This window comes from Stegostoma tigrinum, chromosome 14 (assembly GCF_030684315.1).
Source record: "Stegostoma tigrinum isolate sSteTig4 chromosome 14, sSteTig4.hap1, whole genome shotgun sequence".
NCBI lineage: Eukaryota > Metazoa > Chordata > Chondrichthyes > Orectolobiformes > Stegostomatidae > Stegostoma > Stegostoma tigrinum.
In genome coordinates, this window is record NC_081367.1 from 61,280,059 (window position 1) to 61,352,147 (window position 72,089).

The 72,089-nt window shown below is 41.5% G+C and overlaps 3 protein-coding genes across 3 annotated transcripts in view; 2 read left to right on the forward strand and 1 right to left on the reverse strand.

Moving 5' to 3' along the window:
* Nucleotides 1-14,422: 14,422 nt before the first annotated feature.
* Nucleotides 14,423-21,475, forward strand: LOC125457666 (extracellular calcium-sensing receptor-like). The gene is made up of 5 exons (XM_048542212.2): nucleotides 14,423-14,689; nucleotides 16,267-17,100; nucleotides 17,211-17,438; nucleotides 20,192-20,315; nucleotides 20,562-21,475. The coding sequence occupies exons 1-5, from the start codon at nucleotides 14,438-14,440 to the stop codon at nucleotides 21,473-21,475; spliced, it is 2,352 nt and encodes a 783-aa protein (XP_048398169.2). The 5' UTR covers nucleotides 14,423-14,437.
* Nucleotides 21,476-36,878: 15,403 nt separating this feature from the next.
* LOC125457800 (extracellular calcium-sensing receptor-like) lies at nucleotides 36,879-43,866 on the forward strand. The gene is made up of 5 exons (XM_048542412.1): nucleotides 36,879-37,151; nucleotides 38,742-39,575; nucleotides 39,686-39,913; nucleotides 42,601-42,724; nucleotides 42,971-43,866. Exons 1-5 carry the CDS (start codon nucleotides 36,900-36,902, stop codon nucleotides 43,864-43,866), a joined length of 2,334 nt encoding a protein of 777 aa, XP_048398369.1. The 5' UTR covers nucleotides 36,879-36,899.
* Nucleotides 43,867-69,425: 25,559 nt separating this feature from the next.
* Nucleotides 69,426-72,089, reverse strand: part of LOC125457781 (extracellular calcium-sensing receptor-like) — a 10,532-nt gene continuing 7,868 nt past the window's right edge. Inside the window, exons 5-6 of the mRNA XM_048542376.2 lie at nucleotides 70,478-70,589; nucleotides 69,426-70,357 (exon numbers count right to left, since the gene is read on the reverse strand). Coding sequence (XP_048398333.1) covers nucleotides 69,426-70,357; nucleotides 70,478-70,589 — 1,044 coding nt within the window. The remainder of the gene's footprint in view (nucleotides 70,358-70,477; nucleotides 70,590-72,089) is intronic.

The window sequence follows — 72,089 nt, forward strand, 5'->3', positions numbered from 1 at the left end:
GTTTTTAAACAGAGGTGTAGTCACCTCCTCCAAACTGGCTGGTGCGACGTCTTCCAGTGTCGCTGCCATTATTGGTGATGCCGCATCCTCGCAGTCTGCAGCAATGGCCACGTTAATTGGTCCGTTCAGGATTCCCATGGTAAGACTCGCTTATAAATCACCAATTTCAGTCGGTAACGATCAGTAAACGGCACTATGGACAAAAAGGCAGACTGTTTCATTTTATTCAGAACGACTTGCAGCACCTATGGGGAGAGAAACAGAGTTAACGTTTCATATCCGATGTGTCTTGTTGACAAACGAAGATGCTCCACAGATTCTGCAACATCCTCTGTGTTTATTTCAGATTTCCACATTCGTAGTATTTAACTTTTATTCCTTTTTATTATCAGTAATACATGCAAATACGAATCGAGGTATTTTCTTAATGGTATTAAGTTTACACGTTAATATTCTTTGTAACGGCAGTGGTGGCAGCGCTACGGATAGGGTAGGTAATGCGATAGGCTGATGGTATTGCCGCTAAGCTGGTCAACCGAAGCCGCTTTTCTATGGAATCCATTGGTTCGAATCCCGCCACGGTAAAGAGTGACATTTGAATTCAAATAAATAAAACATGAAATAACACGATCTATTTCTCAGATTGTTGTTTCTTGTGTTCTCTGTTGGGCAAAATTGCAAGTGATGTATTTTTGCATTCAATTCTCCTTGCCTCACTTAAAGAAAACTCCACTATCTCGAATGTGACTTGGTTTATTCCCTGTGTCACAGCTTTATTCTGAATGCAATGCAACATTAACAGCAGCGGAGGCAATGAAGAAAATATTAAGTATTGCCAATCTTTGAGTCAGAGAACCATTCCACATAGAAATGATGAATTGAGCTGTAGCATTTCAAACTACGAATGTAATTGATCCTGTTCCTCTGCAATTGCCGAAAACCAGGCGATGTTTCCCTTCCAGTAGAGATTACATTAATGTCTTAAAGAGTAGTACCGGTCGACCTACAATTTCCTTCCAACTGAAGCCCAACAGCACACACTCCACTATCACTCTCGTACGTTTCTTCTAAGCTTCCTCCGAACCTTCGAAACATCAAGCAGTTTCTTCCCGAACGTTTCGATAGGAAGAAATTTAATGCTCAAGTGCTAAATGTTCCTCATGATTTGCCGTAATTTACACACATTTTCATTGCGGCACCCTGGCCTGATTATTTCCACAATTTTCAGCAAATGAATCAAAAATCACCAGCGTGAAAATAGGCAAACATGACATGCTTCACTTTTAATCGTTCACAGGTCAGCTTCTTTTCCACCCGTGCGTGTCTGAGTAACAGGAAGGATTATCCATCGTTTTTCAGAACGGTACCGAGCGACTATTTTCAGGCAAGAGCCTTAGCTCATCTAGTAAAGCGTTTTGGTTGGACATGGATCGGGACAATTAGGAATGACGATGATTATGGTAACTTTGGGATGTAAGCTTTCACCGAAACTGTCCAACGATTGGGCGTTTGCATTGCTTTCTCCGAGTCTATTCACAGAACCTACCACAGGGACAAGCTACTTCGAATCGGAGATATCGTACGGAAAATCTTCAACCAAAGTTGTTGTGGCATGCGTTGTGCCTGAGGAAATGAGCATTTTATTCAGTGAGATTGCTCAACAGAACGTGACCGGTGTACAATGGATAGGAAGCGAGGCTTGGGTATCCAAACAATTTCTACCCCAGGAAGAAAGCAGGCGCTTTGTCTCTGGCACAATCGGAGTTGCCATTCACCAGGTAAATATACCAGGACTGAGAGAATTTCTTTTGGACGTCCATCCATCCATATATCCAGGCAACAAAGTGTGGAGCTGGATGAACACAGCAGGCCAAGTAGCATCTTAGGAGCACAAAAGCTGACGTTTCGGGCCTACATGCTTGATCAGAAACTAATGAAGGGTCTAGTTCTAAAATCAGAAGGCGTAAGTTTACCATGACGAGGAAAGATGGGGAAAAATGCTTTCATCGAGAAGGTGGCAGAGAATGAAACATTTTGCCTGAAAGGGCGGTGGAGACAGGCACGCTCACGACATTTCGGACACTTTGGGAGGAGCACTTGAAATGTTCAATAGGCTATGGACCAAATGCAGGTAAATGGAATAAATGCAGTTGGTGTAGACATGTTGGGCCGAATGGCCTGTTTCCGTGGTTCATGACTCTTTGACTTTACTTCCTTTAAATCTAACCAAAGCATGAACCAAATCCTCTTTTAGCTTTGAGATTTTAGGAAATGCAAGTTTACTTCAAGCAAACACCTCAATGAACGACTATGCTTCCTTTCGTCGCCTTCTGGTGAAATGGGCTGCACTGTTTCCAAAGACAATCCATCTGTACTAAGCTGCAGAGCCAAAGCTGAATGTAATTTCTCCAGATATGGTCTAACAATGGTTTTTCTAACTGTTGCAAAACGTCCTTCTTTTTCTGTCTCACTTCTCTCGAAATAAAGGAGAAAATTTCTTCTTTTATTATTTCATTTCCTGACATGGCGAATAAAACAGCTGCTAAGCTTGTGAAGCAGAACTTGCATTTAGAAAGGAGTCAGTCGTGATATCGCAACAAGGATGAAAACACAAAGCACGAGGCTAATGTTCCAGGAACGATTCTGTCAGATAATGAAACTTGAATTCGATAGCGTCTTGGGTGAAAAGGTAGCTCGCTAACGGTTCATATAACAACACGTCTGGTCCAGTAATATTCTTTCAGAAAGCGAATCTGCTGTCTTTATTTATCCCATTCTCAGAAATAGCCGAATAAACCGCATTGAGGGATCAGGAACAAATTGTGGCCTTGTCCACATCCCATAAACGAATCCATCTTAGTTTCTTAAATGCCCATTCGAGTAATTTCTCAAAAATTAAATTAGCACGTCTTCATGTTAGTTATAATTACAATAATGGTGCCACCTGCAATGTTAAAGAGCAATTTCCTGCATCCCTCTTTCTTAAAGAAAATTGTCAAATGTTGAATATCAGTTAGTAAACACAGAATATAACTTCTGATTCATAACTAGATTCCAAGAGCAGAAATACTGGACCAACCGGAGACGAGACAAATGTATTAAAGGACATTGTGTTTCTTGGTTTTGGCAATCTGATGGGGATTATTTTGGTAATTCTGGCATTTCTCGGAGCCTCCATCACAATCGGTGTACTTGTTTTGTTTTATGTTCACAGAAATACTCCAATTGTCAAAGCCAACAACTCCGAGTTGAGCTTTTTTTTCTTTGTGTATTAACTCTGTGTGTTCTGTGCTCAATGACTTTCCGTAGAGAACCTTCCACCTGGTCTTGTATATTGCGTCTCACACCACTTGGTGTCATTTTTGTTCTTTGCATTTCGTGTGTTTTGAGTAAAACAGTTGTGGTGATGTCATTTAATGCGGCCATTCCCAGCAAATAACACGATGAGGTGGCTTGGACCTTCACAGCAGTGTTTGTCTGTGTGTGTCCTGACACTGGTGCAAAGTTTAACATGCGCAGTCTTGCTAAGAACATTACCACCTTACCCTTTAAATAAAAGTGTTTTTTTCAGCGAATAATTGTTTTTGAATGCAACGTAGGTTCGCCGGTAGTCTTTTATTGTGCACTGGGTTATGTTGGATTTCTGTCTTGTGTGTGTTTTGTGGTTGCTTTTCTAAGCTCGGCAACTTCCAAATAATTTCAATGATGCTAAACACATCACCTTTAGTATGCTTATCTTTTGCGCTGTGTGGACAACTTTTATTCCAGCGTATATTAGCTCCCCTGGTAAATATGCTGTAGCTGTGGAAGTCTTCGCGATTTTAGCATCCAGCTATGGACTCGTTTTCTGTATTTTTGCATCCAAATGTTACATTATCCTGTTGAGAAAAGACGTAAATACAAAGAAGCACATGATGGATAAAACGACTTCGAAGGATCATTAGCTATTCCTTCAAATGTGGCGATGTAGTTTATGAAGCACAGTTTTTCACTTGACATAAATGTTGTTGATACATGTTTTGATAATATTTTATATTTGAATAATCGATATGATCTGCAAAAAGATGTAAACGTTTTATTTTGAAGCTTTGTAACATTACGATCTACTATACTGCCTGCATGGGTTAAAATGCAGATATCACCTTTTAAATATTCTTAAGTTATTTCGCAATTAGAATTATCATTTGACAGTCGGAAAAGGAACTTTCTGAAACAGGACAGGTCTGTAATGGGAGCCATTCCTTTAAGAAGCCATGAATCGACTGGACAGTGCTTCTCGTACAATGTGCATACCAATCTGAGAAGGAAGCATCGCATTCTAATTTAGTTTTTGAACGAGTTTGAAGTGCTGTGAAATTATACTGCTTCTTTTACCAAATCTATTTTGCCTTCAGACCTGAATAATATTTAATTGGAGAAAGGCTACAAAAAAATTGCAGAACTGATCGATTTCGGAGTCCTCGTTCCTGAATCACAAAACAAAATCATTCAAGTTCATTGCATATTGTTGAAGGTAAAAGAAACGTTGACCTTGATTTCAAAAGGGCAGATGTATAACGATAGAGGGGCTTTAGTAAAAGTATACAAGGCTCTCTTCTGACAACACTTGAATACGATGAACAGTGTTGGGCCTTTCATCTAAGGAAAGGCATACTGGCAATTGAGGCAATCCAGAAAAGTTTCACTAGGCTGACACCATGCACAGAAGGCCTGCCTTATGAGGAGGTTGGGTTTTTCTCATTGGAATTTAGATAAATGAGAGATTTCTAAATTAAAACATACAAGATTCCTAGGCTACTTGACAAGGCAGGTAGGGAAATTTTTTATTCCTCCTGTGGGATACTAGAGAGCATACTCTCCGAATGAAGGCTGTTATCTCTCAGATAAAGGCTAGGAGGAATTTCTTCTCTCACAGGGGAGTGACTCTGTGGAATTTTTACACAGTGGGATGTAAAGACTGAGCCAATCAGTATACCAAAGGCTGAGGTAGACAGATTTTGAAACAATAAGTTAAACAATAAGGTGTTAAGAAAAATGCAGGAAAGTGGCAATGGATATTCTCAGATCAGGCATGATATCATTGAATGACACAACAGATTCACTGGGCTGAATGTCTTACTTCAGCTCCGATTTCACGTCGTTTGATTTGATTAAGAGTATGTAAGTGCAACAGAACAGTTAATTACCCAATAAATTTACGTCAATTTGTAAACCCAGATATGATGGTAATGCATTAACAATTATTGGTTGACTGGTATATAATTTTGACATCTGTAGGGATAATTCTAGAATCAAGAGAATTTTTGATGGTGATCACAAATGCATCAAGCAACTACCGCCAACTCCCTCAATAGTCTGCGACTTTGAATCTAAGCTCCTGAGTGTTTTTACCATTTCAGCCCGTTTAATTTTTCCACTACGATCTTCAAACTGACAACAATTTTTTTCTACTCCTCATTCTGTGTCGTATTTTGGATTGCTAATTCCGGGAGTTATTTATATCGTCCTCAATGAAGAATGACAAAATTAATCAATTACCTTCTCTGCCAATTCTCTGCTCCCCCTTATGAATTCTGCTAACTCTGCATATAATGGACCTACATTCTTCTTATATATTCTGATATATGAAAAGTTCTTGTGCGGATTCTGACACACTCTACTTAACCCTCATCGCTAAATCATGTGTGTAAATTGCAAACAATTGCGCTCCAAACACCGATTGATGAGGCACACCAGTAGCTACTGATTGCCAACCTGAAAAAAGGCCGATTTATCGCCGTTCTTCGCTTTCTGTTCATTAACCAATCTTCCATACATGCTAATAACTTACCTGTAACAGTGTACACCTTTACGTTATGCGGCAACCTTTTGTGCATTACTTTGTTGAATGCTTTCTGGAATTCCAGATACACCACGCCCACTGGCTCTGCCTGTCCACTGTGCTCATCATGTCCTCAAAGAATTTCAGTGAATTAATCACAGTGTGCCTTTCATGGACGCATGCTGCATCTGTGCAATGGGACAATTGTTGTTCAGGTATCTCACCATTCCTTCTTTGATGATGGATTGAAAAATTTTCTCAACTACAGAAGTTAAACTTATTTGGTCTATAATTTATTGCCTTTTGTCTACCTCATTCTTTTTAAACAGTGGCATCACGTTTGCCAGATTCCAATCTGTTGGAACCCCTGCATATTCCACCAAATTTAGATAAATTACCACAAACACATTTGCTATTATCTCTGCCATCTCTATACTATCCTGCGATGCACTCCATCAGGCCAGGGGGCTTGCCTACCTTTGGCCCTCATTCGCTTGCCCAACATTGCCTCATTAGTGACAATCATCGTTTTTAGGTCTTCACCCTCCATAGCCTCCTTAAAATCGAATATTGGCATGGAATTGCAGCCAATTCTCATTTCCCATGATTAAATCTTTTTTCTCATTCTTCAAATGATTAATGCTGACCTTAGCCTCTGTTTTTCCTGTTAGACATTTTGAGAAACTTTTGCTATTTGTATTTATATTCTAAGCTAATTTGCTTTCCTAATCCATCTTACTTTTCTTTAAAACTGGACTCGTGGCGATCTGTTGAGATTTAAAGATTTCTCAAAAATCAGCTTTGCCACAAATCTTTGCCACGCTGTATGCAATTGATAATTCTGCAGTTTACCTAAAAAACAAAAGCTATCCCGTTTATATCACTGCCTCAACCATATATTAAACTGTCTAATTAGCCAATTCCTAATCACACTATCTTGCGGCACTGGTAGTAATCTGATGCTTACTGCCATTGACGTCCTGGCTTTCAATCGGATTCCTAAATCTCTAAACTCAGCCTTCAGGACGTCATCTTTCTTAGTACCTTTGTTGTTGGTACCAAGGTTTACGACCACAATTCGCTGGTTCCCTTCCGTCACTCCCCAAATGCTCTGCTGACGCGCAGTACCCTGCCTGTCCCCTGTACTGAGGAGGCTTCGCACTATCTTGTTGTTCACTGCTCCCTCCACCTTTGGTCACCACGGTCCTAACCATCTTTTTCTCACCCGTCTGAGCAGTTCAGCAACCTGCTGTGTTGCAGGCTTGGCTTTGGCTGCAATTCCCTGAGGCAGTATCACCATCACGAGAACTCAGCACATAGTACTGGTTGGCTATTGGATGGCTTTGGGGGAGTCTTTCACTACCTGCCTCACTTTATGTTTGTGTGTGAGGTCACCCATTCAATATCCTCCTTCACCCTTATACACTGTGGGGTGACGACCACCTTGTGCTACCCACATAACTTTCATTCTCCTGGATGCTCCTCACTGCCTGCGGACGTCACTCAAGCTCCATCATCCAGCGCTCGAGTTAGAGATAATGACGGCACATCTTTCACATATGTTACAAATCAATGCAATCAGCTTCCAAGAACGCCCATATATTACAGCTGGAACAGCCACTTCAATGGTCTGGCCTGTTATCCCTTTAATTAACCCAAAAATTACACACTAGAATACATAAATATAATTGTCAACAGGTTATTCGCCTACAATAGAAAATTGGAGAGTCAAACTCACCCATCAAACAGCAAATCACATGCCAGTTTAGCTGTGACATCGCTCTGTGATCTCGTGCATCTTCCCTCCACAAGCTGTTGAGGCCCTCACTGGTTCCTGGTTATCAGCCTTCGGACTGCTGCCAGCTCTGGAGATAAGTTCCTGGAAGCTTTCTCTCTCTCTTTTTTCGATTAGAGGATGAGAGAAGGGTGGGAATACGGCAGTAATGTGATACGTAGGACTCACGGATCCCTGAAACTGGGTTCTTTCGCAATTCATTTCAATTGTGGTGACTGAACTGACCTTTCTCAGAATGCTCCTCAGTGGCGACCCTCTGCCCTAGTCTGTTCGAACAAGACCAAAGAAAATTACAGCACAGAGATAGGCCCTTCAGTTCTCCAAGCCTGCACCAAAGTTCTGCCCATTACAACCAAAACTCCTTCCCCTTCTGCGGACCATATTCCTGCAATTCCATCCTATTCATGTATTTGTCAAGACACCTTTTAATAGTCACTATAATCCGCTTGCACTACCTCCCTCGCAGCATGTTCCAGGCACACACCACCTCTGTGGAAAATACAACTTGGCCATGTACGCCACCTTTAACCCTTGTCCCTCGCACCTTAAACGCATGCCCCCTAGTAACTAACACTTCCACCCTGGGAAAAAGCTTCTTACTGTCCTTTTTGTCCATGCCCTTTCTAAACTTGTAGACGTTGACCAGGTCGCCCCGTCAGCCTCTGTTTTTCCGATGAGAACAAACCAAAGTTCTTCTCCTCATAGCTAATGCCCTCCATACCAGGCAACATCCCCATAAATCTTTTCTGTACTCTCTCCAAAGCGATCACATCCTTCTGGTAGTCCGCTGATCAGAATCGAACACAATATTCCAAATACAGTCTGACAAAAGTTCTATAAAGCTGCAACATTACCTGCCATTTTTTAAACAGAATACACTGGCAGACAAAAGCAAGTACGCTGCTTTCCTTGTTGATTACCTTTTCCACCTGAATTGACACTTGAAGTGACCTGTGTACCTGTCCACCCATAACCCTCTGCCTATCAGTATTCTTGAGGGTTCTACCATTTAATGTATATTTTCCAACCAGATGACACCTTCTGAAACGCATGACACACATTTTTCCGGATTGAACTCCATCTGCCATCTCTCTGTCCAACTCCCTAACCAATCTACATCCTGCTCTTACCTTTGACGGTCTTCATCACTATCCACAATTCCACCAACCTTTGTGTCGTTCACAAACTTGTTAAATTTGTAAAAAATGAAAGCTCTGATTTAAGATTTATAATCTTCATGTTTAAGTTAGATCTCATCAATTTCCAAGCTTCCCCAGAATTCCTAGTAATACCGAACACAAAGTAAGCTCCAACAGGAGATAGCAGAAAAAGTTTAATATCAGACGAGATTAAATGTGAGGATTTTAGTTTTTCCAAAAAATAACAAACCTGAGAATTTATAACATTTTAAAATTCAGCAGCTATGTGAAAAGAGATGGATTACTGATAGAAAGTATGGGTTCTGTGGCTGTAAGACAAGTGATTATAATGATGCACAATAATGTGGCTGAAATATTAATGAAGAGTTTTCTGTATGTTCTCATGGTGCATGAAATTAAAAGAAATCCAGTTCTGGCGCAGAATATTGGGTCTAGAAAGGATGATGATTCTCAGGACGGCAAAGTTACTCGGGTGAATGTTGAACAAAAACTCAGACTTGATGAGCTACACCCTTAAATTGGTACTTACTAATACAGTAGATGAATTACTTTTGATCTTTTGCTTCTTGTTAGATCCAGGAACAGGTCAGTACATCTTAAATGAAAAGTACCTGGATATTCAAGGAAAGAGCTCGTGAGAAAACTAACTAAAGCAAAAGACCAATTATCATGACATTGACAGAGAATAATAACAAAACTCTTGGAACATAAAGATCTACCTTAGCAGAGGCAATGTGGATCAATGAAAGGAAAACATCATTTGATGAATTTGTTCCAATGCCTTGAAAATGGCACCAGTGGGATCAAAAGAGAAATCAGTGGAAATGGTGCATTTGGATTTTTACAAAGGATTCAACATGGAATTGCACATGAAGTCATGACAGAAAATATGTGCTTGTTGTAATGCCCGTGACACATTAGAGATCAGATAATGAGGAGAAATCAGAGAAGAAATAAGGATGGCATATTTGAATTGACAGGCTGTATGAAGAGGGATAAAGAAAGTACCTTGGATCTGTACTGCTTTAAGTCGCTTTCTATGGCTTAGATGACATGACCGAACGTAAAGCTTCCATGTTTGCTGACCATTTAATGACAGATGAAGACCATAAGAAATAGGAGCAAGGGTAGCCTATTTGACCCCTTCAGTATGCTCGACCATTCAAGAGAATCCTAGCTGATGCTACACGCCTTGTGTCCACCATCCTACCATTTCCCAAAGAAACTTTCATTCCTTTATTGATCAAAATTCGATCAATCTCAATTTCAAACACATGCAAGTTGTCTAGCCCCACATTTGTCTTTGGAACAGTTTTCCAAAGTCTCACAATGGGTGGTCTGATTGGGATGTCTGATTGGTGCAGACAATTTGGACTGAAGGGCCTGTATCCATGCAATATTTCTCTGTGACTCGATGTGAAGAAATTTCTCCTTATCTCATACTTAAATTGAGGTTGCTCAATTCTGGGGCTATGCCATACATTCTTTGGGATCTCCCGTAAGGGGAGATCCTCTCGGCATTTACCCTGTCAACCTCCTTAAGAACCCTATATGTTTTAATATTTTGCCAAGGAACCTGATGTGCTTGAACAGAACTGACAAAGAGGCTGCAAATTTTAATGTTCCTTTAATGGGTAAGAACATGACACATAGAATGCCATATTTATAAAATTGGCATTACCTATCTTGATAAGGAGCGCCTAAAAGCAAAATGTATATTTAAATGGTGAGACACTGGAAGATAATGGAATTCTAAGAACCTCTGCATACAAATACCGGAATCATAGACAGCTAGCATGAAAGATGCAGCAAGGAACTGAAACAGGAATTGTACCATAGTCAGTTGAGATTTGAAAGTACAGAAGCCTGAGAGAGATTAATCAAACTGCATCTGGAATAATGTGTGCAATTTGGTTTCCCTGCCAGAAAAGACATTCTTTCCAAAACGGCAATATATTGAAGCTTGAGTCCATCAGTATCTGAGATGAGAGAATTGTTCTGTGCGATTAAATTCAGAATTCTATTTAATTGGTAAACCCAAACTTGTAAAGGAATTGACTGAATGAATACTTGGAAGATATTTTCCAGAACTGCTGGGGTGTAAAACGATCGGATAGTCTCAGAATAAAATGTCAGATATTTAGGACTGAGGTTAGAGGTCAAGGTCTCAGAAACTGCGGAATTATCAATCCCAGAGTCCTGTAGTTGTTGAATCTATCCAAGTTAGTGATTGGCAGTATTGTACATAAAACATCAGGACTGTACAGAAAAACATAACTGATATAGTATAGTGGTCTGACTTCATAGTAAAGTGTCCTCGTAGCTTCAGTTGGCTCAATCCCACTGTATTTATTAATAGTTTTCTCCTATCTGTAAATAACAAAATGTTACGGCTCAAATGTGTGCTGAAATGTCGACCAGACATGGGGTTTAGAATTAAAAATGATATGAGGAATTAATATTCGTTTATGTCAATTTTCAGAAACGATCAAACGTCGTTACAGATGAAATGGAATGATCACTGCAAAGAAGGCAGATATATATTTTAGTAAAATGCTGTTTCCAGCAGAATGGAAAAGAACGGTTCATTTTCTTACAATTCAACCAGTCTTGAAAGAAGCGTGACATGCACATTCGTTGGAGCCCATCGGTTAATGCGTGTATATTGTTAAACTCTTTGTCTGCTGGATAGAATTTGGAAAATGACGATAAATGTTTGCATGTTCACCAAGGCGCAACGTTACCATTGTAATTTGTTCCTTCATTTTCTGCCACTGCACCCCAGGCAAGGAGAAGTTATTATTTGTTTTCTGTTGGGAAAAAGATTGTAATGATATAAATCTATTTATAGCGGTTTTGCAAATTGTCATTACATGGAATAATATAAAAACAGGTTGTTGTTTTCAGAAAAGCAGTTACTTTAAAATTTAACAATGCACTGCATTTCTTTATTGCTTTTATCGTTGTTCGTTGCTGCTTCCGTGCTATTGAAGAATGAACCAACCTGCAAGCCATGGCAAAATGATGACTTGGTTGGATTGTTCAGGGGAGGTGACATACTTATTGGCGGAGTTTTTAGTGTGCACACGATTGTTGATCATCCAGATCTTTCCTATCAACGCCAACTGGAAGTTGGAAAGTGCAAAAAGTCAGTGAAAACTTTTATTGTCCTCGAACATTTGAAACATTGCAGACGTATGTTGAGAAAAATGCGCTTTGTTAGCAATCAAATAGCCTTAGACCATTACATCTGCCTTTAGACAAAAAGCAGGCTTATTATGTTGTTACATCATAACTGAGGCTGTTATTCAGTAATCCCAATTTTGAGGTAATCTATTGCACATTGTTCAGAGAACTAATGAAAATTTGATTAAACGGAGGAGCGGTTTAATTGTCGCCCATTACATCAACTGAAATTTGAACTGAAATAAAGCAAAGTATTGCAGGTGCCGGAGATCTGAATGAAACAGACATAAATTGCTGGCGAAATGAGAGATGACAGAGTTAAGGTTTCGAGACCAGTGACTCCAGACACAGGATGAAGTGTCACCAGACCCAAAACGTTAACTGCGTTTTTGCCACATCTATCGGATCTGCTAAATTTCAGGAGAAATTTCAGACTTAGTTTTGTAATTGCAACTGATTTGAAACATGTCAAAGTTTATGCTCATTCAAAATATAGAGTTAAAATCAGATCCCGTAGAGCCATAATGTATTTAACCAATTAACACTTTCTTTAAGTAAATTGCAAGCTGATTTCGAGTGCTTCGCTGACGTAGTAATTTCAGTAACACATAAACGTAAATCCTATTTGTCAGCTGTTACTAAGTAATTGATTGTTTCATATTAAAGTCAGACAGGCAAGACCGACAGCGAGAATGTTTATTTCGTGAACAGATTCCCGCGAAGATTTGCTGTGAGCAACAGTAATGCCCTTACCAATTAATTATCTTTCCTTGGGTTTTCAGGATGTTAGTTGTCCGAAGGCCTCGGAAATTTGCTGCATTTGCTCCTTTCATATTTCTAATTGATTGTAACAAGATTGACGTAGGAGATAGGACGTATCGATATTGCCTAAGAGATAATGGGAACTGCAGATGCTGGAAAATCCAAGATAACAAAGTGTGGGGATGGATGAACACAGCAGGCCAAGCAGCATCTCAGGAGCACAAAAACTGACGTTTCGGGCCTAGACCCTTCATCAGAAAAGGGGGATGGGGAGAGGATTGCAGCCCAATGGTATCAGTGTAGATTTCACCAGCTTCAAAATCTCCCCTCCCCCTACTGCATCCCAAAGCCAGCCCAGCTCGTCCCTGTCTGCTTAACCTGTTCTTCCTCCTACCTATCCCTTCCTCCCACCTCAAGCCGCATCTCCATTTCCTACCTACTAAACTCATCCCGGCCCCTTGACCTGTCCGTCCTCCCCGGACTAACCTATCCCCTCCCTACCTCCCCACCCATACTCTACTCTGCATCTATCTTCTCCTTCTACCTTCTTCTCCTCTATCTATGTTCAGTGCGCCTCCCCTTCTCTCCCTATTTATTTCAGAATCCTTTCCTCACCTCCCCTTTCTGATGAAGGGTCTAGGTTGGAAACGTCAGCTTTTGTGCTCCTAAGATGCTGCTTGGCCTGCTGTGTTCATCCAGCCCCACACTTTGTTATCTTCGATATTGTCTAATGATGTTATAAAGGCAGCTTAGTCAAAGAGAAGATAAATATAAAATAGTCGTAGGAAGGATGATTTCATGCTCTTGGCAGTGCAAACTCATACTTGGAGCTTCAAGAGATGTGAAAATAATTGATGTTTGAATTCCAAGAAGCGTTGTCAACAACATGTTTTGTCAGTGAATTGCTTCTCCAATATTTTTATCGTCAAATCTCAGAATCAGAAAATTCCCTACATTGTAGAAGCAATGTGGAACCAATTCGCTCATCGAGTCCACACCGTTCCTTCGCAGGCAAGCCCACAATCCCGACACCGTGAAACTGTAACCCAGGATTTCCCATGGCTAAGATATCCAGCCTCCACCTCCCTGCACACTATGGACAATTTAGCACGGCCAATTCACTTAATGTGCAAATTTTTGGACTTGGGAAGAAAGTGGAGCAGCCGGAAGAAAAATCCATGCAGACACGCGAGAATGTGCAAACTTCACATATGCACTTGCCCGAGGGTAGAAGTGAACCCTGGTCCCTTGGGCTGTGAAGCTGCAGTACCGAAGACAATGATATAAAACTATATCTTTTCAATACTTTAAACAACGTTAAAGAAGGGAACAACCAACGAAATTAATGAGTAAATTAGTTCATCGATCATCATGTGAATTATTTGCGCAAATTTGTGAGAAAACATTGCTTTTGAAAATCATTCATGGCCAAGGAATGGCATATTTCTTGAGAAATTCATAGCCGTGCATTTTAAAGGGCATTCAACGAAACATTTAATGAAATAGTAACATTTTGCATGAAATGTTTTCAAATATTATTTTTCCCCTCATGTGGATGAACAGTATGAATGCTTTAATTCTCACATTTGACATGATGATTATGTTATCAAGCTTGTGAAATTATTTATCAGATCTATCGCTAAAAAAAGTCGTCAAACGGATGTTTTTATTTTCTGCAGCTTTTGGGTCAGAGGTTTCCGTTTTGTGTTGACAATGATTTTCGCCATTGAAGAAATCAACAGGAACCCTAAACTACTTCCTAACGTTACCCTGGGATACCAGATTTATGACACTTGTACCATGCCACCCTTCAGTCTGAAAGCAAGTTTCGAGTTTCTAAACAGAGGTGAAGACACGTCTTCCAATTGCCGAGGTTCCTCGACAGTATCTGCCGTTGTTGGTGAGTCTGGATCCTCACAGTCGATAGCAATGGCCACCCTATTCGGTCCATTCAGCATTCCCATGGTAAGAAAAAAAATGGTCAATTTTCTGTCTTTGTCTGTTTTTGTTTCAGGTCTCCAGTATCCGAAATGTTTTGCTATGTTTTATTTGAGGAACATCGAGACATAGGTACATTTGTGCATAGATCAATGAAGGTGCCAGAACAGGTTGAGAGAGCACTTCAAAAAACACATAGTGTTCTGAGCTCTATTCAGAGGGATACAGAGCATAAGATCAAGAAGGCAATGTTGAACTTGTACAAGTCACTTGTGAGATGGAGTATTATGTACAGTTCTGGGCATAACATTATGGGAAAGTTGTGAATGCATTGAAGGGAGTGCAGAAGCGTTTGAAGAAAATGGTTCCAGAAAGTAGAAGCTTTAGTTAAGGGCTTAAATTGAAGAGATTGGGACATTTTCCATTGGACAGGAAAAGTCTGAAAGGAGATTTGATAGTGGTTTTCATAACCGTGAGGGCTGCATAGAGTAGGTAGAGAGAAACTGTTTTTGCTTATAAAAATAGTCTGAGAAATTATAGATTGAAAGAATGAGGATACAATGGCTTTAAGAGTTGTATTTTGTCCTTGTATTTGTTTGAAGAGAAGTTATAAGACAAAGATGCAGAAGTGAAGCCATTAAAGGAAACAGCGTGGAAGCCTGTTTTTGTATTTAAATTTGAAAGAATAAAAACAGCCTGAATGGGTGGAGACAAAAGCCCCTAGAAAGAATTTTTACTTTCAGCTTTCAGTAACAGCTGCTCCGGTTTCAAAGTTGAGGTTGGATGCTCCAGAACACATCTCCCTGCCACAGTCTGTCTCAAAGTGTCCTCTTGATGTCTTTTATTTACATCCTGGGCTGCTGGAATTGCACGTGAGCCAATCTGTTTTCCTGGACTTGCTTTTCCCAAGGACTTATTTTTTGAATGCTACTGTATCAGAACACTTTGTGTTTAATAGTTAAGTAAACTATTATTCTACCAAGGTTTCCAATAGAGCTAAGTTATTCCAATTTCCTCTTCCTTTTCTTGTGTATTATCTACAGTGTATGAACAAAGTTGTGTCCTGCTTCAAGAGGGCTAGTTTTACCGGTTGAACTACACCCAGCACACAACTGGGTGCGTTTAAAAGACGAAAACGTTAGGATCTATGCGATCGTCAAAATAAACTTTGAGGACGAATAGTCCAGCATACAGCAAAATTGACCTGCAAAAGAAGCAATGATTTTGTGACGAATATCTTTGTGGCACAATGAGGACAAAGGATAGGGAACGCAATGCTCACAAATGGAGAAGAGCTAGGCTCAAGTGAGGCATTCAAGAGCCTATCGGATAAACATTTTGTAGAAACAAGAGTGTAGGTAAAAATGTTGGAGATTGGCGTGTGGGAATGATGTTCTTTCTAAGAGCAGGTGTAGATACAATGGGTTAAATGGCCTTCTACGTTGCTGCAACTGTTCTCTGATTTTGTGACTTTGCTCTTGTGAATCTGAATAAATAGCACGTCTATTATAATTAGTTAATTCATTTTGGGGATTTTTATTTAACATGAATTTCGAGAGTTCGCAGAAGAAAATGTGACATACTTGAAATTTCATTTCCTACAGGTCAGTTACTTTTCCACCTGTGCATGCCTGAGTAACAGGAAGGAATATCCATCGTTTTTCAGAACGATACCGAGTGATACATTTCAGGCAAGAGCCTTAGCCCAACTGGTAAAGTACTTTGGTTGGACGTGGATCGGGACAATCAGGAATGATGATGATTATGGAAACTTTGGGATGCGAGCTTTCACCGAAACTGTCCAACAATTCGGAGTTTGCATTGCTTTCTCCGAGTCTATTCACAGAACCTACCACAGAGACAAGCTACTTCGAATCGTAGATACTGTTCGTAAATCTTCAACCAAAGTTATAGTGGCGTTTGTTGCTGTTGTGGAAATGAAAACTTTAGTGAATGAGTTTGCACGACAGAATGTGACTGGTATACAATGGTTAGGAAGTGAGGCTTGGGTATCTTCACAATTTTTATCCCAGGAAAAAAGTAGGCGGCAGATCTCTGGCACAATCGGGGTTGCAATTCGCCAGGTAGATATACCAGGACTGAAAGAATTTCTCATGGACGTCCATCCTTCCAAGTATCCCGGCAACGGTTTAGTGAAGGAATTTTGGGAATCAACTTTTGGCTGTGCACTGAGGGGCACAGGTAACACAACAGATGATGTATCCTCCACTATGATGAAGGAATGTACTGGAAAAGAGAGTTTGTGGATGACGCGCAATGAACTCACTGATGTATCACAGTTCCGGGTTACTTACAATGTATATAAAGCTACATATGCGATAGCCCATGCTCTTCATGATATGCTGTTGTGTAAAATCAACAAAAATAGATTTTTCGAAAAAGATTGTGCAAATATCTCAAGTTTTCAACCCTTGCAGGTAATATGTCAATATTGCTTCAGCTGCAATCAAATTGAAAACATTATTAAACAGTACGGTTTTTCTTCCCAACTCATGTTAACTTCTGAATTGTTTGCTTTATTTTAAAGCTTCTGCATTATATGAAAACGGTGAATTTCACGACCAAGTTTGGCGAAAATATATATTTTGATGATAATGGAGATCCAGTGGCCACCTATGACATCGTAAACTGGCAACAGAATGCAGCTGGTGGCGTGGACATTGTCGTTGTTGGGGTCTATGACGGCTCAGCCCCTCCAGGACAAGAAATTTTGATTAAGGATGAATTGATTTTATGGAGTGGAGGTCAGAATACGGTAGGCAGAGTTGGAATGCATTAATGCCCTAAACGTTGTGGATATGAAATATCATCCACACATGTTCTGGAGTGTAATGTGTTTGTGCAGGGAGCTTTTTTGGCCGACAAGTTTCATTGTACAAGGGTAACATGTTTCGGAATATTTGAAGGGCATGATAAGATGACCGCGTTAAGCAGTTGTGCTATGGGTTACTTGCCTTTCTGAGTAAAATCATGCAGTTCAAGTGCGGAGAAGTTATGCTGGAGTTGCACAAAATGCTGTTTAGGTCATAGCTAAAGCACTGGTCTCTAATCCACATTATAGGAGGGATATGATAGCACTGGAGATGGCGCAGAGGAGGTCTATCTGGACGTTGCCAGAGGTGGAGATCTTTTGTTACGAAGAGAGAATGCACAGACTAGGATTGTTTTCCATAGAACAGAGCAGATTGCGGGGAATGAAGGTTCTTGTGAGGCGGGGGGAGGTGGAGTGGTGGTCACAGCGGCGGAAAACATGATTCAGATGCATAACATAAAACGGGGCCCGTGCTTGTGAGGCATTAAGGAATGTTCCGGCTTGTTGGAGGGATGAACAACCAGGGAACAAAGATTTATGATAACTGGCAGGGGGTTTAGACGGGACCTGAGGACTTTTGTTTCACAGAGATGATGATAGGAAACTGGAACACGTTGGCTGCAACGTTTTTAGAGGAAGAGGCAGAAACGCTAATGACATTTAAGAAGTATTTAATATATGCACTTGTGATGCCAAAGCATACAAGACGACGGGACAAGGGCTGGAAAGTGGCAGTAGAATCACGAGGTGCCAGTATTTGGCCAGTGCAGATTCGATGGACTGAATAGCCTTCATCATCTTGGACAAGTTGTAATTCCTCGTCTCAGATGTTCAGTTTTTTTGTCATCTTCTGATTATCCCACAACATTTGTGAATGAAAGATTTTCTCCATAATACAATAGTAATAATGATCTCTCTGCACTGAGAGCACCTTAACGTGAACAGACTAGCCCATTGGTGAAGTAATTTGGGTTGAATTTTGCTGTTTGCGAACTATAAGCTGCTTGGAGAAGCGAAATAAATCAAAGGTTTTCGAAACAACATTTACTTTAACAGTCAAAACCGCAAAGATTAAACGTCCAAAGTAACTTTTGTGCAGAGAAAGTATTTACTGCTTTGCTTAAGATTTTTTTCCTGAAATGCACGAAGAAATTGTGTTTCTTCAAAGCAGTAAGATCTTTTACTCAGTTTTTGTTCTTCTGAACCAATCAATCATTACATCTGCATTCAATGATGGTCCAAGCTTCCAAATGTTTTCCTATGCACGCATTTAAAGTTATTTTCCGGAAGCTGCACCTCCAGCTTTTACAAGCGTCCTAATTTCACATTATGAAACTAACCAAGAGTGGGGTGCCTCTTACTTTCTGTCTCACCAACCTCATTTCTTTAAAATTTCTTGTAAGTTAGAACAGAGGATTTGAGGTGGAAGAGTTCACAATTGCAAGAAATGATTACAGACTGACTGAATGCAAATGAGTACTGTTGAATTTAAATCCATGAGTGAGGAATTCTTTGGGGCAGTGGTTTTGTCCCTAATTCTGAGCCAAAAGGTCTGTATTCAAGTACCATTATTCCAGAGGTGTACGAGAAAATCTCTGCACAGTTGATTAAACATATCTAAACATATAGATGCAATGCTGAATCAAAATTTGCTTTTCGAATATTCGATAGAAAATTGTGTACAGTTTACCGAACGTCATTAAAATGTGAGCTCAATTCCTCCCTCCATAAATGCCGTCAGGTGTCTGTAGCAATTTTTGTATTTATTTTAGATTTACTGCAGTATGCATCCTTTTCCATTATGGTCGCTTGATCAGTTAAAAATACCATTATTTTCTGAACAAATGAGCTGATAGGGTTTGAAAATAGACTTACAAGCTCGCTCGGCTAAACTATATTGGCGAGAACGCACATGGCCTGAATAAAACTACTGACAAGTCAAATGGCCAGCCTTTCTGATTGTAAATATTTATGCCACATTAATTCAGTTACCGAGTTTAAATATCTTCGCTGCCTGCCCGCAGAAGGTTTTTCACTTGATACCATTGCAATTCTTCGAAAGCTCCTAATAGCAAATTCAACGCACAGTTCCAGATGAAAGGAAAAGTAAACACAGCTGAAGTCGTCACTTTTTGCAATCTAATCTTGCAGGTCTAGTAAAGTTTAGGTGAGTCACTCTGTGCAAGATCAATAAAAGAATCGTGAGGTGCTGTAATCTTGTTTAAATGGGATGCGAGAAGTCGGCTAACAATGCTCTTGCAAAATAGTGAGAAACATTCTCACCAATACATTCTAAATTTCTACGTATAACAGTGAATGTTTCATTAGCCTTTTGAAAACATAAGAGCATCAATACTATCTCGAAAGATTTAATTCGGTTGGTAAACTGAATATTTCGTTATAAGGAGAGGAGTTAGGCATCCAGATACACGAGAGCGTTCCATCATTTAATTAGGCCATGGCTGACCTGTGGTCTAACGTTATATGCTTACTTTTGGTCTGTCTGCCTGAGTAAATTTTCTGAACAAATATAGATTTATCTCAAGTTTAAAGTGTATAGATTCTAATAAATGTCAGATCAGAGATGCTAAATAGATCGCCGATGCCCTGTTTCACATTTTCATTCAAAAAAAAACAAAACGTCGAATATCACATAGTAAATGACAAGACTGACTTTTCTTTAACTTTCTAATCAGGTTCCAAGAGCAATTTGCTCGGAAAGCTGTCCCGTTGGGACGAGGAAAGCAACAAGGAAAGGACAACCCCTTTGCTGCTTTGACTGCATAAAGTGCGCTAATGGTGAAATTAGCAACGTCACTGGTAAGGAGCAACAAGAAAGATTGACTCATGGAATTGGTTGCTGAGAGAGAATTTCAGTATTTTAAAAGAGCTTCACTGTTTTACTGGAATCATTGCTCTACGGAACGTTTCATCATTAATGACGAATAGAAAACAAGGGAAACCTTTCGAACAGAAACGCTATGAATTGAATTATTTAGTATAAACATAGCAGTATTCGTTTGAACGAGATTAATTTTCCGTTCATTTTTATTTCATTCTGTTTAGATTCACCAGATTGCATTAAATGCCCTTGGGAATATTGGTCCAACTGGAGACGAGATGAATGCATATTAAAGGACATTGAGTTTCTTTCTTTTGGCGATCTGATGGGGATTATTTTGGTGACTTTGGCATTTCTTGGAGCGTGCATCACAATCGGCGTGTTTGTTTTGTTTTATGTTCACAGGAATACTCCAATTGTCAAAGCCAACAACTCCGAGTTGAGCTTTTTGCTGCTTTGTGCATTGACTCTGTGTTTTCTGTGCTCAGTGACATTCCTTGGAGAACCTTCCAGCTGGTCTTGTATATTGCGTCACACAGCATTTGGTGTCATTTTTGTTCTTTGCATTTCGTGTGTTTTGAGTAAAACAGTTGTTGTGGTGATGGCATTTAATGCGGTCCTTCCCAGCAATAATATGATGAGATGGTTTGGACCTACGCAGCGGCGTCTGTCTGTGTGTGTCCTTACACTGGTGCAATGTTTAACATGTGCAGTCTGGCTAAGAACGGCACCACCGCATCCTTCAAAGAACAGTAATTATAGCAGCGAAATAATTGTTTTTGAATGCAATGTCGGTTCACCGATAGCCTTTTATTGCATGCTGGGCTATATTGGATTTCTGTCTTGTGTGTGTTTTGTGGTTGCTTTTCTAGCTCGACAACTTCCAAACAATTTCAATGAAGCTAAACACATAACTTTTAGTATGCTTATCTTTTGCGCTGTGTGGATAACTTTTATTCCAGCGTATATTAGCTCCCCTGGTAAATATGCTGTAGCTGTGGAAGTCTTTGCGATTTTAGCATCGAGTTATGGCCTAGTTTTCTGTATTTTTGCTCCCAAATGTTACATTATCCTGTTGAGAAAAGACAGAAATACAAAGAAGCACATGATGGATAAAACGACTTCGAAGGATCATTAGTTATTCCTTCAAATGTGATGATGTAGTTTATGAGGCCTAAGTTTTCACCAAGCATAAATGTTGTTGATACATGTCTTGATAATATTTTATATTTTAGTAATCTATATGATCTGCAAAAAATGTAACCCTTTTGTTTTTAAGCATTGTAACATTACGATCTACTATACTGCCTGCATGGTTTAAAATGCAGATATCTCCTTTTAAACATTCATAAGTTATTTCGCAATTAGAATTATCATTTGACAGTCGTAAAAGGAACTTTCTGAAACAGGGCAGGGCTCTAATGGGAGACATTCCTTTAAGAAGCCATGAATCGATTGGACAATGCTTCTCGTACAATTTGCATACCAAGCTGAGAAGGAAGAAATGCATTTTATTTTTTTTTGGAAGAACTTGAAGTGCTGTGAAATGATACTGCTTCTTTTACCAAATTTGTTTTCCCTTTATATCTGAGTACTATTTAATTGCAGAAAGGCTGCAAAAAACTACAGAACTGATCGATTTAGTAGTCCTCATTCATGAATCACAAAAAAACAATCATTCAAGTTCAGTGCACACTGTTGAAGGTAAAATGAATCTTGACCTTGATTTCAAAAGGACAGGTGTATAACGGTAGAGGGATTTTGCTGAACGTATACAAGGCTCTGTTCTGACTACACTTGAATACTATGAACAGTTTTGGGCCATTCATCTAAGGAAAGGCATACTGGCAATGGAGGCAATCCAGAGAAGTGTCACCAGTCTGACACTAGGCTTTGACGGACTGCCTTTTGGCGAGGGGTTGAAGAGGTTGGAACTTTCTCATTGGAATTTAGAAGAATGACAGATAGCTGAATTCAAACAGATAGGATTCTTGGCAAGTTAAGGGAACTTTTTTTCCCCTTGTGGGAAGAGTTGAGAGCATAATCTCCGAATAAAGGCCGTTATCTCTAAGACAATGGCTGGGACGAATTTCTTGTTTCACAGGATAGTGGACTCTGTGGAATTTTTTACGCAGTGGGATGTAAAGGCTGAGCCATTCTGTATACCCAAGACTGAAGCAGACAGTATTTTAAACAATAAGAATGAGAAAAAAATTGCAGGAAAGTGGCTTTGAATATTGTCAGAACAGGCATGATCTCATTGAATGACAGAACAGTTTTACTGGGATGAATGTCCTACTTCAGCTCCGATTTCACGTGGTTTTATTTGATTTTTATGAAGAATATGTAAGTGCAACAGAACAGTTAATTGCCCAATACATTTATGTCAATTTGTAAACGCAGATATGATGGTCATGCATTAACAATTATTGGTTGAATGTTCTATAATTTTGACATCTGTAGGGATAATTCTTGAATCAAGAGACTTTTTGAAGGTGATCACAAATGCTTCAAGCAACTACACTCAACTCCCTCAATCGTCTGCGACTTTGAGTCTAAGCTCCTGAGTACTTTTACCATTTAGCCCCTTTAATCTTTCCACTACGACCTCCAAACTAACAACAATTTCTTTCAACTCCTCATTCTGCGTTGTCATTTGGATTTCTAACTCCAGGAGATTATTTATATAGTCCTCAATGAAAAATGACATAAATTAATCAATTACCCTCTCTGCCAATTCTCTGCCTCCCCTTTTGAATTCTGCTAACTCTGCATATAATGGACCTGCATTCTTCTTATATATTCTGATATATGAAAAGTTCTTGTGCGAACTCTGACACACTCTACTTGATCCTCATCGCTAAATCATGTACGCGAGTTGGAAACAATTGCGGTCCCAACACCGATCGTTGAGGAACACCACTGACTATTGATTGTCAACCTGAAAAAGAACCATTTATCCCCATTCTTTGCTTTCTGTTCATTAACCAATCTTCCATACATGCTAATAGGTTACCTGTAACACTGTACACCTTTATCTTATGCAGCACCGTTTTGTACACTACTTTGTTGAATGATTTCTCGAATTCCAGATACATCGCACCCGCTGGCTCCCCCAGTCCACTGTGCTCATAATGTCCTCAAAGAATTCCAGTGAATTAAACATAATGTGCCTTTCATGGACCCACGCTGAGTCTGTGCAATGGGACAAATGCTATTCAGATATCGCACTATTTCTTATTTGATGATGGATTCAAACATTTTTTCATTACAGAAGTTAAACTAATTGGTCTATAATTAATTGCCTTTTGTCTACTTATTTTTAAAAAACTCTGGCATCACATTTGCTAGTTTCCAATCTGCTGGAACCCCTGCATATTCCATCAAATTTGGACAAATTACCACAAACATATTTGTTATTTAGCCTACCATCTCTTTCCTAACCTGTGATGCACTCCATCAGTCCAGGGGACGTGCCTGCCTTTGGCCCAACATTACCACATTAGTGACAATTATTGTTTTTAGGTCCTCACCCTCCATAGCCTCCTTAAAATCGAATATTGTCATGGAATTTGTGCGTTCCACAGTGAAGACCAGCACAAAATTCCTGTTCGGCCCCTCAGCCATTTCTCCATTTCCCATGATTAAATCTTTTTACTCATTCTTTAAATGACTAATGCTTACCATAGCCTCTGTTTTTCATTTTAGATATTTCGAGAAACGTTTGCAATTGTATTTATATTCTGAGCTAATTTGCTCACGTAATCCATCTTACTTTTCTTTATAACTTTTCTCGTAGTGATCTGTTGATATTGAAAGCTTTCTCAAAAATCTACTTTCCTAGTAATCTTTGCCAAATTGTTTGTATTCAATAATAAGGCAATTTATCGAAAAACAAAAGCCCTCCTTTATATACCACTGCCTCAGCCATGTATTAAACTGTCCAATCAGCCAATTCCGAATCACACTATCTTGTGGCACTGGTAGTAATCCGATGTTAACTGCTTTGACGTCCAGGCTTTCAATATCTTTCCTAACTCTCAAATCTCAGCTTTCGAGACGTCAGTTTTCTTAGTGCCTATGTTGTTGGTCCCAATGTTTACCACAACCATTAGCTGTTTCCCTTCCATCACTCCCAAAATGCTCCGCAGACACGCAGTATCCTGCAGGTCCCTTGTATTAAGGAGGCTTCACACAGTCTTGTTGTTCATAGATCCCTCACCCTTAGGGCATCCGATCAGCACGGACATAAACCACATTTTTCTCACTGGTCTGAGCAGTTGAGTAACCTGCCGTGCTGCAGGCTTGGCTTTGGCTGCAATTCCCTGAGGCAGTATCACCATAGACATAGACAGAGACATAGACATAGAAAAGTACAGCACAGTACAGGCCCTTCGGCCCACGATGTTGTGCCGTGGAATGATCCTAATCCAAAAATAAAATAACCTAGCCTACATTCCCCTCAATTCACTGCTGTCCCTGTGTATGTCCAGCAGTCACGAAAATGTCACTAATGACTCTGCTTCCACGACTTCCACTGGCAAAGTATTCCATGTGCTCACAACTCTCTGGGCGAGGAACCTCCCTCTGACGTCTCCTCTATACCTTCCTCCTAACACCTTAAAACTATAACCCCTCGTGGCAGTCAATCCTGCCCAGGCGAAAAGACTCTGGCTATCGACTCTATCCATGCCTCTCATTACCTTGTACACCTCGATCAGGTCACGTCTCTTCCTCCTTCTCGCCAGAGAGAAAGATCCGAGCTCAGTCAACCTCTCCTCGTAAGACAAGCCCTCCAGTACAGGCAGCATCCTGGTAAACCTCCTTTGCACCCTCTCCAAAGCCTCCACATCTTTCCTATAATAGGGCGACCAGAACTGGACACAGTATTCCAAGTGTGGTCTCACCAGGGTTTTGTAGAGCTGCAGCACAACCTCACAGCTCTCAAACTCGATCCCCCTGTTAGTGAAAGCCAAAACACCATCTGCTTTCTTTACAACCTTATCCACTTGGGTGGCAACTTTGAGGGAGCTATGCACTTGAACACCAAGATCCCGCTGTTCCTCCACACTGCCAAGGATCCTGCCTTTAATCTTATATTCAGCCTTTAAGTTCGACCTTCCAAAATGCATCACTTCACATTTTTCCAGGTTGAACTCCATCTGCCATTTCTCAGCCCAGCTCTGCATACTGTCAATGTCTCGCTGAAGCTAGAAATAGCCCTCGATACCGTCAATGGCACCTCCAACCTTTGTGTCATCAGGAAACATACAAACCCAGCCCTCAGATTCCTCAGCCAAGTCATTTATAAAAAACTACAAAGAGCAGAAGTCCTGCGGGACACCACTCAGCACTGACCTCCAGGCAGAATACTTACCATCTACAACCTTATCAAATGCCGTGCTGAAGTCTATGTACACCACATCCACTGCTCGGCCCTCATCAGCCGGTCTCGTGGCTTCCTCAAAGAACTCAATAAGATTTGTAAGGTAAGACCTGCCCCTCACAAAGCCATGCTGACTCCCTTTAATCACGTTATGCTTTTCCAAATAGTCATAAATCCTATCCCTCAGAATTCTTCCCAAAACCTTGCTGACCACAGACGTAAGACTGACTGGTCTCTAATTTCCAGGGATTTCCCTATACCTTTTCTTGAGAAAAGGAACATTTGCCTCCCTCCAATCTTCTGATACGACTCCTGTGGAGTGTAAGGAAGCAAAGACCTTTGCCAACGGCTTAGCAACCTCCTTTCTCGCTTTCCGGAGCAACCGAGGATAAATTTGGTCTGGCCCTGGGGGCTTATCAATCTTAATATTTGCCAAAATTTCCAGCACATCAACTTCCTCAATCTCGATCTGTTCAAGCCTGTTTTCCTGCTTCTCAAAGTTCTCATTCACTATGCTATCCCTGATCAGCCCTACCTTCTCCCTGATCATTCTATCGTTCCTCACGTGTGAGTAAGATGCCTTCGGGTTCTCCTTAATCCTTCCTGCCAAGTCTTTTTCGTGTCCCCTCCTGGCCCTCCTCAGTCCACTTTTGACCTCCTTCCAAGCAAGCCTGTAATACTCTAAAGATGTGTTACACCCTTGCTTCCTCCACCTTACATAAGCTGCCTTTTTCCTTTTGACAAGAAGCACCTCTGTTCCCGTCATCCAAGGCTCCTTAATCTTACCCCTTCTTAATGTCTCAGAGGAACAAATTTGTGCATCACTCGCAACAACTGCTCCTTAAACAGTCTTCACATGTATGTTGTGCCCTTTTTGTGGAACAATTGCTCCCAATCTGTACTTCCCAACTCCTGCCCGATAGCGTCATAGTTTCCTTTTCCCCAATTAAATATCTTGCCCTGGTAACTGCTCCTTTTCCTTTCCATGGCTATGGTAAATGTGAGGCTGTTGTGGTCACTGTCGCCAATGTGTTCTCCCACCACGAAATCTGACACCTGTCCTGGCTCATTGCCGAGCACCAAATCCAAAATGGCCTCCCCCCTCGTTGGCCTGTCCACATACTGAGTAAGGAAACCCTCCCGAACACACCGAACAAAAACGGTTCCATCCAAACCATCTGCACTAAGCAGGTTCCAATCAATATTGGGAAAGTTGAAATCACCCATAACAACAACCCTGCTACGTTTGCACTTTTCAACAATCTGCTGGCCTATGAGTTCTTCGATCTCCCTACTGCTATTTGGGGGTCTTAGAAAACCCCCAATGAAGTGACTGCACCCTTGCTGTTCCTAGCTTCCACCCACACTGATTCAATTGATAAATCTTCCTCGGCAACTTCAGCCCATACCACCTCAGTAGACGAGTCCTCATCAAAAGTTCTTTCAGCCACCGTTATACTGTCATTGGCCAACAAAGCCACACCTCCCCCTCTTTTACCACCTTCCCTGACCTTAATGAAATATCTAAACCCTGGAACCTGCAACATCCATTCCTGACCCTACTCTATCCATGTCTCCGAAATGGCCACAACATTGAAGTCCCAGGTACAGATAAAGCTGCAAGCTCACCTACCTTGTTCTGGATACTTCTGGCGTTAAAGTAGACTCACTTCAATCCAGCTTGCTGTCTGCCAGCACTCTCCTGTGACAGTGAGGTCCTGTCCATGTCCTCCCTACGCTCATCCTCCCGTGTACTAGGACTACACCTCAATTTCCCATCCCCCTTCTGAGCTGGTTTAAATCCACCCGAATAGCACTAGCAAATTTCCCACCCAGGATATTAGTGCCCCTCTGGTTCAAGTGGAGACTGTCCTGTTTGCAGAGGTCCCGCCTTCCCCAGAATGAGCCCCAATTGTCCATGTACCTAAAGCCCTCCATAGTGCACCATCCCTGCAGCCACGTGTTCAGCTGAAATCTCTCCCTGTTCTTAGCCTCGCTATCACGTGGCACGGGAATCAAGCCAGAGATAACCACTCTGTTTGTTCTAGCTCTCAGCTTCCACCCGAGCTCCCTGAAATCCTGCCTGACATCCCTATCCCTCTTTCTACCTATGTCGTTGGTTCCTATGTGGAACACGACTTGGGGCTAGTCACCCCCTCCCTTCAGGACCCCAAAAACATGATCTGAAACATCACGGGCCCTGGCACCTGGGAGGCAACACACCAAACGTGAGCCTCTTTCGTTCCCGGCAAACCTTCTGTCAGTCCCTCTAACTATTGAGTCCCCAATGACTAACACTCTCTGCCTATCCCCCCATCCCTTCTGTGCAAGAGGGACAGGCTCTGTGCCGGAGACCTGCACCCTACTGCATGCCCCAGGTAAGCCATGCCCCCCAAACAGTATCCAAAATGGTATACCTTGTTTTTCAGGGTATCGACCACAGGGGATCCCTGCACTGATTGCGTTTTCCCCTTTCTAACAGTAACACAGCTTTCTTCATGCTTCGGAGTAACTACTTCCCTGTAACTCTTGTCTATCACTGATTCTGCCTCCCGAATCATCCGATGTTCATCCAGCTCCCGCTCCAGTTCCCTATTGCGGTCTTGGAGGAGCAAGAGATGGGCGCACGTCCTGCAGATGTATTTGGATGGGACACTAATGGCGTCCCTCACCTCATACTTCATGCAGGAGGAACATTCCTCCACCTGCACTGCCACCCCTACCATCATAAGAACTCAGCACAGAGTACTGGCTAGCGATTAGATGGACTTGTGGGATTCTTGTGCTACCTGCCTTACCTTATGATTGTGTGTGAGGGTCACCCATTCCATATCCTCCTGCACCTTGATACACTGTGGGATGACTCCCGCCTTGTACATGCTACCCACATAACTTTCAATCTCCTGGATGCTCCTCACTGCCTCCAGGCGTCACTCAAGTTCCAGAACACAGCACTCGAGTTAGAGATAATGACGGCACCTCTTCCACATATGTTACTAATCAATGCAATCAGCATCCAAGAACTCCCACACCTTACAGTTGGAGCAACAACTTCAATGAGCTGTGATAATGGGAACAGCAGATGCTGGAGAATCCAAGATAATAAAATGTGAGGCCAGCAGGCCCAGCAGCATCTCAGGAGCACAAAAGCTGACGTTTCGGGCCTAGACCCTTCATCAGAGAGGGGAATGGGGTGAGGGTTCTGGAATAAATATAAATCCCCCTCTCTGATGAAGGGTCTAGGCCCGAAACGTCAGCTTTTGTGCTCCTGAGATGCTGCTGGGCCTGCTGTGTTCATCCAGCCTCACATTTTATTAACTTCAATGAGCTGGCCTGTTATCCCTTCAATTAACCCAAAAAGTGCACACTAGAAAACAATCAAATTTTCAACAGGTTATTCGGTTTCAGTATAAAATTGAAGATTTAAACTCACCCATCAAACAGCCAATCACATACCAATTTAGCTGTGATATTGCTCTGCGATTTCACGCACCTTCTCTCCTCAAGATGTTGAGCCCCTCACTGGTTCCTGGGTTTCAACACTCCAACTACCACCTGCTCTAGACGTATGTTTCTGGAAGCTTGCTCTCTTTTTTTTTGGTTAGAGGAAGAGGGAAGGATGGGAACACCACAGTAATATGATGTTTGGGACTCAGAGATCCTTAACCACCGGGTCCTTGCACGATTCACTTCAGTTGTGGTGACTGAGCTGTCCTCCGCCAGAATGTTCCTCAGTGACAACGCTCTATGCTCGTCTGTTTAAACAAGACTGAGGAGCATGTCACGACAGAGACAGGCCCTTCAGCTCTCCGAGCCTACACCAACATTCTGCACGTCACGACGAAAACTCCTTACCCTTCTGGGGACCATATTCCTGTATTTCCATTCTGTTTATGTATTTGTCAAAAGACCTGTTAAAGGTCATGATTATCTGCTTACACTACCTCCCCTGGCAGTGTCTTCCAGGCACATACCTCCTCTGTGTAAGAAAACCTGGCCTCGGAAATCACCTTTAAACCTTGCCCCTCGCATCTTAAGTATATGCCCACCAGTAACTGACTTTTCCACCCTGGGAAACAAGCCTCTGACTGCCTACTTTGTTCGTGCTCTTCATAATCTTGTCAAGAAGAAGAAGGAGGCTGATATGTAGCTGAGGTGTGAGGGCTCAGTTAGAGTTAGGCAAACCAACTCATTGAAGTGGTTGCTCCACCTGTACGATTTGTGAGGTCTTGGATGCTGACTGAGAGCTTGAGAGTTACAATTTAGCTAGGAAGGACATAAAGAAAGAGCTCAGAAGAGCCAGGAGACAACATGAGTAGTCTTTGGCAGTTACGGTCAAGGAAAGCCTTAAAGCTTTCTACAGGTACATCAGGAACTAAAGAATGATGAGAGTAAGATTGGGGTCAGTCAAGGATAGTCATGGGAAGTTGTGCACAGAGTCTGAACAGATAGGAGAGTCACTAATTGAATATTTTTTGTCAGTATTCGCACAAGAAAAAGACAATGTTGTCGAGGAGAATACTGAGATATAGACTATAGGGCAAGACGGGATTGAGGTTCTTAAGGAGGAGGTGTTAGCAATACTAGAAAGTGTGAAAGCAGATAAGTCCCCTTGCCGGATGGAGTGACTCACTTTGGAAGGAATAAAGGGAATGCAGAATACTGGACTAATAAATAGATTTTTGGTAGTGTGGATCAGCAGAGACGTCTCGGTGTCCATGTGCAAAGATCCCTCAAAGTTGCCATCCAGGAAAATAGGGTTGTGAAGAAGGCATATGGTGTGTAAATTTTTATTGGTAGAGGAATTACATTTCAGACTCATGAAGTCATGTTGCAGCTGTACAAAACTCTGGTGTGGCTGCACTTGGAGTATTGCACACAGTTCTGGTCGCTGCATTATTTGGAGGATGTGGAAGCATTGGAAAGCATGCAGAGGAGATTTACCAAGATGTTGCCTGTTATGTAGGGAAGGTTTTATGAGGAAATGCTGAGGGACTTGTGGCTGTTTTCATTAGCGAGAATAAGCTTAAGAGGTGATATAAGAGAGACAGGCAAGATGATGGAAAGATTATACAGGGAGGACAGTGAGAGCTTTTTTCTCCAATGTTGATGGCTTGCATGAGGGGAAATAGCTTTAAATTGAGAGGTGATACATATAGGATGAAAGCCAGAGGTCTATTCTTTCTTCAGAGAGAGGTAATGGCTTGGTATGCCCTGCCTGCAACAGTAGTAGACTTGCCAAGTTTAAGGGCAATTAGGTGGTCATTGGATAAACATAGAGATGATAATGGAATAGTGCAGGCAGATGGGCTTCAGATTGGTTTCACAGGTCGGAGCAACATCGAGGGCCGAAAAGCCTGCACTGTACTGTAATGTTCTATGCTCTATGGTCTCAACTTGTAGACTTTGAACAGATCGCACCTCAACCTCCGTCATTCAAGTGAGAACAAACCAAATTTCTCCAATGTCTCCTCATAGCTAATGCCCTCCGTACCAGGCAACATCCTGGTAAATCTTTTTCTGTACTGTCTCCAAAGTGATCACATCCTTCTTTTAGTCTGTGATCACAATTGAACACAATATTCCAAATGTAGTCAAAGAAATGTTCGATAAAGCTGCAACATTACCTGCCAGGTTTCAAACAGAATACCCCAGCTGACGAAAGCAAGCATGCCATATGCCTTGTTGACTACCTTTTCCACCTGCGTAGCCACTCTAATTAACCTGTGCACTTTTGCACCCATATCCATCTGCCTATCAGTAATCCTAATGGTTCTACCTTCTGAAATGCATGACCTCACATTTTCCTGGATTAAACTCCATCTGCTATCTCTCTGCCCAACTCCCTAACCAATCTGTATCCTGCTGTATCCATTGATGGCCTTCATCGCCATCCACAATTCCACCAACCTTTGTATCATCCACAAACTTATTAAATTTGTACAAAATGAAACCTCTGATTTATCGGCAGCTTGTCTTCATGTTTAAGTTAGATCTCATCAATTTCCAAGCTTACCCAGAATTCTTAGTAATACCGCACATGAAGTAAGCTCCAATGGGGATAGAGAAGGAAGTTCAATATCATACGAGTGTAAATGTGAGGCTTTTAGTTTTGCCAAAAGAAAACAAACCTGAGAATTTATAACATTTTAAAATTGAGCTCAGGATGATTGAAAAAATTGGTCATAAAAAGTATAAAAAATGAGTTCAAACTAGATCGCTGCACATAATATCAGCTGTGAAAATGTTAACAGTTAGGTGAAAAGAAATGGTTTACTGACAGCAAATATGAGTTCCGAAGTGGTTACAGTGATGCATAATAATGTGGCTGAAATATTAATGAAGTGTTTTCTGTATGTTCTCATGGCAGGTGACATTAAAAGAAATCCAGATCTGGTGCAGAATATTGGGTCTAGAAAGGATAATGTTCCTTAGGACAGCAACGTTACTCGCGTGAATGTTGAACAAAAACTCAGACTTGAGCTACACACTAAAATTGGTGCTTACAAATACAGCAGATGAATTACTTATGATCTTCTGCTTTTTCTTAGATCCAGGGACAGGTCAGGGCATCTTAAATTAAATAAAAAGTACCTGGATACTCAAGGAAGGAACTCGAGAGTCAACAAACGAAAGCAAAACACAAATTACTATACCATTGACACAGAATAATGACAAAACTCTCAGAACATAAAGATCTACCTTACCAGAGGCAATGTGGATCAATGAAAGTAAAACATCATTTGATGAATTTGTTCCAATAGCTTGACAATGGCACCAATGGGATCAAAAGAGAAATCTGTGGAAATGGTGCATTTGGATTTTTACAAAGAATTCAACAAGGTATTGCACATGAAGTCATGACAGAAAATATATGCTTGTTGTAATGGCCATGACACATTAGAGATCAGGTAATGAAGACAAATCAGAGAAATTATAAGGATGGCATATTTGAATTGAAGGCTGCATGAAGAGGGATAAAGAAAGTACCTTGGACCTCGACTACTTTAGGTCACTTTCAATGGTTTAGATGATAGAACTGAGTGTAAAACTTCCATGTTTTCTGACGATTTAGTGACAGACAAAGACACTAAAAAATAGGAGCAGGGGTAGCCCATTTGACCCCTTCAGTATAATAAACGGATGAAGGGTCTAGGCCCGAAACGTCAGCTTTTGTGCTCCTGAGATGCTGCTTGGCCTGCTGTGTTCATCCAGCCTCACATTTTATTATCTTGGAATTCTCCAGCATCTGCAGTTCCCATTATCTCTGACCCCTTCAGTATGCTCGACCATTCAAGAGGATCCTAACTGATGCTACACTTCTTATGCCCACCCTGCTATCCTTTCCCAGTAAACTTTCATTCTCTTATTGAACAAAATTCTACCATTCTCAATTTCAAATATACACAAGTTGTCGAGCCCCACATTCGTCTTTGGAACAGTTTTACAAAACCTCACAATGGGTGGTCAGATTGGGATGTCTGATTGGTGCAGACAATTTGGACTGAAGGGCCTGTATCCATGCAATATTTCACTGTGACTCAATGTGAAGAAATTTCTCCTTATCTCATACTTAAATTGAGGTTGCTCAATTCTGGGGCTATGTCATACATTCTTTGGGCTCTCCCGTAAGGGGAGATCCTCTCGGCATTTACCCTGTCAACCTCCTTAAGTACCCTATAAGTTTTAATATTTTGCCAAGAAACTTGATGCAGCTGCACAGGGCTGACACGGAGGCTGCAAATTTTAATGTTCAGTTAATGGGCAAGAACATGGCACATGCCATATGCATAAAATTGACATTATCTATCTTGCTAAGGAGGGCCAAAAATCAAAATCTATATTTAAATGGTGAGTCACTGGAAGATAATGGAAGTCTAAGAACCTGTGCATACAAATACCTGAATCACAGAAAGTTAAAATGAAAGACACAGCAAGGAACTGAAACAGGAATTGTACCATAGTCTTTATTTCAAATGAGATTTGAAAGTACAGAAGCCTTAGAGAAACTCATCAGACTGCGTCTGGAATGTTGTGTGCAATTTGGTTTCCCGACTGAAGAAGAGACATTCTTGCCATAAGGGGAATATATTGAAGCTTGATTACATCATTATCCAAGATGAGAGAATTGTTCTGTGAGGTTAAGTTCAGCATTCTAATTAATTGGTAAACCTAAAATTGGAAAGAAATTGACTGAATGAATATTGAAATATACTTCTCAGAACTGTTGGTGTGCCAAACGTGCAGACATTCTCAGAATAAAATGTCAGATATTCAGGACTGAGGTTCGAGGTCAAGGTCTCAGAAACTGCGGAATTATCAATCCCAGAGTGCTGTATATGTTGCCTAGATTGGTGAGCGTATGTGTGTGAGCGATTGGCAGCATTGTGCCTCAAACATCAGAACTGTGCAGAAAGATATAACTGATATAGAGATCTTCTTTAATGGTAAAGTGTCCTGGAAGCTTCAGTTGGCTCACTCCCACTGTATTTATTAGTACTTTTGTACTACCTGAAAATAACATAATGTTGCCCAGTAATTGCGTGCTGAATTGTCAACGAGACATGGGGTTGAGGATTAAAACTTACATGAGGAATTAATATTCCTTTATGTCAGTTTTGAAGAGCGATCAAACGTCGTTACGGATGAAATGGAATGGTCCCTGCAAAGAAGGCAGATATATATTTCAGTAAAATGCTGTTTCCTTCAGAAGTGATGAGAACCGTTCATTTTCTTTTAATCCGACTAGTCGTGAAAGAAGCATGACATGCACGTTCATTGGAACCCATCGGTTAATGTTTGTATATTGTTAAACTCTTTGGCTGCTGGCTTGAATTTTGAAAAAGACAATAAATGTTTGCATGTGCACCGCGGCACAACGGTGCCATTATAATTTGTTCCTTCATTTTCTGCCACTGCACCCCAGGCAAGGAGAAGTTATTATTTGTTATCTGTTGGGAGAATGATCGTAATGATATAAATCTATTTATAGCTGTTTTGCAAATTGTCATGACAGGGAATATTATAAAAACAGATTTTTGCTTTCAGGAAAGCAGTTATTTTAAATGTTAACAAAGCACTGTATTTTTTTATTGCTTTTATCGTTGTTCGTTGCTGCTTCCGTGCTTTTGAAGAATGAACCAATGTGCAAGCCATGGCAAAATGATGACTTGGTTGGATTGTTCAGGGAAGATGACATACTTATTGGCGGAGTTTTTACTGTGCACACCATTGTTGATCATCCAGACCTTTCCTATCAACGCCAACCAGAAGTTGCAAAGTGTAGAAAGTCAGTGAAAACTTTTATTGTCCTCGAACATTTGAAACATTGCACACGTATGTTGAGAAAAATGCGCTTTGTTAGCAATCGAATAGCCTTAGACCATTACATCTGCCTTGAGATAAAAAAAATAGGCTTGTTATGTTGTTACATCATAACATAGGCTGTTATTTTGTCATCCTGATTTTGAGGTAATATATTGCACATTGTTCAGAGAACTGATGAAGATTTGATTAAAAGGAAACGCGAGTTAATTGTAGCCCATTATATCAACTTAAATTTGAACTGAAATAAAGCAAAGAATTGCAGGTGCCGGAGATCTGACTGAAACAAACATAAGTTGCTGGTGAAACGAACGTAAGTCTGTCAGGAACTTTGGAGAGAAAGCAAAGTTAATGTTCCTGAACCAGCGACTCCAGTCACAGGATGAAGTGTCACCAGCCCCAAAACGTTAGCTGCGTTTATGTCGGATGAATGGGACCCGCTAAGTATCACCAGAAATTTCTGATTTAGTTTTGAAATCACAGCTGATGTGAAACATGTCAATGGTTATGCTCATTCAAAATACATAGGGTTAAAATTGGATCCTGTAGAGTCATAATGTTTTTATCTAACTGAGCGCTCGTTAATTAAATTGCAAGCTGATTTCGAGTTTTTCGCTGATTTAGTAATTTCAATAATCCATAAACACGAGTCCTAACTGTCAAGTGTATTTAAGAAATTGGTTGTTTCATATTAAACTCAGACAGGCAAGAACGACAGCGAGAATTGTTTATTCCGTGACCAGACTCCCGCGAAGATTTGCTGCATTTGCTCAATTCATATTTCAAATTGATTGTAACAAGTTTGCGGTGATTGATAAGACGTATTGATATTGCCTAATGTTGGTATGAAGGCAACTTAGTCCAAGAGGCGATACATATAAAATGGTCGTACGAAGGATGATTTAACACTCTTGGCGGAGTAAACGCATACTTGGAGGTTCAAGAGATGTGAAAATAATTGATGTTTGAATTCCAAGAAGCGTTGTCAATTATACGTTTTGGCAGTGAATTCCTTCACCAATATTTTATCTTCAAGTCTTAGAATCACAGATACACTACATTGTGGAAGCAATGTGGAACCAAATCGCTCAGAGTCCACAAAGGTCCTTCGAAGACAAGCGCACAATCGCTACTCTGTGAATCTGTAGCCCTGCATTCCCCATGGCTAATCTTTCCAGCCTCCACATCCCAGCGCACTACGGGCCATTAAGCATGGTCAATTCACCTGACTTGCACATTTTAGCATGGTCACTCCACCTAACTTGCACATTTTTGGACTTGAGAGGAAAGTCGAGCAGCCGGAAGAAATCCATGCAGACACGGGAGAATGTGCAAACTTCACATATGCAGTTGCCCGAGCGTAGGAGTGAACCCCGGTCCCTTGGGCTGTGACGCTGCAGTACTAATGGCAATGGTATAAAACTATATAATTTTACTACTTTAAACAACGTTAAAGAAAGGAACAGCCAACGCAAATTAATGAGTAAATTAGCTAATCCACCATCATGTGAAATATTTGCGAAAATTTGTGAGAAAACATTGCTTTTGAAAACCGTTCATGACCAAGGAATGGCATATTTCTTGAGTAATTTATTGCCGTGCATTTTAAGGGGCATTCAACGAAACTTTTAATGAAATAGTAACATTCGGAATGAAATGTTTTCAAATATTATACTTCCCCTCATGTGGATGAACAGTATGAATGCTTTAATTTTCACATTTGATAATGATGATAATGTTATCAAGCCTGTGAAATTATGAAACAGATCTATCTCTCTAAAAAAAAAAGCGACTCACGTATATTTTTATTTTCTGCAGTTTTTAGGTCAGAGGTTTCCGTTTTGTGCTGACAATGATTTTCGCCATTGAAGAAATCAACAAGAACTCGAAGCTACTTCCTAACGTTACCCTGGGATACCGGATTTATGATACTTGTACCATGCTACCCTTCGGTCTGAAAGCAAGTTTTGAGTTTCTAAACAGAGTAGAAGACACGTCTTCCAATTGCCGAAGTTCCTCGACAGTAGCTGCCATTGTTGATGCGTCTGGATCCTCGCAGTCGATAGAAATGGCCACCCTGTTCGGACCATTCAGCATTCCCATGGTAAGGGGAAAAGAATGGACAAGTTTCTGTCGTGGTCTGGTTTTGTTTCAGATCTCCAGTATCCGCAGTGCTTTGCAATGTTTTATTTGAGGAACATAGAGACATAGGTGCATTTGTACATAGATCTATGAAGGTGCCAGAACAGGTAGAGAGAGCATTTCATAAAACACACAGTGTTGTGAGCTCTATTAATAGGGAGACAGAACATAAGATCAAGAAGGCAATGTTGAACTTGTACAAGACACTTGTGAGATGGAGCGTTATGTACAGTTCTGGCCATCCAGTTATGGGAAAGTTGTGAATGCATTGAAGGGAGTGCAGAAGCGTTTGAAGAAAATGGTTCCAGAAAGTAGAAGCTTTAGTTAAGGGCTTAAATCGAAGAGGTTGGGACATTTTCCATTGGACAGGAAAAGACTGAAAGGAGATTTGATAGTGGTTTTCATAATCATGAGGTCTGCAAAGCTGAGGTAGAGAGAAACTGTTATTGCTCATCAAACAGAGAAAAAAAGTGAGAAATTATAGATTGAAAGAACGATGATACAATGCCTTTAAGTGTTGTATTTTGTCCTTGCATTTGTTTGAAGAGAAGTTATAAGACAAAGATGCAGAGGCTGAAGCCAATAAAGGAAACAGCTCTGGAAGGCTGTTTTGTATTTAAATTTGAAAGCATAAAAACAGCCTGAATGGGTGGAGTCAAAAGCCGATAGAAAGAATTTTTACTTTCAGCTTTTCCAAACAGCCGCTGCGGTTTTAGCGTTGAGGTTGGATACTCCAGAACACCTCTCCGTGTCGCAGTCTGTTCCAGAGTGTCCTCTTGATGTCTTTTTCTTTAACCTCCTGGGCTGCTGGAATTGCACGTGAGCCAATCTATTTTACTGGACTTGCTTTTACCAAGGTTGTATTTGTTGGATGCTGCTGCGTCAGAACACTTAGTGTTTAATCGTTAAATAATCTAACATTCTGGTAAGGTTTTCATTCGAGCTAAGTTATTCCAATTTCATCTTCCTTTTCTGACGCATTATCAATCGTGTATGAACAAAGTTCTTTTTTGCTGCAAGACGGCTAGTTTTACAAATTGAAATACACACAGAACACAACTTGGTCTGTTTAAAGGAAAAAAAAAGTGAGGATCGATGCGATCTTCGGAATCTACTTCCAGGAGGTTTGGTCCGGTCAACAGCAAAATTAGCCTGCAAAAGAAGCAAGCCTGTTGTAAACAAAATATTTTTCGCACAATGAGTACAAAGGATATGGAATGTATTGCCCAGAAATATAGAAGAGCTAGGCTCTACTGCCTGTTTGATATATATTTTCACATAAATAGGAGTATGGCAAAAAAGCTAGAGATTGACGTTAGGCAATGATGTTCTTTTTATGAGTCTGTGTCGGTTAAGAGGGCTGAATGGCCTTCTCCTTTGCCGCAACTGTTCTCTGATTTGGTGACTATGCTCTTTCCAGGGATAAGTCTGAATGAATAGCACGTCTATTATGAGTATAATTATTTCATTCATTTTGGGGATTTTTAGTCAACATGAAGTTCGAAATTTCGCAGAGGACAATGTAACATAATTGAAATTTCATTTCCGACAGGTCAGTTACTTTTCCACCTGTGCATGCCTGAGTAACAGGAAGGAATATTCATCGTTTTTCAGAACCAGACCGAGTGACTATTTTCAGGCAAGAGCCTTAGCTCATCTGGTAAAGCGTTTTGGTTGGACGTGGATCGGGACAATTAGCAATGATAATGATTATGGTAACTTTGGGATGCAAGCTTTCACCGAAACTGTCCAACAATTGGGTGTTTGCATTGCTTTCTCCGAGTCTATTCCCAAAACCTACCACAGAGACAAGCTACGTCGAATCGTAGATACTGTTCGTAAATCTTCAAACAAAGTTATAGTGGCGTTTGTTGCTGTTGTGGAAATGAAAACTTTAGTGAATGAGTTTGCACGACAGAATGTGACTGGTATACAATGGTTAGGTAGCGAGTCTTGGGTATCTTCACAACTTTTATCCCAGGAAAAAAGTAGGCAGCTTGTCTCTGGCACAATCGGGGTTGCAATTCGCCAGGTAGATATACCAGGACTGAAAGAATTTCTCATGGACGTCCATCCTTCCATGTATCCCGGCAACCATTTAGTGAAGGAATTTTGGGAATCAACTTTTGGCTGCGCACTGAGGGGCACAGATAACACGACAGATGCTGCTCCCTCTACTATGCTGAAGGAATGTACTGGAAACGAGAGTTTGTGGATGACGCACAATGAACTTACTAATGAATTACAGTTCCGGGTTACTTACAATGTATATGAAGCTACATATGCGATAGCCCATGCTCTTCATGATATGCTGTTGTGTAAAACCAGCAAAAATCGATTTCTCCAAAAAGGTTGTGCAAATATCTCAAGTGTTCAACCCTTGCAGGTAATATGTCAATATTGCTTCAGCTGCAATCAAATTGAAAACATTATTATACAGTACGGTTTTTCTTATCAACTCATGTCACCTTCTGAATTTTTTGCTTTATTTTAAAGCTTCTGCATTATATGAAAGCAGTGAATTTCACGACCAAGATCGGTGAAAATATATATTTTGATGATAATGGAGATCCAATGGCCGTCTATGACATCGTAAACTGGCAACCGAATGCAGCTGGTGGCGTGGACATTGCCGTTGTTGGGATCTATGACGGCTCAGCGCCCCCAGGACAAGAAATTTTGATCAAGGATGAATTGATTTCATGGAGTGGAGGTCAGAATACGGTAGGCACAGTTGGAATGCATTAATTCATGCCATAAACGGTGTTAATGTGAAAAATCATCCACACATCTTCTGGAGTGTAATTGTTTGAAATGCGATAATCAAACAACATATTGATCAGAGGAAATGGGAACTGCAGATGCTGGAGTATCGAAGTTAACGAAGTGTGGGGCTAGATGAACACAGCAGATCAAGCAGCATCTTAGGAGCACAGATTGTCTGAAATAAATAGGGAGAGAGGGGGAGATTCTCCCCCTCTCTCCCTATGTATTTCAGAATCCTCTCCCCATCCCCCTTTTCTGATGAAGGGCCTCGGCCCGAAATGTCAGCTTTTGTGCTGCTAAGCTGCTGCGTGTCCTGTTGTGTTCATCCAGCCCCACACTTTGTAACCAAATAAAATGTTTGTGTAAGTAGCCAGCTTTGGCGGACAAGTTTCGTTTTACAGGGGTAACATGTTTCGGAATATACGAAGGGCATTATAAGATGGCTGCGTTTAGCAGCTGTGCCATGGGTTACTTGGCTTTCTGGAGCAAATCATATAGTTTCAGTGCGGAGAAGCTATCCTGGAGCTGCGCAGATGATGTTTAGTTCTGAGCTGAAGCACTGCTGTCTAATCCACATTACAGGAGGGATATGATTGCCCTGGAGAGAGTGCAAACGAGATCTATCTGGACGTTGTCTGAGCTGGAGATCTTTGGTTATGAAGAGAGAATGCAAAGACTAGGGAGCAGACCAGTCAATTGGCGAAGTAATTTGGCTTGAATTTTGCTCTTAGCGAAGTATAAGGTGCTTGGAGATACCAAATCAATCAAACCTTTTCGGAGCAACATTTACGATAAACGTCGAAACTGCAAAGATTAAACCTCGAAAATAACTCTTGTGCAGTGCGTTCCTTAACTTTTTTTAATGAAATGCACGAAGAAATTGTTTTTCTTCAAAACAGTGCGATTTTAACGCAAGTTTTGCTCTTTTGAACCAATCAGTCATTGCATCTCCTTTCAATGATGTTCACTTCTTCTCCACGTTCCAAATTTTTTCCTGTGCACTCATTTAAAGGTATTTCCGGAAGCTGCATCTCCAGCTTTTACAAGCGTCCTAAGCTCACATTATGAAACTAACCAAGATTGGGTTGTCTCTTTCTCTCTGTCTCACCAACCACATTTCTTTAAGATTTCTACGAAGTTAGAATAGAGGATGTGAAGTGGAAGGCTTCACAATCACAAGAAATGAATACAGCCTGACTGAATGCAAATGAATACTGTTGAACTTAAATCCACGGGTGAGGAATTCTGTGGCGCAGTAGTAGTGACCCGAACTCTGAGCCAGAAGGAAGGTATTCGAGTCCCACTTATTCCAGAGGTGTACCATAAAATCTCTGCGCAGTTGATTAAAAATATGTAAACACATGGATGCAATACTGAATCAAAATTAGCTATTCGAGAATACGATAGGAAATTGTGCACAGTTTACCGAACATCATTTTGTAAAGATACCAAAGCAATATAATCCGCCAGAATAACAAAATTACACCGTAATGTCACGAAGCAGCTCAAAGGCAGAAGATGCTTGAACATTCAAAATCTCTGACAACATCTGCGCAGCTGAAACTAACATTAATGTTTCGAGTGAAATATAAGTTGTCATGAAAATGGAGACGAACAGTCGGAGTTGATTAAAACGTCAGCTCAATTCTTCCCTCTGCAAATGTCGTTAGGTGTCTGTTGCAATTTTTGGATTTATTTGAGATTTACAACACCTGCAGTAGTATGCATCTTTTCCCGTTATCGTTCCTTGATCACTTAGAAATATTATTATTTTCTGAGCAAATGAGCTTACAGGGTATGAAAATAGACGTGCAAGCTCGTTCAGCGAAAGTACTTTGCCAAGATCGTATATTGTGGCACATGACCTGAAAAAATCTACTGACAAGTTAACTGGCCAACGTTTCTGATTGTAAATGCTTATGCCACGTTAATACAGTTACCGAGTTCGAATTTCTCAGCTGCCTGCACGCAGAAGGTTTTTCACTTGATACCATTGCAATTCTTCGAAAGCTCCTAATGGCAAATTCAACGCACAGTTCTAGATGAAAGGAAATGTAAACACAGCTGAAGTCGTCACTTTTTGCAATCTAAACTTGCAGGTCTGGTAAAGTTTAGGTGAGTCACTCTGTGCAAGATCAATAAAAGCATCGTGAAGTCCTGTAGTCTTGTTTAAATGGGATGCGAGAAGTCGGCTAACAATGTTCTTGCAAAATCGTGAGAAACATTCTCACCAATACATTCTAAATTTCTACGTACAATAGTGAATATTTCATTGGTCTTTTGAAAACGTCTGAGCATCAATAATATCTCGAAAGTTTTAATTCAGTTTGGTAAAGTGAATATTTCGTTATGGGGCCAGGAGTTAGGCATTCAGACACTTGAGCGTATTCCACCATTTAATTAGACGATGGCTGATCTGTGGTCTAACGTTATATGCATACTTTTGGCCTGTATGCCTGAGTAAATTTTCTGAATAAATATAGATTTATCTCAAGTTTAAAGTGTATAGATTCTAATAAATGTAAGATCAGAGATGCTGAATAGATAGACAATGTCCTGTTTCACATTTTCATTTAAAAAAAAACAGAATGCTGAGTATCACATAGTAAATGAAAAGAATGACTTTTCTTTCACTTTATAATTAGGTTCCAAGAGCAATTTGCTCGGAAAGCTGTCCCATTGGGACGAGAAAAGCAACAAGGAAAGGACAACCCCTTTGCTGCTTTGACTGCATAAAATGCGCTAATGGTGAAATTAACAACGTCACTGGTAAGGAGCAACAAGAAAGATTGACTCATGGAATTGGTTGCTGAGAGAGAATTTCAGTATTTTAAAAGTGCTTCACTGTTTTACTTGTATCATTGGTCCACAGAACGTTTCATCATTAATGACGAATAGAAAACAAGAGAAAACTTACGATCAGAAACGCTATAAATTGATCTATTTATCATAAGCACAGCAGTATTCGTTTGAACTAAATAGATATTCCGTTCATTTTTATGTCATTCCGTTTAGATTCACCAGATTGCATTAAATGTCCATGGGAATATCGGTCCAGCTGGAGACGAGATGAATGCATATTAAAGGACATTGAGTTTCTTTCTTTTGGCGATCTGATGGGGATTATTTTGGTGACTTTGGCATTTCTTGGAGCGTGCATCACAATCGGCGTATTTGTTTTGTTTTATGTTCACAGGAATACTCCAATTGTTAAAGCCAACAACTCGGAGTTGAGCTTTTTGCTGCTTTGCGCATTGACTCTGTGTTTTCTGTGCTCAGTGACATTCCTTGGAGAACCTTCCAGCTGGTCTTGTATATTGCGTCACACAGCATTTGGTGTCATTTTTGTTCTTTGCATTTCGTGTGTTTTGAGTAAAACAGTTGTTGTGGTGATGGCATTTAATGCGGTCCTTCCCAGCAATAATATGATGAAATGGTTTGGTCCTGCACAGCAGCGTCTGTCTGTGTGCGTCCTTACACTGGTGCAATGTTTATCATGCGCAGTCTGGCTAAGAACGGCACCACCGCATCCTTCAAAGAACAGTAATTATAGCAGCGAAATAATTGTTTTTGAATGCAATGTCGGTTCGCCGATAGCCTTTTATTGTGTACTGGGTTATATTGGATTTCTGTCTTCTGTGTGTTTTGTGGTTGCTTTTCTAGCTCGACAACTTCCAAACAATTTCAATGAAGCTAAACACATAACTTTTAGTATGCTTATCTTTTGCGCTGTGTGGATAACTTTTATTCCAGCGTATATTAGCTCCCCTGGTAAATATGCTGTAGCTGTGGAAGTCTTTGTGATTTTAGCATCGAGTTATGGCCTAGGTTTCTATATTTTTGCTCCTAAATGCTACATTATCGTCTTGAGAAAAGACAGAAATACAAAGAAGCACATGATGGTTAAATGAATTCCATGAATCATTAGTTATTCTAAGCCAGCTTTGTGATTTCATATCAGTAAATCGCAATGTTTCATTGCCAGCAACTGTTGTTATTCTCGTTTAATGTCACAAATTTTAACACTAAAATGACTTGCATAGTCCCTGGAAAATGTAGGTCTTTTGACATGCTGTGAAATGAATTCTCAACATTGTGATTTCATGTATTGAAACCAGTCAATCAAATTGTAAATGCTCTCAAATCTTTCATAGTGGAAATGAGCTTGGGATTGCGGCAGAGGGAGCAGTGTGGGAAGCAAAATTAGGCACAGATGGGAGTAATGACTTATTCAATTTTAAATTATGAGGCAATTGGTTTGTTTTTTTTTAAATGAACGTGATGCACTGAAAATAAGTGGTCTTGTTGATTTCTTTTTGCTGCTATTTCAATTCTGCATAAAAATGTTTTGTACCAGACAATATCTCTTTGCTTCTCAGTGAAGGCCAGGGTATCTCTTTAAAGCAGCATTATTCATGCGTTAAAAAAAGATTGGTTTTGCATTCTCAAGGTGCCTTCTGATTTTTGCTTGCAAGCATTAATTTTCCTGTTTAGCATGATGTTGGATGGAAAATAGAGTTCCACCAATTGTGTGCGAGGAGTAGATTTGTCACTCCATACCTCACCCATCAGAATGTTGATGTTCGAGAATGACTCCAATGAGCTGAACGGAACAAACTAGATTGACATTGTACAAAAGCAATACTCGCGAGTTTCAATGTTTTGAGTGAGACCTTAGTTGACATTCTCTTTGGTCGCTCAATGTCCAGAGATGAGAATAGAAATATCCAAATGTCCCATGGAAGATAAAATGCTCAACCGGTTTCACTGATTATTTGACCATTATCACATTCCAGTTTTGATGATCATACTCTGCAATATGCCTGCTCTGTTTTCAACTTGAGAATATAGACCGAACTTCAATTTTAATTCACGTTTGCTACATTTGATTTTCTTTTCTGTCAGTGTTAAGCTGCGATTTGTTTCTATTGCATAAGTTTCGATACTTCAGACAGTTAGATGGGAGTGAAATGTATATCTTTCGTGCCTCAGCGATCGGAATATCATCAATTTTAAAAAGAGCTTTGGACCTCTTGTGGTGTTGTGGTAATGCCCCACATCTGGGCCAGGAGGTCTGTGTTCAAGTCTCACTTGTTCCAGATGTGTGCAATGATATCTCCGAACAGGTTAATCGGAAAATACTTTAAAACAATCTTGGAGGTTGACAAGACAATCAAAACTAAACATGGAGGGGAGAGTTCAAATTTCAGTTCATTGCGTATTGCTATGTCTCAAACAGATTTGAGTCAATTAGGGGGTCTTGTGACACAGTGGTATTTGCTTACCACCATGTCAGATGGTCCAGGTTCAGTTTCAGTTGTGTCCTAGAAAATCTGAACAGTTTGGTTAAAATAAGTATAAAGGTAAGTTGATTTGGTTGGAGCCGATGACCCAGTGGTACCATGGCTGAATTCGCAAGCCAAACATCCATTTCTGAGGAAGGGTCACTGGACCCGAAACATTAAGTCTGATTTCTTTCACACCTTCTAAGCTTTTCCAGTAACTCCGTTTTCGTTTCTGATTTACGACATTCACTGATGTTTTTTCGGGTTTTACTCAGATAATGTGACGGGCCTGGGTGTTCCACCACAGTAAATGCTGAAATCTAAATTGAACAAAACCTGAAATTAATAGTTGAATAATTAAATCACCTGGTTCATATATGCCCTTTATGGAGAGGGAACTGTTGAGCAGATGTGGTTTATTCTTTACCTTACTTTGACATGTCTTAGCAAACCATTCAGTCGCATCAATCAAAGATATAAAGGAATTACATCGGAGATACCACCTGACATTCACAAAAGCACCAAATAAGACAATGGCAAGCATTGACCTGCTGTCCCCTTGCTTACATATGGTGATGAATCCCAACGTTGGACCAGGTGTCTGACAAACTAGCCCAGTGTAAGCCTACATAATTGAACTCACAGAATCATACTTTAAACACGATGTCCCAAAAGTGCCATCACTGTTCTGGAGTATGTCATAACCTTTAGCTGGACGGAATCAATCGAGATGGTGACACACAGGTATGTCAGGAGAGTGCTGGCATGGGAGGCCTGAACGTTTGCTCCATGCCTCATAACATTTAACATATTCGGATAAATATATTGAAAAAAAATCTCCTGCTGATGAAAACATATCGACAGCTACACTATGAGTAAAACGGAGGCGAGGTAGTGAACAGTCACCCCATGAAAGATCAGCATGACCATCATGTGTGGATCCAAAGGAGATGGGGGAGATTTTTAATGAATATTTATCCTCATGGATTTCAAAGAAACAAGGGAAAGAAGCGGGGATGTTTTGGACTGAAACATATTACCAGAGAGGAGGTGTTTACAGCCTCGAAGCGTCGTAGGGTGTATAAATGTCCTGGGCCTGGTCAAGTCCATCCTTGGACCTTGTGACAGACGAGGGAAAAAAAAAAGACTGCAGATGCCCTTGCAGACATTTTTGCTTCATCTTTAGCCACTGATGAAGTTCCAGAAATTGGCAAGTGTCTAATATTGTTCCGTTGTTTAAGAAAAGTAGAAAAGACAAGCGAGGCAACCACAGGCCAGTGAGCCTGACATCAGTGAGAGGCAAGTTATAGTAGAGGATACTGAAGGGCAGGATCAACCAACATAGCTAAGGTTTTGAGTATATTTTTAGTTCGGGCTGTGGGTGTGTGGTTGGTTAGGTCGCCGAACTGTTTTGTTGTTCTGCAGGTGTTTCAGTGCCCTGCTGGGTAACAACACCAATGCAACGTCCAATGAAACACCTTGTATTTTACCACCTGTTATTTAAAATCTGGTGTCCATTGAGCTGGAATGCCTCACTTCCAGTTTTCCATCAAAACGGCGCAGAGATGGGGTCAACCTCTCTGTGATTGTTGATGACTTTCTTAGTGGAGTACCAGGCTTCTCGGAATTCCTATGCTTGTCTCTGTTTTGCTTGTCCCAGGAACTTGGTGTTGTCGCAGGCGAGTTGGTGGCTCTCCTTATCCAAGTGGACAGAGATGAGTGAGCATTGGTCATGTCCTTTTGTAGCCAATTGATGTTGTATATCCTTGCTGTTAATTTCTTGCCTGTTTGTCTTATGTAGTGTTTGTCACAGTCTCCGCAGGGAATCTTGTATATGACATTGGTTCAGTCCATTGTAGGTAGTGGTCTTTGGCTTGGGTGAGCAGTTGTTGTAGGGTTCATTTTGGTTTGAGTACTACTCTGATGCCCAGTGGCTGTAGGATTCTTGTGGTCAGTTCAGATGTGTTTCTGATGGAAGGAAGCACGATGAATGTTTTGGGGCGTGTAGTATCTTTCTGGGGTCATTGGTGTAATAGCCATCTTCTGATGCAGTTTTTTGGGTATTTATTATCTTTGCATACCTGGAAGAGGTACTCTTCTTCTTCTTGGTGCAGCTCTGTGCTGCATGCAGTGTGTTATTGTTCTTTTAAGTAGTGTTCCCACGCAATCTCGTTTGTGTGTTGGGGCGGTTGCTGTCGAAATTCACTACTTGGTCAGTGTGTGTGGCTTTCCTATATGCCTTTGTATGGAATTCTCCATTTGTCCTGTATTCCACCATGACGTCCAGGAATGGGAGATTTTTGTTCTTTCCCTCTTTCCTGTTGAATCTGATTCTGGTGAGAGTGCTGTTTATTACTTTATAATCTCCTCCAGTTTGGTCCATTTAAAGATGATGAAGGTGTCATCCATGTAGCATATCCATAGTTTTGGCTGGATCAGCGGAAGGGCTGTGCTTTAAAGTCTCTGCATCTCGCCTTCTGCTATTAGTCATGAGATAGGTGATCCCATGGATGTCCTGTTGATCCAAACATATTTGGCTGTGAAAGGTGAAGTGGATGGTGCAGCATAGGCTCAGTAGCTTCAGCATATTTTGGAGATGGTGTCATGAAGGTCTTGTTCTTGTTTTACAAGTGCCAAAGACCCATTCCCCACCACTACTGAAGGAACGGCAACATATTTGCTAGTCAGGATGGTCAGTGACTTGGAGGGGAATTTGTAGGTTATGGTGTTCCCATATGTCTGTTGCCCTTGTCCTTCCAGATGGAAGTGGTCTTGGGTTTGAAAGGTGCTGTCTGAGGATCTTTGGTGAATTTCTGCATTGCATCTTGTAGATATTATGCACTGCTATTATTGAGCATCGGTGGTGGAGGGAGTGAATGCTTGTGGATGTATCCCTAATCAAGTGGGCTGCTTTATGCTGGAAAGTATCAAACTTCTTGAGTGCTATTTGGGCTGCACTCATCCTGGCAAGTGAGGAGTATTCCATCACACTCCACACTTGTGCCTTGTAGATGGCAGTCAGGCTTTAAGAAGCCACGAGTGAGTTACTCGCTACAGTATTCCTAGCTTCTGGCCTGGTTTTGTGGCCACTGTGTTAATGCAGTGAGTCCATTTGAGTTTTTGATCAATGGTAACCCCAGGATGTTGATTGTGTGGGATTCCGTTATGGTAGCACAATTAAATGTCATGGGATGGTGATTAGATTTTGTCTGATTTGCAATGGCAAGAGTCAAACATTTGTGTTGCACGAATGTCACTGGCCACTTGTCAGCCCATTTTGAGATACTTTCAAGATCTTCGTGCATTTGAACATGGACTGCTTCAGTATCTGAGGAGTCACGAATGGTGCTGAGCATTGTGCAATCATCCCCATTTCTGACCTTATGATTCCACTTCTCACCTTATGATGGAGGGAAGGTCATTAATGAAGCACCTGAAGATATTTGCGCCTAAGACACCACTCTGAGGAACTCCTGCAGAGATGTCCGGGAGCTCAAATGTTTGGTTTCCGACAACCATGACCATCTTCCTCTGTCCCAGGGATGATTACAACCACTGAAGTGTTTGCCACAATACCCATTGATTTCAGTTTACTCGGGCTCCTTGATGCCAGACTCGGTTGAATGCAGCCTTGATTAAAGGGCTGGCATTCTCACCTTGAGATGTTATTGGGATAACAACCCATTGATTTCTCTCCTTCTATAAATTAATGTCCTTTATCTGCCTGCACATGGATATGCAGACACTGCCCTAAAGCTTCCTGCCCAGCTAGGAATTGGGTGTAAAACAGTGTAACTCCTTATCTTCCTATACATCGGTATGCAGACACTTCCTTAAGCTTCCTGATGGAATAAAATTAGAGTTAAACCATCTCAAATAAAATTAAGTGAGGAACATTTGTAAAGGTATGAGGCTTCTGAAGTACGTAACTTCTGTCGCTGACAAATGGGTCAGGGCACGAACTTTGTTCCAGTCAGACACATCGGCAACTTGAAATTACAATCTGTCTCGTTTACAACTTGAAATCGCCTCCTGCCATTATCAGCCACTTCACGAACGATCGATACTATGTCCTGGTCTTTTATGTTCTTGATGTGATAATTGTTTTGTATCCTGTCTTTGTCCGTTGTAAAATTGTTTCATGTATAATGTCATTGTGAGATGTGAAATTGTTTTATGTATTATGTACTGAGTAAAGTATAAAAAACGGGGACTGTCTGCTGCTCGGCGAGAATTACTTACGAGACTCTGCACTCTGTGCCGGATTAAGTACAGTGATTCTCCATAGCTTGTACTTGCTTGGTCATAAATGATGCGTGTTTTTCTAAACAGGCCAGTGTCTTGTTGTTGCATCAACTCCGTGAGTGTCTCCGAAGATGAACCTGACAACCTCACCTATGAAATTCAGCACCTTTGTCTCTGTTTGGCCAAGGCTATAATGAATTCTGCAGCTGCATGGCCCTGGCAGAATACAAACTGGGTGTCACTGAATAGGTTATTGCTGAGCCGGCGCTGGTTGATTGCACTGTTGATGACACCTTCCATCACTTCACTGAAAATCAAGAGTAGACCGATGGGGCAGTAGTTGGCCAGGGGAATTGTCCTGCTTCTTGTGTACAGGACATACTTTGGCATTTATCCACATTGTTGGTAGGATACCAGTGTTGTTACTGTACTGGAACAGCTTAGCTCAGGAAGAGGCATGTTCTGGAACACAAGTCTTCAGTACTATTGCCGGAGTGTTGTCAGAGCCTGTTAACTTTGCAGTACCTAGTGTCCCCAACTCTTTCTTGATATCAAGTGGAGTGAATCAAATTGGCTGAATACGGGTATCATGTAATTCTGGGGACCACTGGAGGAGGCTGAGATGGATCATAAACTCAATACTTCTGGTTGAAGATTGCTGCAATTATTTCTGCCTTATTTTTTGCACTGATGTGTTGGGCCCTTCCAGCATTGAGGATGGCGATATTTGTGGAGCCTCCTCCTCCAATGGGTTGTCGAAATGCCCGGCACCATTCATGACTGGATGTGACAGGACTGCAGAGCTTATTGGTGATCCTTTGGTTGTGGGATTGTTTAGTTCTGACGATCACTTGCTGCTTTTGCTGTTTGGCATGCAAGTAGTCCTGTTTGGTGGTTTCACCAGGTTGATACCTCTTCCTCAGGCATGCCTGGAGCTGCTCCAGGCATGCCCGCCTGCACTCTCCTTTCAACCAGTGTTGATCCCCTATCTTAATGGCAATGGTTGAGTGGGGTGTTACTGGGCCATGAGGTTACAGACTGCGCTGGAGTACAATTTGGCTTCTGGTGACGGCCCCTAGTGCTTTATGGATGTCCTGTCTTGAATTGCTAGATCTGTTTGAAGTCTGTCCCATTTAAAACGGTGATAGTGTCACACAAAAAAGATGGAGGTTGTTCTCAATGTAACGGCAGGGCTTTGTCTCCACAAGGGTTGTGCAATGGTCACTCTTACTTATACTATAATGGCTAGATGCAAGTGTATCTCACAGCTTAGTAAGGACGAGATCAAGTATGTTTTTCCCTCTTATTGGTTCCCTTACCACCTGTGGCAGACTGGGTCTAGCAGCTTTGTCCTTTCGGACCCATCCAGCTCGATCACTAGTCCTACTTATAGAAGATGAAAGATCATCAAATACTGCTGCCAAGCCAGTCTTGGTAGTAGAAATTGAAATCTGCCATCCAGAATACATTTTGTGCCCCTGCAATCCTAAGTGCTTCCTCTAAGCATTGTTCAAAGTTGAGGTTTGCTATTTCATCGGCAGAGGAAACATGGTATGTGGTAATCAGCAGGAGGCTTCCTTACCCATGTTGAACCTGAAGCAATGACACTTTATGGGGTCCTCAGTCAATGCTGAGGACTCCTAGAGCAACACCCTCCAGACTGTATACAACGGTGCCACACCCTCTGTTGGGTGTGCCCTGCTGTTGGGCAGGCTATTTCTCAAGATGGTGATGGTGGTATCTGGGACATTGCCTTGTTAGGTACGATTCTGTGAGTATGACTATGTCAGACTGTTGCTTAACTAAGCTGTGAGACAGTTCTCCCAATTTTGGCACTAAACTCAGATGTTAGCGAGGAGGACTTCGTATGGTCAACAGGGCTGTTTCTACCTCTTTTCTTTTCTGGCATAGGCTGATGCCAGCTGATTTGTCTGGTTTCATTGCTTTGAGTCTTTGTAGCGATTGGTACATCCAAGAAGCTTGCGAAACCATTTCAGAGGGCAGCTGAGAGTTAACCATATTGCTGTAGGTCTGGAGTCACATGTAGGCCAGGCCTGGTGAGGTTGGCAGATTTCCTCCCTTAATGGACATGAGTGACCTGATGGGTTGTTCCGACAATCGGCAATGATTTCACTGTGATCAGTGGATTCTTAATTCCTGACTTCTTTTGAAGTCTAATTCCACTACCTGCCATGGCTGGGTCTGCTCCTGGGGCCCCAGGCCATTAGCTGTTTTTCAGTATTAATAGCCTCCGTAAAATATCAGAAGGCCATTGTCTACCCTATAACCTACAATCTTGAATCTACAAAACCGCTGTACCACCAACAAGGTACAAGTCAGGAATAGTATAGAATGCTGCCCACTTGCTTGCATGAATGCACCTGCAATTACATACAAGCACCTTGACACCACTTAGAAGAAAGCATCTGATTTGATTGTTCCAATATCCGCAAATGTTCCTTCCTCCGTTGCCAAGACGCTGCAGCCGCATTTACAAGATGCAATCCAGGAAGGCCTGTGAAACAGCACTTCCTAAATTTGCAACTCTGACCATGCAGAAGGACAAATTTAACAGATATATGGGAACACTGTGCAAGATATCTCCAACGAGCCATCATCCGAATGGGAGATTTTTTTTGGAAAGTAACAGGAATCTATTGATAGCGGATTCACATATTGCCATTAAATGTTGGAACATGCAATCAGAATTGGGTTCTCTATGAAGCAAGAGGCAATTTAACCGTTAAAATGCGTTGCGATCTGCCTTGCGTCTTAAAATGACCTCTCCTTACTTCTACGTTGATGAGGAATGATTCAAGCTGCATAAAATCGGGGTTAACAAAGTGTGGAGCTGGATGAACACAGCAGCCCAAGCACCATCTTAGCACAAAAGCTGACGTTTCGGGCCTAGACCCTTCATCAGAAACTGATGACGTGTTTGGTTTGAATAGAGAAAGTGATATTATTCATGACAAATTTTTCATTGAGCGCATGAATATCGGTCGTTTGCATCTTTCCTCTCAAAGGCAATCAGAAACGTTATATTGCAAATGGTCCCAAGAGTTGTGATGTTTTCTTCAATTTCATACTTTGCGAAATCTCTGTTGAAAATTGATCACGTTTTTGTGCAATGAAGTCTTCCGTCGTCTTGACCGTGTTTTGCAACATTCAATCGCTGTAGAAACAGTTGGTGAGGTTGATTATCATGACGTTATTATTATGTTCGTAATTTGAAGGTATATATTGAGCGTTGGTTGGAAGCTTAACGAATCGGGCGTAACATCCAGTTTCGAAACAATCCTTTGCCCAGCCGTTTTCCAGGCCCAACTGACGCGGTTGACAGGTTCAGACGCAAGCAGTAACTTTCGGACCGGACCGAGCCACAGAGTCTTCGGCTTACTGAGGCAAAACTTTCAATTAAATTATACGCACGACTGTTGCAATAATTTAGTTATAGCCAGTGATACACACTCCTCGTTGTTTTCGGCTTTTAGAGGTTATACCTCTTAACTGAAAATCGAAATAAACAACTCCCAGGCATGCATTTTTACTGAGCAGAGCTCACTTGAGATTGCATTAAAAACGATCTTGATGCATATTTCCAAACTAAGCATCTTTGCACCAGCATTCAAGATTGTTACTGTGCAAATTCTTGTGGAATTCGGTGTTTTTGTCCCAACCATATTAATCCTCCATCAAAAAGACGCTGTTAATGTTTAGAACATAGAACATAGAACATAGAACAGTACAGCACAGAACAGGCCCTTCAGCCCACAATGTTGTGCCGACCATTGATCCTCATGTATGCACCCTCAAATTTCTGTGACCATATGCATGTCCAGCAGTCTCTTAAATGACCCCAATGACCTTGCTTCCACAACTGCTGCTGGCAACGCATTCCATGCTCTCACAACTCTCTGCGTAAAGAACCTGCCTCTGACATCCCCTCTTATAGCTATTGCCTCAAAGACGATATTTGTCAGGCTACCGAGTACAAATGCAATGCTTAATAACTGGTGAATTGTCGAATTGAACCACACACTCCAAACTTTCCTCTCCCCCCACTGCATTCCAAAGGCAGCCCAGTTCGTCCCCGTCTGCCTAACCTGTTCTTCCTCTTACCTATTCCCTCCTCCCACCTCAAGTTACACCTCCATTTCCGGCCGACTAACCTCATCGCTCAGCCTTGACCTTTCCGCCCTCCCCGGACTGACCTATCCCCTCCCTACCTCCCCACCTATACTCTCTTCTCCACCCATCTTCTCCTCTGTCCATCTTCGATCGCCTCCCCCTCCCTATTTATTTCAGAACCCTCTCCCCATCCCCCTTTTCTGATGAATCGCAAGGCCCGAACCGTCAGCTTTTGTCCACCTTAGATGCTGCTTGCCCTGCTATGTTCATGCAGCTCCGCACTTGTTATCTCTGCACATTTTGACACTGCGCTAAAGTAGTCGCGACTCCATCGCAGAGCATCCATCCATTCAAATATACGCGGACAATTTTTAAAGCAAAGGTCATCCTCGCTTTATCCATGGCGTACGTTTTACATGTATGTACCTGTATCTGTGTAATTGGCTGCGACACTTCTATGTGTTAGGTACGGTACTTCCGACAAATGCTTCATATTTGGAAGCTGCACTGCGGCAACAGCAGGACGCAGCCAATGCACGATGGCGGAAACATTCAGCGCGCCAGGCATTGGCAGGAATTCATGGCACATTCAGACAAGAACATGTTTGCTTTCCAGGATTTATCTTCGTGTGAGATGTGCGAAGTGAGGTGTCAAGTACTGCGATGCAGGGTGTCCAATTGATTGGAACCTAATGCGTGAGACACACGGAGGGAAGAGTCAAACGTAATTCCCGAGGGCCTCGGGCGGCCCGGTGGCTCAGTGGTCAGCACTGCCGCCTCACAGCGCTCCGGCACCGCATTTGATTAAAGCCTCGGGCGACTGTCTCTGGGTAGTTCGCACATTCTCCCTCAGAGATAGTCAGAATTGCCGATGCTGGAGTTTGAGATGGCAAGGGGTAGGGCTGGATGCACACAGCACGCCCTGCAGCTTCAAAGGAGCAGAAAAGCTGACCTTTTCCGTCTGGGCCTGTCTTCAGAAACCTTCTTCAGATTTCTGAGAAAGGGCCCAGACCCGAAACGTCAGCTTTCCTGCTGCTTTGATGCTGCCTGGCGTGCTGTGTGCATCCAGCTCTACACCTTGTTATCGCAAATTTACTCGCGTCGGCGTGGACTTCTTCCGGGAGTTGCGGTTTTTCCCCACAGTCCGAAGAAATGTCGGACAGATGATTGAATTTGCAAAATTACTAAAGAAATATGAGAAGGCTGTCGGTCTTGCTCTGCCATTCAATGAAACTATGGCTGACGTTTTCGTGGACTCAGCACCTCTTAACCGCCTGCTAACCGCAATCCTTCAATCCTTTACTGTTCAAAAATCTATCCTTGTTGTAAAAACATTCAACGAGACAGCCTTCGCTGCTTCACTGGGCAGGGAATTCCACGGTTTCACAGTCCCTTGAGTGAAGAAGTTCCTTCGCGAAACAATTCTAAATTTGCTCCTCCAATTTTGAGGCTATGCCTCCAGATCTATTTTCATCCGCTAAGGGAGAAAACCTCCTTACTTGTACGTTATGTATTCCCTTCACAATTTACATGTTTCTATAAACACCCCCATTCTTCAAAATTCCAGTGAATATAGTCCCAATATACTCAATCTTTTCTCTTAAGCCAACGGTCTGAACTCCAGAATCAACCTAATGAACCTTTTCTGCACCCCCTCCTGTGCGAGGACATTACTGAAGGAAAGAGACGATATTTGAAAATAGTATGCCAAGTACGGCCTCACCAGCACCCTATACAGTTTCAGCATAATCTGCCTATTATTCACTTCCGTCCTTCTCGCGATGAAGCACAATGTCCTCTTTGTCTTCTTCGTTATTTGAGGCACCGACAAACCAAATTTTTATGATTCATGCAGTCCCAATATTAGCCAAGTTTATGCCTGCTCAGTGGTTTAGCAGTGTGAAATTGAGATTTGCAGAGATTTGGCGGTTTTGGGTGGGAAGCTCTTCAGAGTGTAGGTGTGGACTGAATGGGCTGAATGTCCTGCTTTCATCCTGTAGGAATTCCGTGTCCTGAATTGTATTGCTACTAAAGGAGAAGGGAGGGACAGCGATAAATTGTTCACTCCTTAAATTCTTTCCAAGGTTATATTGGACTGTGAAACACGATTTGAAACTGAGCTGCAATAAAATAACATGGTGAGGAGTTAAGCTTTTGAATGGAGGGCATTCTAAGATATAAATTCACAGAATGATACATTCCTCGCTGGGCCAGCATTTATCCAGAGCTGCTCAGAAGGCAGCGAAGAATCAGCCCACTGCAGTGGGTTTGGAGTTATGTGTCCGCTGGACCAAGTAAGGAGGACATTTTCATTACTTGAAGGACATTAATGGATCAGATGGGGTTTTACGATAATCAATACTGGCTTCATAATCATTATTTGACCGTGAACTCCAGACTTTTTATATATTAAATTCAATTTCACCATCTACCTTGGCAGGATTTGAAGGCAGTTCCCCAGAACATTATCTAGTTCTCTTGATTAACAGTCTAACGACAATACCATGATTTTTAGAACAGCAAAACTAGATGGGCTGGAAGAGAAAGTTAAACAAAAGGACAAGAAAGCACGAGACAAAGATGAACAGAGGACCAAAGGTAGAAGATAGCGAATTTCAATCCAAATAGCCTCAAACCAAAGGCATTCCATCAGATTTGTTTATAATAAAAGAAAAAGAACCTGAATAAAATTCACAGTTCTGTCCTGGGGACTTAAAAGTTTGTTAATTAGATCACTTTGTTTTCAATATTGCTATTCCTTTTTTTCAAAGTGGACTGATGCTCGGGATGGGAAATTGTCACAGTAGGTTGAGCAACACTGGTGTGAATAAGGAGGACGTTATCATTGTTTCATTTTCAAAACAGATGCGAGTCTCTGACGAAGGGTCAAGGAACCGAAAGGTTAACTCTGTACTTATCCTTCACAGATGCTGCCAGACCTGCTGAGCTTTGTATGCAACTTTGTTTTTGTCCCTTGTGAACCTTGTTCAGAAATGAGGTTTCTGAACAAACGCAGATTCTATATGTTTGTTTCGGATTTCTAGCAGCCATTGCATTTTACTTTTATTCCTTTTTGTTGTCATTAACAGACTCACGCTAATCGAGACTTCTTTTTAATGCAATTGAATTTGCCTGATAATATTCTACGTAACTACAATGGAGAGAATTGGGGGAGACATTGCTGTAATAGTGTAATCGCTAAACGAGTAATCTTGAATCTCAGGTAATGTTCTGGGGATCACGTATTAAAATCCCACCACCGAAAATGGTGGAATTTAAAAAAAAATCAAATTCCCCCCAAAAATATGGATTAAATAGTCTGATGATGCCCAGGTGGAAAAAGAACAAACACCCATGTGCTTCACTGATGTCCGTTAAAGAAGAACACTGCAATTCTTTTCCTCAAGTAAAAAAAGCTCCAACTGCGGATGTTGTAAATCAAGATCAAGAACAGAAGTCGCAAGAAAACCTCAGCAGGCCTGGCAACATCAGTGAAGAAACACAAGATCAGAATTAACGTTTCGGGTGAGGTGGCCCATCCTGAGACGCTTTCCTCCCGAAATTATGAGTAAATGCAAAGAAAACGCAGTCAGACATATTTTATCTGCGAAGAGTAAAGGCGTCACGTAACTGTTACTTTGTAATTCAGTCACGAAAGACTGAACATCCAATGGCTCTTTTGCGTAGAAAAGAGAGGTCTGAAAGTGCAATACCTCCTTTGGAAGCTTTCCGGTGACATGGGGCTGCACTGATTCCGAAAGCAATCTGCCATTACTAAGCTGCAGAGCGAATCATGAATATAATTACTCCAGATGTGGCGATGAATGGCTTTGTGTAATTGTTGGGCAATGCCCTTCTCGTTTTGTCTTAATTCTCTAGATGTAAAGTCTAAAAATTAGAACATAGAACATAGAACAGTACAGCACAGAACAGGCCCTTCAGCCCACAATGTTGTGCCGACCATTGATCCTCATGTATGCACCCTCAAATTTCTGTGACCATATGCATGTCCAGCAGTCTCTTAAATGACCCCAATGACCTTGCTTCCACAACTGCTGCTGGCAACGCATTCCATGCTCTCACAACTCTCTGTATAAAGAACCCACCTCTGACACCCCCTCTATACTTTCCTCCAACCAGCTTAAAACTATGACCCCTCGTGCTAGCCATTTCTGCCCTGGGAAATAGCCTCTGGCTATCAACTCTATCTATGCCTCTCATTAACTTGTATACTTCAGTTAGGTCCCCTCTCCTCCTCCTTTTCTCCAATGAAAAGAGACAGAGCTCAGTCAACCTCTCTTCATAAGATAAGCCCTCCAGTCCAGGCAGCATCCTGGTAAACCTCCTCTGAACCCTCTCCAAAGCATCCACAACTTTCCTATAATAGGGCGACCAGAACTGGACACAGTAGTCCAAGTGCGGTCTAACCAAAGTTTTATAGAGCTGCAACAAGATCTCACGACTCTTAAACTCAATCCCCCTGTTAATGAAAGCCAAAACACCATATGGTTTCTTAACAACCCTGTCCACTTGGGTGGCCATTTTAAGGGATCTATGTATCTGCACACCAAGATCCCTCTGTTCCTCCACACTGCCAAGAATCCTATCCTTAATCCTGTACTCAGCTTTCAAATTCGACCTTCCAAAATGCATCACCTCGCATTTATCCAGGTTGAGCTCCATCTGCCACCTCTCAGCCCATTTCTGCATCCTGTCAATGCCCTGCTGCAGCCTACAACAGCCCTCTATACTGTCCACGACACCTCCGACCTTTGTGTCGTCTGCAAACTTGCTGACCCATCCTTCAATCCCCTCATCCAAGTCATTAATAAAAATTACAAACAGTAGAGGACCAAGGACAGAGCCCTGTGGAACACCACTCACCACTGACTTCCAGGCAGAACATTTTCCTTCTACTACCACTCGCTGTCTTCTGTTGGCCAGCCAATTCTGTATCCAGACAGCTAAGTTCCCCTGTATCCCATTCCCCCTGACCTGCTGAATGAGCCTACCATGGGGAACCTTATCAAATGCCTTACTGAAGTCCATATACACCACATCCACAGCTCGACCCTCATCAACGTTTCTAGTCACATCCTCAAAAAACTCGATAAGGTTTGTGAGACATGACCTACCCCTCACAAAGCCGTGTTGACTGTATTTGATCAAGCCATGTTCTTCCAGATGGTCATAAATCCTATCCCTCAGAATCCTTTCTAACACCTTGCAGACGGCAGACGTGAGACTTACTGGTCTGTAATTGCCGGGGATTTCCCTATTTCCTTTCTTGAAGAGAGGAATTACATTCGCCTCTCTCCAGTCCTCAGGTACGACTCCAGTGGAGAGCGAGGATGCAAAGATCTTTGCAAGTGGCGAAGCAATTGCATTTCTCGCTTCCGAAAGCAGCAGAGGACAAATCTGGTCCGGGCCTGGCGACTTGTCAATCTTAATGTTTGACAAAATTTTCAGCACATCAGCTTCCTCTATCTCTATCCATTCCAACATGCACACCTGCTCTTCAAAGGTTTCATTCACTACAAAGTTCGTTGCATTATTTCATTTTCCTGACTAAAGCTTACTGACATGGTGAAAAAGACCTGCTAAGCCCGTGAAGGCGAGCTTGCATTTAGATTAGATTCCCTACAGTGTGGAAACAGGCCCTTTTGCCCAACAAGTCCACACTGCCCTTTGGGGGATCCCACCCTGTCTTATCCCCCTATAACCCTCACACCCCTGAACACTACGGGCAATTTAGCACAGCCAATCCATCTAGCTTGCACATCTTTGGACTGTTGGAAGAAACAGGAGAACCCGGAGAAAACCCACGCAGGCACGGGGAGAATGTGCAAACTCCGCACACCGAGGCTGGAATCGAACCGGCGTCCCTGGCGCTGAGAGGCTGCAGTGCTGACTACAAAGCCACCGTGCTGCTCCTAGTAAAGGATTTACTGATAATATTATCATAGAATCCCTGCAGTGTGGAAACAGACCTCTCGGCCCAACAAGTTCACACTGAACCTTTGAGCATTCCACTCAGAGCCGTCACCCAATAACCGAACGCTCCGACACATCCCTGAACACCACGGTCAATTCAGCATGGCCAACCCACCTCCGCTGCACATCTTGGAAACTGGAGTACCCGGATGAAACTCACGCAGACACGGGGAGAATGTGCAAACTCCAGACAGACAGTCGCCCGAGGGTGGAATCGAACCCGGATCCCTGGAGCAGAGCCACCGTGTCGCCCATTGTAACATGTTCAGAAATGCCGAGCACCCGGCTTATGTTCTCAGGACCGATCATGCCAGATAATGAAGCTTGGATTCCATAAATTAGAAATTAAAATGTACCGCACTCGGGATTCTTGTAAATCTGCTTCAGAAATATTCTGCCAGAAAGGAAATCTGCTGTCGTTATTTGTCCTGTTCTCAAAAATAGCCTCAGAAAACTGAAATAAAGTCCATCAGGGATCAGTAACAAATTGTAAGCTTGTCCAGACTGCATAAGCGAATCGATCTTGGATTGACTTTAGTTGGCTCAGTTGTTTTGAAGGCATCGCGAAGTTTCTAAACATCCATTCCAACAATTTCACAAAATTAATTAGTTTTTTTTGCTTCTTTTGAGCTCTGTGTTTCATGTGTTTGATGATATTGCTTGGAGAACCTTCCACCTGGTCTTGTAAATTACGTCACACAGCATTTAGTATCATTTTTGTTCTTTGCATTACGTGTGTCTTGAGTAAAACAGTTGTTGTGGTGATGACGTCTGATGCAGTCCTTCCCAGCAATAACATGATGAGATGGTTTGTGTCTATCTGTGTGTGTCCTCACACTGGTGCAATGTTTATTAGGCACGTATGGCTAAGAACGTCACCTCCTTAGCTTTTAAAGAAGTGATTACTTCAGTGAGATAATTGTAGGTACTCCAATAGCCATTTATTGTGTACTGGGTTATATTGGGTTTCTGTCTAATGTGTGTTTTGTTACCGCTCCTCTCGCATAAAATGTAAACATTCCATATTGAAGCAATAGAATATTACGTCCACTATACTGGCTACATGAATTAAAATTCATTTATCAGCTTTGAACTGTTAATATGTTCTTTCTCTGTTGGAATAATCAGAGGACAGGCATTAAAAGAAAACCTTTCTGAAACAGCACAAGGCACTTATCGGAGCCATTCCCTTCAGAAGGCATTGAATACTTCAGATATTATTTCTCACATTCTCGGCATACCAACTGCGAAGGAAGCCTCGCATTTCTTTTTGAGATGAAATTGATTTGCCGTGAAATGATACTGTCTTTTGTGCCAAATTTGCTTTTTCTCTATCATTGAATGTTATTTAATCGGAGAAAGACGGCAGTAAGCTGCAGACCAGACAGATTAGGAGTTCCTGTCCATGATTCAGAAAAAAGCTATCATTCTAGTTCAGTGCAAACGACCACTTTTGAAGTATTGCATGGAACTCTGGTGTCCTTCCTATCAGAAGGACGTAGTCAAAGTAGAAAGGGCTCAGAAACGTTTTACGAGAATATTGCTAGGGTGAGAGGTTTCGAGGTATAAGGAGAGATTGAACAGACCGGGACTATTTTCCCTGGCATTTCGGAGGCTGAGGGATGACCTTTTAAGGCTTATAAAGAAATGATGGTGCGGGTGGGGCATGGATAGGATAAATTGGCAAGGTCTTTTCCCTGAGGTGTGCAAGTCCAAAACAAGAGGGCAAAGGTTTAAGGTGAGAGGGAAACACTCTAATAAAGACCTGAGGTGCAACTTTTTCACACAGAAGATGGTGCATATTTGGAATGAGGTTCCAGAGGTAGTGGTAAAAGATGGTATCTGGGTACATATATAAATAGGAAAAGGTATTTGCATGTGTATATGAATAGGAAAAGTTTCGAGCAATATGGGCTAGTGGCTGGCAAATGGGGCTAGACGAAGAGAGTGCAGAGCTGGATGACCATAGCAGGCCAAGCAGCATCAGATGAGCAGGAAGGTTAATGTTTCTTGCCTGGACACCCCTTCAGAATTGAAGGCCTGAAACGCCTGTCTTCCTGCTCCTCTGAAGCTGCTTGGTTTGCTGTGTTCATCCAGCTTGACACCTTGTTATCTCAGACTCTCGAACATCTGCAGTTCCTGCTATCTCTGGGGCAAGATTAATCGAGGACAATTAGCTGGCATGGACGAGCTGGACGGAAAGGTCTGTTTCAATGCTTCACAGCTTCTGACCCTGTGACTCTGACACGCTATTGAAGGCATTAAAAAATGCTGACCTTTCTTTCCAAGGGAATGGCGCATCACAGTAGGGACCTTTGCTAAAAGTACACAAGGATGAGCCAGGCCACATTAGAATACTACAAACCATTCTGGGCATCTCTTCTAAGGAAAGACTGACTGAAGATTCATCAGGCTGATGTCAGGCATGGAAGGACTGCGTGATGAGGAGGGATTGAGTAGGTTAGGCCTGTACTCATTGGAATTTAGAACTGTACGAGATGGCCTAATTTTAACACTGAAGATTCTAAGGTGATTTGACAGGGTAGATCAGGAGAGGTCTTTTCTATTTGTGTGAGTACTAGAGAAGATAATCCCAGAATGAAGACTGATATCATTAAAACAGATATTGGTCGAAGTTTCTTCTTTCAGGTTTTCGTGACTCTGTGGAATTCTTTCTGCAATTGGCTGTCCAATGTTGAGTTAGACAGATTTTTTTTCCAGTGATAAATGAATTAGGAGTGATAGTGAAAATGCAGGCAAGTGGCATTGAGGATTATCAGTTCTGCCATGATATCATTGAATGACAGAGCAGACTCAATGGGCTGAATGGCCCACACATCTTCTGATCTCATGTAGTTTTATTTGATTTTTATCAAGAATCTGCAAGTGCAACTTCACACTTTGCAAAATATATGGCGTCAATTTGTAAGCCTGCATGTGCACACAATATATTAACGTCATTTGTTGAATGGAACTTAATTCCTCAATGTGGATAATATTTGAAGGTAGTTACAAATGCATGAAATATCTCTGGCCACCTCCCTCAGCACCCTGCCAAACTGAGTCTAAGTTCCTGAGTACTATTCACATTACAGTGCCTTTAATATTTCCACTCCGATCTTCATAATGATACTAATTTCACTTAACTCCTCATTCTGTGCACTTATTTGGATCTCTAATTCTGGGAAGTTTATTGGATCTTCTTTAATGAGATAAAAGATCCTCAAAATAATCATTTACCGTTTTGGTTAAATGTCTTCTCCCCTTATGAGTTCTGCTAACTCTGCATACAATGGACCCACATTGTTCTCAATGAACTGATTTCTTTTTGCATACCCGGAGGTGCATTTCTACTCCATTGTTCTGTGTTTTTACAATCATAATCTGATTTCCTTTTCCAAAATACATTCTGACACAAATCTTTTCAACTCGGTTATGTCTGTCATATTTACATCAAAATATGTCTGAATGATTGAGTTTTAGTTTTTGATGAAGTCAGGTAGAAGCACGAAAATGGTAGTACAGTTAATGTATAAGTTAACTTTCCAAATATGGTTAATAAATCAACCTTTTACACAACAAGATCTTATGATCTTAAAGGAAGATTTTCTATATTGGCGATAAAATGTTTAGGAGACTGAGTGCAAAAAACACTGAAGAAAGATATGTTTTAAACCTGAAGATCTGATTTGTCCTGCTCAAGTTGCAGTGCAACAACCCAGAAAATGTCTAGATAGACATAGCAGTCTGTAACATCCAGGCTACGTTTCAAAGAAGAATGACCTGCAAGTCGCAGTGGTATGTCGTGTGGTCATAGCCAATGCCTTCCACTTTCACCACCAACACACCATGGGAGTTGGCATATGTTGCACAGCATTCCACTGAAGATCAATCTTTTCAGAAACAGATAATTGATTATTTATATGGCCTGTCCACTTTCACTGCATATCTTTGAATTGTGGGAGGAAACTCGCACAAACACAGGGAGATTGTAGAAATTTCACGCAGTCACTCCAGAGACGGCTCGAACGTGGGTCCCTGCTGCTCTGTGCCAGCATTGCTCACCACTGAGGCACCATGCTGCCTTTGTTCTTCAGAGTCTGCTGTTTGTAAACTGGCTTCTGCATTTCTTTCCAGAGTGACTGTCATCACTGGAAAATATATTGGAATGGAGGTAGTGAAGGGCTCTCCGTGTACTTGCATGCCTTTATTTTGAAAGTGAAAGCTTATCTGGATGGAATAGATTGTGCAGATTGATGGGCTTCTGAACGTTCTGGGCTTCTGCATTGGTAAACACCTTATTTTGGATGATTCCCTTTAGCTAACTGTGCAAGAACAGTGAATAATATACATAGTTGATGCAAAATCACATCTTAAAATCTTTAATAATTCACCACTCTGACGGTTTGCCTCAGTACTTCCCAACACAGCTTAAATTCCTGCTCATTCTCACTACAAATGTCTGACTTCTCCATGAATCTGCTGGTACAAATATTGAACACGTCCATGGTACACACAAAAAAAGCTCAAACTTTGATCCATGTGCTGAGTTAAGTTAGTTATCTCCGACATGGCAAGAGTAATGTGTTACTTTAACTTCTTTTCCTACTTTGCTGGATTTGAGGAACACTTGTATAGTTGTCACTGAGCACTACGTTCAGCAGTGAAGGAGGAACATCAGTTCGGAGAACTCAAAAGCTTCCAAGGCAGTGCTCAATGAATCTCCTTACCAAGCATGACCAATAGTCTTCCTCATTCAGCCAGCAACACCAAAAAACATGTGCATTGATCATTTTGTTGCTCTTTGTGGAATTTTGTTTGCACACTGCCTCTGCTCATCTCCTCAAGAATAGTGATTGCAGTTCCAGGTAAACAAGATTTGCATTAAAATTCATTGTATTCTACCCTGGCTTCGTGCTCCCAGCCTTGATAAATGCTTCCTTTTTCTTTTTGATTAGGCTCACAATATCTGCCATTATCGAAGGTTCCCTAAATTTGCCATAATTATCCTTCATCCTTGCAGGATTGTACCTTTCCAGAGTTCCCAAAAACTTAGAGTTGAAAATATCCCACAAACCAGTTGTTGATTTACCCTCAGAAGCCTACCTCCAAACTATATTCTTCAGTTCCTGTTTAATATAGTTGTAATTAGCATTCCCCGAATTCAGAAATTTCACCTGACAACTACAATTGACTTTATCCATCAATACCTTAAAGCTTACTGAATTGTAATCACGGCCACACTTGGCGTATTGCATACAGTTCTGGTTGCCGCATTTTACGAAGGATGCGGAAGCTTTGGAAAGGGTGCAGATGAGATTTACGAGGATGTTGCCTGGTATGGAGGGAAGGTCTTATGAGGAAAGGCTGATGGACTTGAGGCTGTTTTCATTGGAGAGAAGAAGGTTGATAGGTGACTTGATTGAAACATATAACATAGTCAGAGGGCTAGATAGGGTGGAAAGGGAGAGCCTTTTTCCTAAGATGGTGATGGCGAGCACGAGGGGGCATAGCTGTAAATTGAGGGGTGAAAGATATAGGACAGATATCAGTGGTAGTTTCCTTACTCAGAGAGTAGTAAGGGAGCGGAACGCTTTGCCTGCAATGGTAGTAGATTCGCCAACTTTAAGTACATTTAAGCCCTCATTGGATAAGCATATGGACGTACATGGAATAGTGTAGGTTAGATGGGCTTGAGATCGGTATGACAGGTCGGCACAACATCGCGGGTCGATGGGCCTGTACTGTGCTGTAATGTTCTATGTTCTATATTCCTGAGCTGCTCCCCGAGTGAGACTTTGACTACCTGACCAGGCTCATTCCCAATACTAGGCCAAGAACGGCCCATTTCACAGTTAGGAGATCTACAGAGTGGTTTAAGAAGCCCTCCTGGATGCTCCTCACAAACAGTGCCCCTTCTGTGTACCTAGTGCCAAGTCAGTCCCAGTGAATATATGGGAAATTCAAATCACCCACGACGACAACCTGTTAGTTTCACATCTGGCCAAAATCTGCCTACAAATTTGTTCTTCTATCTCCTGTTGGCTGCTGGGAGCTTATAGTAAACCCCAGACATTCTGATTGCAACCTCCCTGTTCCTGACTGCTACCCGAGTTGCCTTGCTGTATGACCATCCAGGGTGTCCTCCTGCAATACAACTGTTTCAATCTCCTTAAGAAGTCATGCAACTCCCCCATCCCTTTTACATCACCCTCTATCCCGCCTGAAACATTTGTACCCTGGAACATCAATAACCAAAAATGCCTCTGTAATAACAACAACATCATAGCTCCAAGATTAACCCAAGCTCCAATTTCATCTGCCTTACCTGTTCCACTTCTTGCATTGAAACAAATACAACTGAGTTCAACCAAGCCGGTTTGATCAGCAACCACACCCTCCCTGCGCTTACTCTGTGTCTTAACGAGCCTATACTCTAGCTCCCTTTCAGTCAATTCACTTTTGATTCGGTTCCGAGCCCCTTGCCAAGCCAGTTTAAAACCTCCTTAGTGACACAGCAAACCTCCCAGCCGGAATATTTGTGCCCCTCCAACTCAGATGCAGCCTATCCTTCTTGCCCATGTTGCACCTGCCCTAGATGAGATCCCGATAGCCCAGATGTCTGAAATCCTCCCTTACACACATTCTCTTTAGCTATGTGTTGAGCTGTTCTATCTTTCTATTTCTAGCACCTCTGGCACGTCGGAGAGGGAGTAATTCCAAGATTACAACCTTGATGGTTTACCTATGACATTACTGCCAATATATACCACGACCTCTGGTTGTTAACACTCTTCATTCAGAATGTTTTCTGCCCGTTCACAGACATCCTGAATCCTAACACCAGGGAAGTAATTTACCACACTGGAGTCTTTCTTACGTTCAACAGAAACCTCTAACTGTTCCCCTAACTACAGAGTCCCCACTCCCGCTCTTGTGCTCTTTTTTTCCTTCCATTCTTAAGAACAGAGCCAGCTGTGGCACCACCAATCTACCTGCTACTGTTGTTATCTCCTGATAGGTCATCTTCCCCAACAGTATCCCAAATGGTATACATGTTAGAGGGGATCACAGGGAATTCCTGCACAGGATGCCTGCCTCTTCTAACAGTTATCCATCCATCCACCTGCACCTTCTGTGTCACCACATCTCTAAAACTGCTGTCCAAAACTTTCTGCCATCCTCATGCTCCTATGTGCATCCAATTGCTGTATCTTCTTACAGCACAGAAGGAGGCTGCTCCGCCCATTGTGCCTGAAATGATTCTAATACTCGTGCCAATCTCCAGAAGCTTCCCCATATCCTTGAACACTATTTCTATTCAAATAACCACTCGGTGCGGTCTTGACCATGTCAAATTGAACTTTATTCCTCAATTTTTGCAGACAGTACTTTCCATGTTAGTGCTTTCAGTGCAAAAAAAAAGATTTTTCTCACATCACTCTTGCACCTTAGACAGATCACTTACAATCTGATTTATTTTTATTTTCTGATTGGAATTAGTTTTTACCGATCTCATATATCCTGCCTGGTCATGATTTTGAAAACCACGATCAATTCTCCTCTCAGCCTTCTTTTTTTCCGATAAGAACGGTCTTAACTTCTTCAATCTATTGTCGCATCTCAACTTGTAATTCATGGAACCTTCCTTTTCAGTTGCTTCTGCACTCCCTCCACTGCTGTCACACATTTACAATATATTCTTTTTTTACACAGAACTGTGCACAATATTCCTTTTGGGATCCACAAGTGACTTGTTCGAGTTCATCATCATCTCCTTGCCTTTTTACTCCTTGTAATTATGAGTAAATTAAAGAACACGACATATTTTATTAACTATCTTCACCTGTACTGCCACTTTCAGTGATACATGATATGTACACACAGGTACCTTTGCCCTTGCACTCCGGTTGGAATTGTGCCCTCTATATGGTATTGTGTTTGACTGTTCTTCACTTCAAAATCTCCCCCCCACCACTGCATCCCAAAACCAGCCCAGCTCGTCCCTGCCTCCTTGTCCTGTTCTTCCTCTCACCTATCCTCTCCTCCCACCTCAAACCGCACCCCTGTTTCCTTCATACTAACCTCGTCCCGCTCCCTTGACGTGTCCATCCACCCCAGACTGACCTACCCCTCCCCACCTCCCCACCTACACTCACATCTAATGGCTCCATCTCCGCTTCTTTAACTCGTCTGTCTCCTCTCCACCTATCTTCTCCTTGATCCATCTTTGAACCGCCTCCCCCTCTCTCCCTATTTAGTTCAGAACCCTCTCGCCCTCCCCCTTTTCTGATGAAGTTTCGAGTCCCGAAACATTAGATTTGCCAAAATACGGTGTTGGAAATGTCTGATATGTACTTCCCGGGAATGGAGTGAAACTTTATTCTTGTAATAAAGTTTAGTTGCTACAAGTTATCTGTCTACCAACTCTAGCTAAAAATGAGAGGCTTTCACTGCTGCCGAGTAAACTGAGAGCTAAAGACAGACAATGACTACTGCATGGAAGAGGTAAATTTATTTAATGAAAATGCATTATAAGATGTAGAATCATCACTACAGCAAAATTATCACCCCACAGCCCAGTTCCCAAGTTAACATTCCTCCATCCCAGGATTGGCAATCCACAAAGGACTGTTCAACAATCCTCCTGGACCACACACTTCTCCCAAGATAAAACAGGCCTGTAGACATCTCCTCATCCAGGACTGTTGAATTCTTTCACACTCAGTATTCAGTTCAAAGGAACTGAGTGCTTTGGATATGTATGACTCCCAACTAAGCACCTCCACTCCCCTTTAAAGGTATTATGCCTGTTCAAATATTTAATTATATCGTGTTTAATAATGGTTTCTGTAATTTTGCCCATGAGGAACAGCAACACTCCTGATGTCTTTACTTAGATCGAAAAGGACTGATATCCATGGACATATTGCAGATAATGTGCATGAACATTGGAAAAAAATATGTTGAAAACAGCAATGTGTAATCTGTTGATTTCACTTCAGGAAGAATACTATGCGTGCTGTAGGTGATTGTCTGCCAGAAGAACAGCCACTTCGAGAATGGCTTGGTAAATACGGTGCTGAATGTGACAAACTCATAATACAGCAGTATGAATTAAAACATCCTGGTGGGAAAGTGCACATAGATGCATATGTAAAACAAATGGTTCACACTAATTAAATTCACACAACGTGCTTGGGGAAAAGAAAGTTATTAGTGAGTTCCTTTGGAATGTAAAAAGGAAACTAATTCTGAAAGAAAAGCTGTGCATTCAATTTTCCACCATTCTGCCAAAATGGTGAACTCAAAGATTCCAAGACCTGCCCTCTTTCCACCACCAAAATCACCCCTCACTCTCACAATCATCACCACTCTCAAAGTCAACATAGCACAGTGACGACACATTTATGAATGCATTTTGTGAAAGAGTTTTGGGTGATCCATTTTGGACACTTGAATAGGCCAAGTTTTCAAAGGAATTGTTTATTGACAGATAAAACAAGTTTCAAATAGAAATTCCATGCAATGAAGAAATCCAAGCCAAGATGAGGAAACTAAATGTGACCTGGATCTAAACTAAAAAAAAAGAGTCACACCTGATTTTCAATTCTGATTTTTGAAAATTGGGCAAGAGGTATAAAATGGTCAAAATTATCAGCTCGACTTCAAAATTTCAAATTCTGCTAATCATTGTGGATTCGCTGGATTGTGTAGAATGTGTGCAGCAAAAACATTTGGCTTTATGGCTCTCCATAGGGAATTCCCATTCGCTATATTATGACAAAATCATCATTGACTAAAATATCCTGGCCTCATTTATGAACATTTTCAAAACTCTTTTTGGAAGCTACTGAGCCCATTATGCTCCTCTTTGAATTGTTTTCTTTGTTCAGAAGAATAATATAACATTTTGGGGCAAAAATGCAAATAAGTAGACCAAAGCTAGAGGCCAAAATCGCAAATATTTCAACTGCCACAGCGTATTTCCCTGGTGAACTTATGTAAGCTGGAATAAAAGTTATCCAAACTGCACAAAAGATAAGCATACTAAATGTTATGTGTTTAGCTTCATTGAAAGTATCTGGAAGTTGTCGAGCTAGAAAAGCTACCACAAAACACACGCAAGACAGACATCCGATATAACCGAGTACACAATAGAAGGCTAACAAAGATCCGACATTGCATTCAAAGATGATTATTTCATTAGAGTGAACGGTATTTTTCAAAGGATAAGGTGGAAATACAATTAACCAGGCAGTACATATTGCACACTGTACCAGGGTAAGGATGTAAACCATCAGCCGTTGTTGTCTTGGTCCAAACCACTTCATCATATTATTGTTAGGAAACTTTGCTTTGAATGCCATCACCACCACTATTGTTTTACTCAATACACAAGATATGCAAAGAACAAAACTAATACCAAAAGCCACATGGCTGAGCATACAAGACCAAACTGAAGGTTCACCAATGAATGTAATTGAACACAGAAAACAAAGTGTCAGGGCAAAAAGAAGAAGGAAGCTTAACTCAGAGTTATTAGCTTTAACAATTGGAGTGTGTCTATGGGCATAGAATATTGCGAATACACCAAGAGTGTTGCAGGCTCCAAACAACGCCAGTGTCACCAAAATTATTCCCAATGTCTCAAAAAAGGAAAGAAATACTATATCCTTTGGAACACACTGATCCCGTCTCTCATTAGATTTGAATTCCAATGGACACCTTATGCAATGAACGGAATCTAAGAAAAACCAACACAAGACTTTGTCATTATATGAGGAATCTCAACGTCTGAGGAATGCAGACATCAAATTTAAGCAGCAATGCCTTTGCAATGGTGTTTTCTTACCAGTTGTGTTACTAATTTCATTTTGTGCACATGGTATGCAGTCAAAGCAGCAAGCGGGTTGTCCTTTTCTATTTGCTTTCCTTGTTCCTTGATGACAACTTTCAGAGCAAACAGCTTGAGGAACCTGATTATGAATATGAATACAATGGTGGAGAAATATTAGTAATTCCATGTGGCCAATGTATAACATTCACTCTGCAATTCAGCAAGATAAAAGAAACCTATTTCTCTTACCTTTAGTTAGGATTGCCCTGTCAGAAATATATAACCGTTTGTGGCCTCATCATGTCGCAGTTTGAAGCCACTGTAAAGTGCTTGCAATAGATTTGAAGTTGCAGAAACAGGATATTTTCAATGAATTCAGGTTCTGATAATACCACTCATGATGTGTCCTCGGATCTGCTTCATTTATTATTGATAAAAGGAAATCAGGAAACAACCAAATAAAATTGGATGCAAAGTGCACTAACACCGTTTAATGGGTAAAATGAAAACCAAATTCAGAAATATAAATGTTTTTCTTCACTCACTCACAGGATGTGGTGGTTTTTGTTCAGTCCAGCATTTATTACCCATCTCCAGTTGGCCATTCAGAGGTTGCAGGAACTGCAAATGCTGGAGAATGTGAGATAACAAGGTATAGAGCTGGATGAACACAGCAGGCCAAGCAGCGTCAGAGGAGCAGGAAGGCTAACGTTTCAGGCCTAGACCAGAAGGCCTTCCTGCTCCTCTGATGCTGCTTGCCCTGTTGTCTTCATCCAGCTCTGCACCTTACTATTCCAGTTGGTCATTTTGTGCCTTCCCGCAGTTGAAATCCATTTGTTGTAGAGAGGGCCATGGTTGTCACATGTGAGAATCTGAAAATTATTTCCAAATCAATATGGTGAGTGGCTGACCGGGGAACTTTTAGGTGTTGGACCTCGCATGGAATTATTTCCAATGTTTTTCCAAATGGAAGTGAACATGTTAGAAGGTGTTGTCAAAGCAACATTGTTGAATTATTGCAGAGTATCTTGTAGCTGCTGCTACTGAGAAGATGTAGTAGAGGTAGTAAATGTTTGCGAGTGTGATGCCACCTAAGTAGGTCACTTTTTCTGAGATGGTGTGAAGGTTGTTCAGATTTATTGGAACTGCCTCTATCCACGCAAGAGGGAAGATGCTATCATAGTCCAGGCTTGTGCTTGATGGCATGGTTATGCTTTGGAGAGCTGGGAGGTTAGCTAACTAATGCAGTTTTCTGAATATCTGACTTGCTTTAGTAGCCACAGAAATTATATTAGTCTGGTCCAGTTTCTGGTCAATGGTACCCACTGTGATGCTGATGGTGTCGCAGCCAGCGATGTTGATGCTTTTGAATATGAAGGGGAGATGATTAGAATCTCTGCTGTTGGCCATGGCTTGGTTGTTTTGTGTCACCAATATATTTATGGAGTAGTAAGGGAATGGAATGCTTTGCCTGCAACGGTAGTAGATTCGCCAACTTTAGGTACATTTAAGTTGTCATTGGATAAGCATATGGATGTACGTGGAATAGTGCAGGTTAGATGGGCTTGAAATCGGTATGACAGGTTGGCACAACATCGAGGGCAGAAGGGCCTGTACTGTGCTGTAATGTTCTATGGCC

Bases quoted from the DNA above. Each gene is read 5' to 3' on its own strand.
- LOC125457666 (XM_048542212.2), top strand. From the start codon at position 14,438: ATGATTTTCGCCATTGAAGAAATCAACAGGAACCCTAAACTACTTCCT. The intron at 17,439-20,191 runs GTAGGCAGAGTT...CTTTCTAATCAG, and splicing joins GGAGTGGAGGTCAGAATACG to GTTCCAAGAGCAATTTGCTC. The intron at 20,316-20,561 runs GTAAGGAGCAAC...CATTCTGTTTAG, and splicing joins TGAAATTAGCAACGTCACTG to ATTCACCAGATTGCATTAAA.
- LOC125457800 (XM_048542412.1), top strand. From the start codon at position 36,900: ATGATTTTCGCCATTGAAGAAATCAACAAGAACTCGAAGCTACTTCCT. The intron at 39,576-39,685 runs GTAATATGTCAA...TTTATTTTAAAG, and splicing joins CAAGTGTTCAACCCTTGCAG to CTTCTGCATTATATGAAAGC. The intron at 39,914-42,600 runs GTAGGCACAGTT...CTTTATAATTAG, and splicing joins GGAGTGGAGGTCAGAATACG to GTTCCAAGAGCAATTTGCTC.